Below are 72,089 nucleotides of genomic sequence, written 5' to 3'. Positions count from 1 at the left end.
CAATAGGCCTGCTTACCCCTCCAACAGTGTATTACAAATTACAGCCTAATAATGACAGCTTTATGTGACCTTCTCTATATCGCTCGTTCACACATTAAATCAACAATACAAATACAACTACGGATTCTACAAGCATTTCGTTCACATGCGATTTAAACGGTAAATGCTGATAGATTTTACACATCATATGAAACATAGCGTCGCTGTCCGATGAAAACCTCGTATGTCCATTTTTGCCGATTTTGAGATTTTACGATGGATACAATGTCCAGGTTCATTTCCGTATACAGTATGCGTCATGTACCTAAGTGACCAATGAAAAGTTGTGAAATCATGTCATCTGATTTTCAAGTATATCCATTTGGTGTCAAAGCTGTCAATCACGCCGCGTATCTCCCGCTCTGTGGAGCCATCTCAGCTGTCTCGTGTCATCTCATTAGCGTCTCTGGAAGCGCATCATCGGGTAGCTGAATAACACTTTGAAGGTTTAGGTATTTCGTTTTTTTGTCAACTGTACTCAAGTTTAATCTAGTTGCAATATATTCACAACTGTTATTTACCGGTAGGCCTAAATTATCTAGATTAAGTAATTGTCATCTAATTAAGTAATTGTCATCTAATATTTTTATTGTGAACCTGGCTGACGAACGTAAGATAATAACTAAGCTCTCCACAGTTGCTATTTTATAATTCCACCTGTAGTAGCAGTAGTGAGCCTAATTAGTCGTGCTTGAATCACCTGAAGAAGAAAGGGGAATAAACAGGAACGGGCTAACTGGAGTTTAGTGAAATGGCAGCTTCATTTTTCATTTTCTTTTCTGCAATACAGTGCCAAATAAATATCATTTTGATGATAGCCTGGTGAGACAATAGCTTTCCTTTACAGTGGGCCTAACTTTATCGCTAGAAAAAGTTTTCCCCTTGTCGCCTGAGACGTAGGTCTAGGAGTGGAGGAGTGACGTTAGACCTACCGTAATTCGTTTTTTTGGCACGGTAGGTCTCGTTACAACCTCTGTCTAGCTTGTTAGCGTACTGATTCATTATCCCATAGTTAGCAGGAGACATAATTATGAAGGGACAATGAATCAGTTCACTGATTTTCATACTGACAAGATAAATAGGCTATGCTCAGTTTATTAAATAGCCTTAGGTTGGACTTAGGCTATTTAATAAACTTAGCGTAGCCTATTCATCTGTCAGTATGAAACGCGACTTGCCCATTCATGATCGGAAGAACGCGTATCGACCACCGTTACTGTAAAATATGCACGTATATCCATTTAAACTAGATTTTGGTAAAATGTGAACTATACCTTCACACTGGCAATATTACGATTATAATTAAAGATGACGTACCAAGTATGACAATGCTACGTTTAACTGCTTTGAAATTAGGGTGTTTTTTTCATTTCCTGAAAAGTAACCGTTTTGGATGTACGTGAGTTTCATCGGACAGCGACGAGACTACATTTATTACTGAGTTTATGTCCGAGCGAACAGAGAGATAGGCTACGCAAAATTCACCGCATTTAGTACGACACAAACTTCTGCTGTGTATTTTCAAAAATAAAATACAGTAAAACTATGGTTGCAGGCCCAAGTTTAACAAGAATTTATCAATAAACACAAAGTAATTATTTACACTGTTACATTTACAAATAGCATTGTTTACTCACTCATACACTGCGTGTCTCTGTTGCTACCTAATGGGAGGAATGGTGCTGCTTGTGCCGAGACATCAGTGAAACAATGTCTGGATCCAAACTGGAGAGTTTTAGTCTCATATCACAGTCCACATTGATCCTGTTACGCTGCTTTGCTTTCAGACCAACAAGTGTAGAAAAAGCAACTTCACAGTTGTAGGTGGTTGGAAACGGCATCAACAGTTTCAGAGCAGCGTCAGCCAGCTCTGGGTGCTCAGGCTGGACGTGGACCCAAAAGTCCTCAGTGTCCAATCAGATGCGATGTCCACAAGGCTGTCAACCTGTCTTGATGGGGGCTTGGAACTGACGTGTTCGATGTGCGTTTTGTCCCCAAATGGATTCCTGATCCACTCATAGCCTGCATCTAGTTCTGGGAAATATCTTCCCAGCTGAAAGTGAAGGCCTTGCAGATGTTCCTTGAAGGCTGCAACTGTGCCGCCGTCCAGCTCTTCATCTGCAGCGAGGAGAAAATCCACAAGCATCGGAAAACAGTCAAACTCCTGGCGGTGCAGACGGACACACCACAATTCCATCTTGAGGCGTGCGGCCAAGGACGTCAGCAGTTTTTTGAATGTGGGGGGGACACATTTTTGCGGGGGTCTGGGGGTCCTCCCCCATAAAATTGTGAAAGAAGTAGATTCAAATTCCCGCATTCTGGTGCATTTTACATTCAAAATGATCTCCCTCTTTCATTGTTTTTCCTTGGAGCCGGCATGGTCTGCAATTACTGACTACTATTATGTTTTGGTGTAATACACAGAGGACTGACACTGACAACTTTTTTGGCACTTTATTTTCTTTTAATGAGAGGAAAATATGAGGATTTAAAAAAATCAAAGAGTGAATTAGAAAAGAATGAGGTAAATTTGAGGCAACATATAGCCCTATTTTAATGTCATGCAACAAAACATCTCTTGAAAAAAAGTTATGAGGAAACATAAAATGCGTACCTAGGCTACTCAGAGCCTATTACAGTCAAACTTAGCCCTCTTCAGTGCCCTGCAGAACATAAAACTATAACTCAATACAACCTTACAACCTGTTAAAGACTTGCTTTTACTATCTCCATCCTTTCCCCAAAATTGTTGATTTCCCTTTTTTTTGTCCTTTCATTAAATGTTCTATATCTTCTCCTATAATCCTATTTCTCCCCTATTATCTGTATCATGCCTACAGCAGGATTTTTACAGTTAGAACAAAAGTAAGAGATCATACAAAGGCTCCAAAAGTGTGACCTCTTTTGTCATTTGCAGACACAAATGACTGGCAAATCTCCCCTAAGTCAAGTTTGTCAAGATGCTCCTGGTGGATGTGGCAAACAGCCACATTGTTCAAAGCTTTTGAGACATTGAAGAGCGCAGCCACGTCTTAAGCCTTCTCAAGGCACTAAAACTTCTCTCAGCTTCTGCTGAGGAGCATGGCACAAGAAGAAGAAGCCTGACCAACACTTCTACTTGAGTGAACAAACCTCAAACCTCTGGCAGCATAGCTCTCAGGGTATCCACCACTTCACTGACCGTGCTGCAGGGATACTGAAGTTTGAACATTGCCAGCTGTACCTCCAAAGAATGCTGGTCTAGTTCTGGGTAAGAACTGACCACATCCACATCCTCCACCTTTCCAGTTATTAACACCCTTTCCAGTATGTTGAGTGTTTGGAAGCTGCTCTGGTCAAAGTGCTTTGTCAACTGGACCTCAACTACATCCAACATTTTAAATAATTCTATTCTGTAGAACTCCTCAGGGGAAGTAGGTCTAAATGCAGGTGCATTTCCTGTGAAGCGCTTTGGGGGTCTCCGGATATGAGGAGTCTGGATAGCCTCAATGTCCAACTCCTGGATCATATCACAGGCTTGGATATATATACGATGAAATGTTTCATCAGATCTCTTTACTTGAATTGTGTTTTTCACACAATCAACCGCAGCCAGCATCCCTGAGACACTCACTGTCTTGCTCTGAAGGGAGCGGTTGAGACATTCAAGTTCTTTTAGAACTTCAAGGGCCATAATCAGGCTGAGCAAAATGTGCCCCTTCTGAAACCTCTCCAGAAGCCCCCTTGCAGTTATGCAAGTGTCAGAGGAACCAGATGCCATTTCCTCAAGACTGACCAAAATCTTTATCTACAACTGCCTGGATAGCTACCACCCTCATGAGCCATCGTGTGGGGCAGAGGGGGCCTCCCTTCTTCCGACTGGGCAACCTCCTTAAATATTGTCTTATATTTCCCAGATAGATGGTACAGGTTGCCAAGTTTGTGGACTAAATCCAGCACATCAGACACAAAAGTGCTTGTGCTACAGGCTGTCTGAGTCACCAGATTAATGCAATGAGGACCACAATGAACGTAGAGAGCAAGAGGCTGTTTCCTTTATGACTGCCTGAACGCCTTTAGCTCCACCTGCCATATTGGCTGCCCCATCATAGCTCTGCCCGCGAAGGCAGGATAAGGGCAGGTTCAATCGAAGGAGGACATCAGTTGCCATCCGAGCCAACTCTTTCCCTGTTGTTGAGGAGACTTGATAGAGGCCTACAAAGTCCTCATGAGGTAGCAAATCACTGTCTACATAGCGTAGGCATATGGCCTCTTGTTCATTCCCAGACAAATCTTGTACTCCATCAATTATGATGGAGTACATGAGTGTGGACACCTCATGTATTTCCTTTGATATTTTTCGCACAACGGAGTTGCCCATAATATTTAGCATCTCATTCTGCACTTCTGGACTTGTGTAATGGTTACAGGGCTTACTGAGCCAACGCTTTAGAACATCATCCTCTGCTCTAAGCTTTAGTAGCTGACGAACTGATTGTATTATTTTCAGCAAGCATGATCTGGCCTGTCTTTGCTGCTGCATCTTAACTGATGATAACTGCGTTTCAATGCTTCTGTGAAGGTGTGTGTGTGTTGTGATAGCAACTTTGTGTGCGTGACTGTTTTCATGTGCTCGAAATTTCTCAATGGCTTTTTTTCAGTTTTTAAAACCAGAAAACACAAAGGCTAGATCAGCATTTTTAGCAAGGGGGCTTACTTGCCTTTTGAATGCATCTTTACAATAGAAACAAAACACCCCCCCAGCATTAGGCACATAATGAACCCAAGGAAAGTCCCTAAACCATTTTTCCTGAAAGGTAAGAGTCTTGTTCAGCAGATGCTGGTGGGGAAGGACTCTTGGGTCAGGTTGATTTGGCTTGTGGTACACATCCTCTCCGTCATCTCTCTCAGACTGGCTCCTCTCACCCTCGTCTCTCTCAGACTGGCTCCTCTCACCCTCGTCTCTCTCAGACTGGCTCCTCTCGCCCTCGTCTCTCTCAGACTGGCTCCTCTCACCCTCGTCTCTCTCAGACTGGCTCCTCTCACCCTCGTCTCTCTCAGACTGGCTTCTCTCGCCCTTGTCTCTTTCAACATCCCTCTCTCTTGCATCTCTCTCAGAATGGGTCTCTCTCTCTTCGCTCTCAATGTTTCCCTCTCTCTCTTCCCTATCTAATGTCTCCTGTTCCTAGAAATTAAAATAAGAATGAAATTGTCTATTCATTTCATTACTCATTTTCATAATTTCACATTAAACTTAAGGCATGCTAGTTTATGCCTTTGCAATAGTTGGTATACATATACTGAGGCACTGGGCATGTGTCACAAACTTGAAAACACAAGGTAGTAGGACTCAAATGCACGACCCCAGGAGACAGATGTAAAGTATAAAAAAATACTTTAATTTTCAAAATGGTCACAAAAAAGGATCAACACTCTTGACGAGGTAAAAGTACAAATCAAAAAGTATCAACGGAAAATCACTCATAACATGAGGAGCAAAACTGAAAATCACTCATAACATGAGGAACAAAACTGAAAATTACTCATAACATGAGGAACAAAACTGAAAATCACTCATAACATGAGGAACCAAACTGAAAATCACTCATAACATGAGGAACCAAACTGAAAATCACTCATAACATGAGGAGCAAAACTGAAAATCACTCATAACATGAGGAACCAAACTGAAAATCACTCATAACATGAGGAACAAAACTGAAAATCACTCATAACATGAGGAACCAAACTGAAAATCACTCATAACATGAGGAACCAAACGGAAAATCACTCATAACATGAGGAGCAAAACTGAAAATCACTCATAACATGAGGAGCAAAACTGAAAATCACTCATAACATGAGGAACAAAACTGAAAATCACTCATAACATGAGGAACCAAACTGAAAATCACTCATAACATGAGGAACAAAACTGAAAATCACTCATAACATGAGGAACAAAACTTACTAGTAGAGAAACTCAGGAGCATGAATCAGGCTTTTGAAAAATTAGCAAACACTCTGGTACATAGGCTTAAGTACAAAATAAAACAGGAAATGGTAAACGAGACATGACATGAAACACGGTGACTAGACTAGACATGACGTGAATAACATGAAAACCTGACTTGACATGAAATGATAGACATAATAAATAAACATAACTAACAAATTTGACGAGACACAACAGCATTAGAAGATTTTGAAAATATTAAACTCACAATAAGCAATGTGAAATTTTCCTTAACTACCTGTCACCTTTCAGCACTCACCTCAGCAACAGAGCTGTCTCCCCTGCACCTGCATGCTGACCCTGCCTCTGACGCACTCTCAATCTCAACCGCCTACATCAGGAGACATTGAGCATTCTTTCATGTTGTTTTTCTCTAATAGAACATTTAACATAGAAATACAATCAACGTTTTAGCAATGGAATGGCTGTTAAAAGAAATGGAATGGCTAAAACAAAACTGCTAGTGCGATATACAGTGGGGCAAAAAAGTATTTAGTCAGCCACCAATTGTGCAAGTTCTCCCATTTAAAAAGATGAGAGAGGCCTGTCATTTTTATCATAGGTATACCTCAACTATGAGAGACAGGATGAGAAAAGAAAATCCAGAAAATCACATTGTAGGATTTTTAATGAATTAATTTTCAAATGATTGTGGAAAATAAGTATTTGGTCAATAACAAAAGTTCATCTCAACACTTTGTTATATACCCGTTGTTGGCAATGACAGAGGTCAAACGTTTTCTGTAAGTCTTCACAAGGTTTCCACACACTGTTGCTGGTATTTTGGCCCATTCCTCCATGCAGATCTCCTCTAAAGCAGTGATGTTTTGGGGCTGTCGCTGGGCAACACGGACTTTCAACTCCCTCCAAAGATTTTCTATGGGGTTGAGATCTGGAGACTGGCTAGGCCACTCCAGGACCTTGAAATGCTTCTTACGAAGCCACTCCTTCGTTGCCCTGGCGGTGTGTTTGGGATCATTGTCATGCTGAAAGACCCAGCCACGCTTCATCTTCAGTGCCCTTGCTGATGGAAGGAGGTTTTCACTCAAAATCTCACGATACATGGCCCCATTCATTTTTTCCTTTACACGGATCAGTCGTCCTGGTCCCTTTGCAGAAAAACAGCCCCAAAGCATGATGTTTCCACCCCCATGCTTCACAGTAGGTATGGTGTTCTTTGGATGCAACTCTGCATTCTTTCTCCTCCAAACACGACGAGTTTTTACCAAAAAGTTCTATTTTGGTTTCATCTGACCATATGACATTCTCCCAATCCTCTTCTGGATCATCCAAATGCCCTCTAGCAAACTTCAGACGGGCCTGGACATGTACTGGCTTAAGCAGGGGGACACGTCTGGAACTGCAGGATTTAAGTCCCTGGCGGCGTAGTGTGTTACTGATGGTAGCCTCTGTTACTTTGGTCCCAGCTCTCTGCAGGTCATTCACTAGGTCCCCCCGTGTGGTTCTGGGATTTTTGCTCACCGTTCTTGTGATCATTTTGACCCCACGGGGTGAGATCTTGCGTGGAGCCCCAGATCGAGGGAGATTAGCAGTGGTCTTGTATGTCTTCCATTTTCTAATAATTGCTCCCACAGTTGATTTCTTCACACCAGGCTGCTTACCTATTGCAGATTCAGTTTTCCCAGCCTGGTGCAGGTCTACAATTTTGTCTCTGGTCTCCTTTGACAGCTCTTTGGTCTTGGCCATAGTGGAGTTTGGAGTATGACTGTTTGAGGTTGTGGACAGGTGTCTTTTATACTGATAACGAGTTCAAAAAGGTGCCATTAATACAGGTAACGAGTGGAGGACAGAGGAGCCTCTTAAAGAAGAAGTTACAGGTCTGTGAGAGCCAGAAATCTTGCTTGTTTGTAGGTGACCAAATACTTATTTTACCGAGGAATTTACCAATTAATTCTTTAAAAATCAGACAATGTGATTTCCTGAATTTTTTTTTCTCATTCTGTCTCTCATAGTTGAAGTATACCTATGATGAAAATTACAGGCCTCTCTCATCTTTTTAAATGGGAGAACTTGCACAATTGGTGGCTGACTAAATACTTTTTTGCCCCACTGTATATATAGGCGCTGCGCTGAATGATCTTTGTGACTGACTAGCTAGTATGCTAATTATATTGCTAATATAGACAGAGAATGTCTCATAAGGGTGCTAACATTCTTATTAGAAAAGCTGGCTGTGTTTGACCATGGAAGAATGCAATTTAGCTGTTTGGCCACTCAAGGGAAAACTCAGACTTACTGACAAATGTGGGGGGGTCCAAACGACTTTTTTTCAAGGACGTGTCCCCCCCCAATACTATTGTGGTGACGCGCATGCGTGCGGCTTTAATTTAGTCCTGCACATTGAAGGCGGTAACGGCTTTTCCCTGCAGCGCTAAGTTCAAAGCATTGAGTGTGCTAAAGACATCGGCCAGGTATGCCAATTTTGAGAGCCACTGGAAATCATGCAGTCTGTCATACAGTTCATCAGTATGATGCAAGAATAACATCACCTCATCGCGCAGTTCAAATAGACAGGTGAGAACTTTCCCACGCGACAGCCAGCGAACTTCAGTATGGAAAAGCAGTTTAGTGTGTTCACTTCCCATTTCATCACACAGAGCTTTAAAAAGACATGTGTTCAGTGCTTTGGTTTTTATTGTATTCACAATTTTCAAAGACTCGTCCAGTATTGATTTGTACGGAGCCCCTAGGGGACATGAAAAAAAAAAAAAGTGAAGTGACATGGAGAAGAAAAAAATAAAGAAAACAAAAGTAGGCTACTAGTGTTACCTTTCTTTCCGTCTTGGACAGTATCTCGGCTCCGAACCGTAGTTGGGATGCTCACTGGCCTTTGAATGTCTGACCTTGGCTCGTTGTCAGGCCGGTAACCAGTCGCCCAGGCTATTCCCACACAGCAGGAGACTCCTAAACGGATCCATCGCCTTCAAGTCGCCAAACCCGCATGACTGTCACATCTGGTTTGGCGCTGCCCAGAGGATCAGCTCGGCTTCCGGGCGTTGCCGTAAATTCTACTCTCAAACAGCGGATCTTGAGCGGACCCATATCGGATCCGCGGACGCGCCTTTTCTGTAACGGTTGACCAAGAGCCGAGAGGAGTCATATCAGGGTAGATTTTCTTTGCTTGGACAAGGTTGCGCTGAACCTCATGAGTAAGTGTATTGATTTATTGATATATTGCGACATTCAAAGTAAACATTGGCCTTTGTGATTTAATCATCATGTATATATATTAATGATTGTAATGACGTTGTTTGATATTGTATTAGGAGGACTAGCCGTTTAGAACTATACATTGGTGCAACCGTTAGCTGAGAGGTGGTGGTCATGTGAGTCTGTAGCCCATTTGATTTATAATGGGCTTGCAATTTCGGCCGAATATTTTATGATAAGGTGATTAAAAAAACACACATTGTTATTTGGTCTTGTCTGGTCTGTTTTAGTGTGTAGCTGTTACTCATGTAGCCTATAGCCTCGTTGCACGGTAACCGTAAATTCTACTTCCGCTGTTACTTGTATGCGCGTCTAAACTTCCGGTCGAACACTTCCGTGTTATGATAGCGTTTGACAGCTGGATACCGGTAACCGGCTTTTACTATTTAGAAGTGTACAATGAGTGTGTTCACAATAAAAGAAAGACGACTGACCTTTCAAAGGGTGGGGACATCGGCACTGCACTGTTGTGTACCTCAGTGTACGAATTCTTCGAGGTACAATAAGCTACTTTCCTTTCATTCATTTCCCGTTGACCCGGCGGTACGGGCCGAGTGGCTGAGGAGAATCCGAAGGGATAATTTCAGTCCGACGAAACATTCAAAGGTCTGCAGTAGGCACTTTAAAAGCACAGATTTTGTCGTGACAGCCGGGGGACTAAGAAAACTCCAAAAGGGATCAGTCCCTGTTCTGTTTTCTTGGAACGGGTTTGAGCTATCGGCACCTAGACCGAGTGTTTGGGAGAGGCGCCCGCGGCCAGATGTGGAGAGTCCCGATGTCTCTGACAACGAGATGGAAATCGCGGCTGTAGCTACTGACCACGACTACTCGGTGTTGCCACAAACGGTGATACGAGCAAGTGACTTGGTTGAGGACAACGAAGCCTTGCGTCGGAGGATTTTGGAGCTGGAACAGCAGATCGAGGGGCTACACCTGCGGCAGAGGTTTGTGTTACATCGTCTGACAGCGTCGGATGACAGCATTTGGTTCTACACCAGATTTGCGTCCTACCAGCATTTCCAGGCATTTTGGAGACTTGTGGAGCCTGCCGTGAACAGCAAAATGGTGAGGATTACCAGCTCGAAAACCGCCTCAAACAGCAGCAGCAGTTCCCCTCAAACGGTAAGTGCAAGTGATAACTTGTCAAAGCAGAGTTGTGAATCTAATATAATGAAATTAGTCATTTTATTACTTAGGCCTATATCAGAAAACCAATGTTAAGTTAATCAATAAACTTAGCCTACTGAAGGTACAATGTTACAAAGGAACAATGTTACTTATTATAGTTACAATGTCAATGTTAAAGACAATGGCAAGTAAATATATATATTTACATTTTTCAACAGAAACTTCCAGCTGTTGACGAGCTACTGCTCTTCCTGATGTATCTATCAGTGGGTTTACATCTCAATGACCTTGCTGAGAGATTCAACATCCATCGCAGCACTGCAAGTCGGATTGTGTCTACTTGGACACAGTTCTTGTACACTTTGCTAGGAAGCAAGCGTCTTTGGCTCCCATCGGAAGTTGTCAGAGCTCACTTACCGCCTGAATTTGCTGCCTTTGCTGACACACAGGCAGTGTTTGACTGTACTGAGATTTTCTGTCAAACACCATCCTCTCTTCTCCTACAGTCTGAGGTGTTTTCTACCTACAAATCGCATCCAACACTCAAAGCGATGATTGGTATGGCACCACATGGTGCCATTACCTTTGTTTCAGGACTGTACGCAGGGTCCATAAGTGACCGAGAGATCTTTAAGCTTTCGGGGATCACAAAGCTGCTGAAGCCAGACATGGCAATAATGGTGGACAAAGGCTTCCGTGTGGATGACCTTGTTCCCTGTAAAGTGTACCGACCAGCCTTCCTCTCCAAAAACAAACAAATGAGTCGGGAGAATGTCAGGCAGACCCAGTCGATTGCACGTCTGAGAGTGCACGTGGAGAGGTGCATAAGGAGGGTAAAGGAAAACAAACTTTTTGACACCGAAATACCACTGTCTGTATGTGGAAACATTGAGCAGTTGTTCAGTGTTGCCTGCTTTCTGGTAAATTACCAGAACGGGCCACTAGTGAAGGCGTGGGCAATTCAGCAATGAATTGGGAGCACTTTCAATCAGTTCAATCAGCAGTTCTTACAATCAGTTAAAATGAATAGTTCTTTCAGTCAGTTCAAATGATCAGTTCTTTGAGTCAGTTCAAACTATCAGTTCTTCCAATCAGTTATTGTTCATTTTTAGAAATCTATACAAAACCTGAACTGATCTTTATTGTTTGTTTGTGCAAATCTCTACCAGTGTAGAGGTTGTATTGTTCATTTTTAGAAATCTATACAAAACCTTTAAGACGTTGTAGACAGTTTCACCTCAGTGCTTCCAAGTTGACCAAGTTGGTATCATATGTATTGTCCAGTTTTACATGGCTTTGAAAGTCTGCTTGTCTGTAAAGACTGTAGAAGACAACAAAACATACTAACCTAGCATTCTGTCACTTTAGCCCCAGTTGTCACATCAATTTCAGTACTGCTATCAGTGAGCGCATCAGCTCTGCTATCAGTCCAGCGTTATAATGTCATTATACTGCAAATGTTGTAATGAGATGTGTGCATATTTTGAGTATGTAATAATATATTATTAATGTATTAAATTACATATCTTCCTATGAATATTATCCATTGTGTGTATTTTTGAGGTGGTAAGATCCTTTGTCATTTGACTGTATCTATCAAAAGTGGTGTAAAACAAGAAAACAAGTACTTTCCTGACTTGAAATTAAAATGATGACGCACAGAGATGACATTACAACATGTAGAATTTAATAAGTAAATCTTGAACAACCCTTATTCAATAATCAAATATCAACAAATTAACACACACTAGGAGTAACAAAATACTTAATTTAATAAGGAAATACTGCAAATGAACAATACAGTATGGTCTCAGGTAATTTAAAGACATAAAGTAGCAATACATTAGTTAAGATTTTGTATAGATTTGTAAAAATGAACAAACAATGAAACCAGAACAAAATACTGATTTGCGTTTTTGTATAGATTTGTAAAAATGAACAATGAAACCAGAACAAAATACTGATTTGCGTTTTTGTATAGATTTGTAATGAACACTGAAACCAGAACACTGATTTGCGTTTTTGTATAGATTTGTAAAAATGAACAATGAAACCAGAACACTGATTTGGGTTATTGTATAGATTTGTAAAAATGAACAATGAAACCAGAACACTGATTTGGGTTATTGTATAGATTTGTAAAAATGAACAATGAAACCAGAATGAAAAAACTGATCTGTGTTTTTGTAAAGATGAACTATTAAAGTGAACAATAAGATCCAAACAAAAACATGTAACAACTGATTGAATGAACCACGGACTTTAAAACATCAGCCCAAGTAAAAATAAAAAAAGAAATAATCCCCCCTCTCCCGTATCACCCTTGCCACCTCAGGATCCCTATGGATACGCTGTACGAGAATGTCCTCCTCAGCAAAAACAATGAAATCGCACCATTCCATCCCAGTGAGTAACAGTTGACCTTGTACCTGCCAGTAGTAGCTGTGGCTATGTTTTAGTTTTAATGTGCCGCTCTGCATTTGCATATAGCTACAGTCCACATAACTGTTAACGTTGGGGCACTTGATCTCGACCAATCCAAATGGTGGGCTCTCAGTTGGATCGAACACCACACCATCGGGAGAGGATCCGAGCCAGGGTGCATCTGGGTGTATCACAAAGCCACATGGCCAGTAACTTACATTCTGGATTCTGCTATACTCCTGGATAGCAACTGGCTCCAGCGCCAGCCCCCTCTTCATTAAAGTGGTCTGAACCCCACCTTTGCGAATCCTCTCTGCCAGGTTCTCAGCAGAACTGTGCCCTCTCACATGGCACACCTCCCTGAACCTGGAAGATGTAAGCCTTGGTTTCCTGACATGGTACCACTCTACACTGTTGCTCTGCTCCCTCGTTGCAACTTCTATTTTCCTTGCCATATCCAAGGTTATGGCAAGGGACGTCAGCTGGTTCTGTTGTTGGTGGCTGCAAACAAAGTTACAGGTGGTTGGATCCAGCCTGTATCCATCCAAAGGCAGAGCTGGTGGAGTAGGGGTGTCCTGGTGACGAACTACTACCCGACTCAGTGGCACTGGATGTTGGTAGGAGATGGGGCTACCTTCCTGGACTGGTCCGTAGGCCGAATCAACAAGTGGAACATCGCTGCTTATTGCCATGGTGGTGATGAGTGGAGCAATGTCTGCAGTGAAGTCCTTGTATGCCTCATCTACTTTCAGGACATCTGGGTCTGGCAAGTCCCCTCGCACAGCCTTGTAGCGCTTACTCCTTAGGAAAATAAAGTTCATAGTTAAGAGAAGAAACAAATAACGCGCTGAAAACAAAACAAAAGGAAACATAGACAGCAGTAAACAAAGTTTTATACAACAATTAGGTACTAATTATCACTCTGCATTTTCCATAGAGAGAATTTCCAAGCCGTTGATTAACTGTTGCCTTTGTCTTCGTGCCTGTGGCTGAACCACACCCATGAATGAGGATATCCAAGAAAAACCTCACTTCCAAACCTCACACCTCACTCCCACTCATTTTATGTTGCTTAAACATATGACAGTAGATACTACCTTACACCATCTGCTACCGTGTACTGCCTGGACTTTGGCCGTGTTGAAATGATGACCATGTCACCTACTCTGCCTGGTTTCACACCCTGAAAACCATAACAAAATTATTAATTTAAGTAATTAAAACATAATTAACAAATATCATAGATTAACAAAGAAGGCTATCAATGTATGATTAGGTTCTAAGCATACTTACCATTGTTCTTGGTTTGTGCCATTGCTGCTCCGTTTCTGTGCAGCTAAGGACAGGAGGCACTGCCTTAAGATTGAGTGTGGAGTAGTGCGCCGTTTGATATAACAGCGCCACATTATGGTTACAGAGTGCTGTTCCGGCCACACAGGAACACTCTGCCACAGCAATCTGAACAGGTGAGCTGTTCTCAAAAGTCATCTATAAATCAAAAGAAAATGGCTTTAATGTCACATTTAAATCATTAAACTTAAATGTCTACTGTATAACAAAACCAAAAATGAGAAAGATGAGGGCAGGCTGACTTTTCAGGCTAGAGTAGGTCTGCAAAAAGTGCAACCTTTTTAGTTTATTACAGTACCTAAATTAAACACTTTAACAACGATTAACATTTGGTCTGAGCACATTCAAACAAGTAAGCCTGTCTCACGAATCTCTTAGATGGTTTTCCTTAAACTATACTATTAAATCAACGGTGTTAACATAGAACAGGTGATTATAGCCTAGGTTTACAGGTACAAAATCAGCTCTCACCTCATACTGACTGATGTACCCACCGTAGGTCTACACTTAGCCTAAACGCTCCAAAGAACAGGAGCAACAGCAACCCGTTTCTGGGGTAGTCATGAAAGCTACGCATGGGGTTGTGTCTTTAACTGCACTTATTTTCGTCTACATACAGCTTACCAAATCTAGCCACATAAATACCCCAGAATTGGACATGAACAGATGAGTTAAGACCATAGGTTAAGACACTTTTTCTCCCTACTCTGAGGTCGTGAGGCTTATCGTTTTTCCTCATCGACCTGAAACAAACAGCCCTGACGCTCACTCTCCCTGCTGGATCTTTATTTGAAACTGTGGGAATTCAACATCATACATGTTATTTTATACAAAACAATAATCTTATATCTTTCTAACATTGAAAAGTCGAGCAAAGACCACGTTAAATTATAAAAGTAAGTAAAGCTATTACCACAGTAATATCACTATGTAAGCGCTAATGTTAGCTATGTAGCTACAATAATATTGTGCCATAGTTACAACTTACCTTCATAATTGTCGATATAACTGGATAGGTACATTTTGTATCCCTTATCACGTTTGCTCTTCGGTGTAGAACTGCCCATCCGAACAAGTCGGTGGACATCTGAGATGGAAATGTTTGGGAGATCCTGCAGGCATCTAGTGTAGAAACTCGCCATGTTTGACGTTCACCGATATCACACCGGAAGTTTAGAAGCGCATACAGTAACAGCGGAAGTAGCGGCATCTATTCGCCTTATTCACCTGGCGGCCATTTTGAAACTCGAACGAGGCTGAGGGGTACACAAACCCGGAAGTTTGACTCCGACGCATACGATCTATGGAAGATTCAGCAGCACCAGCAATGGAAACTCCAGTGTGGACCACCAACCTTTCTTGTTTGCCAGAATTAACAATTCAAAATGTGGAGCAGTGGGCCAGTACCGACTGCAACATCCCCCGGGCGGTGTTAATTAAAGGATACAGTAACTGGATCGAAGGTTTTATCCACGACATTGAAGGTAAGAATGGACGCTAATTTACCTCAGTTTCTGCTAGCGTGTAGCAGCTAGGGGTAGTAAGCTTAGCTGTGATATGGAGTTGTTGACTGTACTATGTTTGATTTTATTTCAAACTTAACATGTATTTAATCGACAGTTAATAGGAGCCCAACACACATATTTGTGAGGGCTAGGTCTTTTCCCTCGGTGCGGAAAAATGAGTCACCGTACAACATACAGGTATCATAGTGCTAAGTGGGCAAACTGCTCAGTTCGCAGAGCAGTGCCACAGTTTAAACCAGCTTGCTAAATGTTCATTATGAGTTTTATCAACGATGTACCTTTCCCTGTCTGACTGAAAATAACATGTTGATTTTATCTCATTAACATGTTATCTCTAGTTGATGTAATATCACATAAGCCTCATTGATATCTACTCAAATACAGTATTATCTTGTTTCAAATTAGCAAAGCCAGACAGCGCTAGGTGCATGTTGCTATTGCTTGATGTTGCTTAAAACTCAATAAAACTTACCTTAAAATTACGACCAGGATCCCTTCTGATTTTTACTATCCATTGCCGACGTAGTCCATGATCGATGGGGAAACGGTGAAAAGTTTGTCCTCGGTTAGATTTTTTCCTTTTTGATGATGTGCATTGGGGAACACAGCAGTGAGGCGCCATTGAAATCGCGTTGTGAGAACTCCCGGAAGTGGTAAGTGTACCCCTCAGGCTCGGTGGAACGTTCGAGGTGAATAAGGCGAATAGCTGTTAGCTAGCATGCTGCTAGGCGCGATTGCATCATTTTGCAAGTTATTGCTAATGCCTATATGTTTGCAATGCAAACTATAGATCAAGCTGATAAATCGGCACTGGTATTTCAGGCAATGAAGTGGGGTCAATATACTGTACATACATATATAAAAAGTTTAGAGCACTACGTCAACAGTAAAAATAGAAAATAAATCAAAAGTTCTTAGGCAGAGTATAGAGGAACTGCAGAAAATAAACAATATATCTTAGATTTAGACGTGGATAGGAAAAAAGTCTCTAAAAATAGAACAGGATTACTTGTTAAGCGTTTGAATATACCTGTAATGTTAATTTAACTTAAAAATAATGATTTAAACTATATTTTATTCATATTAAATAGAATTTTATAAAGAAATACATGATTTTTTCACTTACAAGATGCCGGGTGTCATCGGAACTACTAAATACTGAATAAATCCCAACCCAAGGAAAGAAGGATTCTTCTGAGTGATTTATGTGGAAGCTTTAAATCAGGATCAAATGTTCCCAGAGTTAATTATAAATTACACAGATCTATTATTGATACAGATACACACTTTTGAACGTTGATTAATGTAATTACTTTCTCTCTTAGAAGGACTATACATTAATATTTAAAGATTTTTTCATTAAACAGTCACACACGCTCAGCGGGCACGGTTCCCCCGGTGCTGTTATTGCTGAATTGTAACCGTGGTTACCATAACCTAGTATTAAATATGGAAGGAAAAAAATAACAACATAAACAGGTAGGGTAAAATTGCTTACAAGATGAATATAATACAGGGTTTTCTTTTAACATGCAAGAGGCACATGTTGCTGCAGAATGGAAGAAAACGCACTTTCCAAAAAGCATGTTCAGAACTGTGTTTTGGAGTGTGCATCGAATGCCAAATGAGAGAAACATTGGTGAATCTCAAAGTCTACAGAAAGTGTTGCAAACTCACTTCCTGAGGAGCCGATGGTGCTGTGATTGTTACGAACTTCAGTAGGCAGCAGGACTCAAATGTACGACTCCAGGAGACAAAGGTAAAGTATAAAGAAAATACTTTGTTTTAAAAATCCCAATAAGAAAAAAAACTCACACGGAGGATAAGCACATTTAAAAAAAAAAGGAACAACACTCTTGATGAGGTGAGAAAATGGAGCAAAAGGAAACTATCCAAAAGAATCAACGGAAAATCATTCAGTATGAGAAACAAAAAACGTCCCAAAACTCAGAACATTGAGCAGGCTTGAAGCAAGAATCAAGCGCTGGTACGCTGGCTACTGGCACAAAACAAGGGGAGACTGGATTATTTAATGATGAGGAAACTGGGAGCAGGGGGAAACAATCAGGGGCAAGGCTTACACTGACGAGGGCAGGAAGTCAAGGGACCTGGAATGACTCACCTAAACTAAGCAGGAAGTGGAAGACGAGACAAAAATGACTTAACAAGACGTGAAACATGACTCGCCATTAACCTGGAGCATGATAGGATAAATAAGAAACATGACAAGCCTAACATTTTTGACGAGATACAACGGTGATGTCAGCAGATACTGAAGCTTCCTGCTCCTGCTCTACCGACTCCATCAACATTTAGTCATTAACTTGTCAGAAACCCTCTTGTCTCCCTAAATCTGAACATGCCATGATTATGAATGACTGTAAATTAAAACCAAAGAACTGTTCTGATGATTAAATTATGCTGGGTTCAAAATGTCTGTGAAGGAGAAGTGAGGAAACCCTGAGCTGCTGTTTGTTCTGTTTAAGGGTCAAAGACGTGACAAGCCTTTTTGGGGTTCCGCATGCATTAAATTAACAAAAAAGATAATTAAATACATTAATAGCATATTAAGTTAAACTACATTGTCTACTTTATTATTTCACTTAGATTTAGAAAACTAAGTGCTAAAATTGTCATTCAGTGTAATGGTCCGGACATCAATTTCACTGTTATATCTCTAAATAAACATATAAAATACCAAACAAAAGTACATTTTTATTTTCTTGGCATATTTTTACAAGTGTTGGCATTGCTATATTAAAAGGACATTGAGTTATTGTTTGTTTTGGTATTGAAATCATAAGGTGACTTTTGTCCCAAATAGTCAGTTCATTAGAGTCATTCACTGTAATGGGATCAAAAAGCCATTTTGAAATCATATCAGAAACTGATAGTCATGTGACAATCAGTGACCTCATCAGAAGGACCCCTGAAGACCCCTTCGGTGATACAGTAAGGTGAGTTTATCTCTCTTAAATATTAGCTATTTTCATCTTTTCATGTTGTGGTAACTCGAAATACAAATCCACATGTCATTCAGTGAAATCCTGAATATTTAATTATCTAAACAAGTGTATTTTGTAAATAACTGTCTTAAACTGTTTAGAGCAAGGTCATTGTTTGATATAGGTGGCAAACTGTTGCCTGTGAAATATGTTTTAAGCATTAAAATGTCATTCAGTGTAATGGCTATGTCATTCAGTGTAATACAGTTCTTTGTTATGTGTCATTCCTACTAGTAATAATAATGTTGTAATCTGGTAATAACAACAATATTGATAGTAATAATAATGATAATAATAACATATAATAACACATTATTATTATTATCATTCATATTATAGTTTTATTATAAATATTATTATTAAGTTACTGTGAGTTAATATCTAATATTATATATCCATTTGATTAAACAATGTGTTTAAACTTTTTCATATTGATATGTTTTTAAACTTTAAAATCACTTTTATTGATTTTTCTAGATGCCTTCCAACAAAACGGCGGTTGCGAAGCACAGACAAAAAATAAACGCAGACCCAATAGCTCGCGCACAGCTACTAGCAAGGAGACGAGAAAGGTATTTAGGATCTCAATATTAAGAACTGCATTATAGTGTATTACTGTATTGTGTTCATGTCAGTAATTACATAAAATCTGCATTCCAGCTATCAGAGAAGAAAGCAAGCAGCCTTGGGTGCAAATCCTGATCACCCACCAATCAGGAATTTATCAAATGCTGAAGCTCAAGAGAAGAGGAAACAGTGGCGGGGAAATCAAAGAAAGCACAGGGTAGCAGCAAAACGTATGAGAGCAGTCCTGGACATTACACCGGAGTCCTTTGAGGAGCCTCCCGGTGAAGCGCTTGCAAGACCCCATCCAGCAGCACCCATTCCTCTGCCTCAATCTCCACCTATAGAGCCCATCCCACCGCATCAGTCTCCACCAACGGAGCTGTTCCACTGCCTGAGATTTCACGAGTCGGTCAGCCACTGGCATCCTCCACCCCAGAACAAGAAAGGAAAACCCAAAGGTTTAAGGATAGACTGAAGAACCAAAACGAGGCACTGAAAAGAGAGCTTTTCCAACTAAAAAAACAACTGGCTCAAGCACAAGATAGAAGTGAACACCTAAGGAAGGATTTGCAGAAGGGGGAAGAAAAAGGTCCAACCAAAAAAGAAAAATGTGAAGAAAATTAGTCTGAGGAGGAAGGTCTCACGTCGAGAAAAAGTATCTGCTTTTCTTAGCAGAGATGAGAACAGCAGACAGCTCGCAGGTAAAAAAAGATACGATAACAAAAAACTGCAAAGACGCATTCTCTCCAATACACTGAAGGAACTCCATGGTGTGTACAACACAGAGATGGCCAAAGAGGACTCCATATCTTACAGACAGTTCCTACGACTCAGACCATTCCATATCACTGAGCCAAAAGCAAGTGATAGGGACACATGTGCTTGCATCCACCATGAGAACATGGGCCTCCTGGTGGAAAAACTCAAACTAAAAGGATTGCTGAAAACATCGAGCATTTCACAACTGGTTGCAGCAATTGTCTGTGATGCCAAGATTAAAAAATGCATGTACCGCCTGTGTACCAAGTGCTGCTATAATGAGATTGAAGTTGAGCTGCCCGAAGAACCTCAGGAAATTGTATGGGAACAATGGGAGAGGAAGAAGACACAGGATGGGGGTAAGCAGAAAACACACTTTGCCAAGAAGAAAAAATCTGGGACCTGGAGTGAGCTTGTCAAAGTCTTCAACAGCAAGCTTGACACACTGGCAACACACCAGTATAACTGGATCCATCAGGCTGAGCAGTGCAGACACCTGAAGGAGACTCTGTCTGAGGAGGAAGTTGTCGACATGGACTTTTCAGAAAATTAAGCGTGTAAATTGGCAGTCGCAAGCAAGCCACCATTCACACAATTGTAGCGTATACTTCTGGCGGCCATCAGTCGTACGCTACCATATCTTATTCATTGCGCCACGATGAGAGATCTGTCTGGGCTCATCTCAAGCCAGTTTTGGAAGACCTGAAGAAGGAGAACCAGGACACTGCACTGCATGAGTGATGGTCTAGTGACTCAGTATAGAAATAGGCACAATTTCTATCTGATGAGCACTGTTCCAATCCTGCTGGGGTTCAAAAAACTTACCTGGAACTTCTCTGAGAAATGCCATGGTAAGGGGGCACTAGTTGGCGTGGGGGGTGTCATCAAGAGGCTTGTGGATGACCATGTCATAAAGGGAGGCGACATACAGAAGCCAGAGGACTTCTACCAACTCCTCCAAAGCACGGCATCAAACATCCGCCACTTCTGGGTCAGTGAGACTGCTGTGAGCCGCTATGATGAGGCTGTGCCAGACAATTTGCCACCTGTTAAGGGAACATTTAAAATACACCAGATTGAATCAACCGAGCCTGGTAAGATCCACCATAGAGAAGTTTCCTGCTTCTGCTCGCGACAAAAAACCCCATGCGAATGTGGACCATCAGTGGAGATTCAATTCCACAATGAAATTGAAAATGATTCTCCTGAGATTGAAGATGCTGAGGACCTAACTGGGAAATTTGTTGTGGCCATGTATGACAGCAAGCCCTTTGTTGGGCAAGTTGTGCAGGTCGTAGGCAAGGAGATTGAGGTAAACTGCATGCATCAGAGTGCAGTAGGTAAAAATGCCTTCGCTTGGCCGAAGACCGCAGACAAAGTGTTTTACTTTCGAGCAGACATAAAGTCTATTGTGTATTATTGTAACAATGAGGCAGTCCAAACTAACTAGTGCAGACTGGGTTAAGTTTTCTGTGTAGTTTGTTTTAAGTTCTACCTCATCTGAAGATGGATAATATGTTTTGTCTACATTGTAGACATTTGTCTAGGCTCCTGTTTCAGCCTAGACAACAACCTGTCTGTTTAGTCTGTCAAGGCCTTAATGAAATTAAATGTTGATTAAAGTGAAGGTGCCAACACTAGAGTTTGTGAATACAAGACCAATGTTTTCACTATGTTCTCCATTTTTAAGATGTAGTATCTCATATGAGGTCATAATTAAATTATATTGATAATTGTGTTTCCGATTTTATTTCAGACAATTGTATTTGTTACATGTTGAGTTTTGGCTGCACCATTTCAGAACACATTAATTGTTGAATAAAAATGCTTATTCTTTGGCAATATCAGCTTCTGCGTCATTTACTCGTGTAACTAATTTAGTCTAATGATAATAATATAATGACAACAATAGTGCTGATTGTGGCATTGCATAATGCCTTTTTGAGAAAACGTCATTCAGGGTAATATATTGTGGTCATTCAGTGTAATGCATATATTATATAAAACATAAGTAAAATGCTAATAATGACTTTTGTTTATTAAAATATAAACAAGTACACACTACTAAACTAAGTAATATTGTATTTTTAAACAGAATTCACTTTGCTGCGAAAACTACTTGCTAGTGAATGGGTTAAACTTGGCTGGTTGGAAGGATATTTGCAAAGTGTAAATATTTGAAATTACAATTAATTAGTATTTTGGAATGGCAGTGCAGTCCTTAAATATAGTCTTTTAATGAAGCATATACATCCTCTTAATCTTCTTATGCCTGACAGGATTTTTTAGTATTTAAAATGTTATTACACTGAATGACAATTTAGGGATCGTCATATAGAAATCAGAGTAAAAATGTGTGTTGTCTGCTATTTTTTGCTCAGAAAATATAAGGATTAAAAACATTACACTCTAATGCCCAGAAAAAACAAAAAGTTTTGAGTTGTTGAATACTTTTATATTTTTGAGGCTTGAAAACCAAGTTTTCTCTTTGACCCACAACCACCTGAGATCATACTCATTAGTGATCCTCATTTCAACACGATATAGCAACGGCTTTAAGGGAAACACAAACGGTCTGCCTGTTCCTTATTAAACTGTTAAGTCCTCGTGAAAAAGAAAAACAACACTGAGGGCGAAACAAGGACACACTGCCGAGGAAAAACAGATCTCAGTTTGACCTGTAGGAGCTGCCCCTGTGTGTGGCTGGTGTTGTGTCCATATTATTAATTAGTAATGCCAAATTTAATCAGAAACTACAGTATGTCTCTTTCCTCAATTGATAAACCCAATGAGCTTGTTAAATATGATCCTGAATGAATGGAGACTTTTCAGACAGAAACTAAGCCGGATGGTGAGGTATTCCAGATCATTTATTTGTTAGTTTTGGAGATGTTTGCCACCGCCCCAAGAGGGACAAGAGTGCACGACTCCGGCCTCCCACTCACTGTAGATGAAGACACAGGAAGTCCCATTCTGAACCAAACAAACTTCTTCTTTAAAACCAGCGAGATCATTCCATCCTGAAAGATTTATCTAATCTAGCGTTAAGCTTTCTCTAATTGTCTTTCCCTTAATGATTAGGAAATTCAAAAACACTAAGCTGTCGTTTGTATTTCAGACAAAATGAAATCCCAACTGAAGTTTCCTTCTCTGAAGCCAGCCTCTATAAATAACCCGCTGGTGTTACAGGCAGAGAAAACCAAGCGGAGACTGCCCTCTATGTGCGTGCTGGAGCTCTGTGCCTCACTCTCAGATACCCAACTCCTCTCAGGACCATCACTAAAACATTTTCCCTCTCATCGGCCTCTTTAGCAGGAGACGCTACATTTTCCATACGGCCTGAATCAGAGGGAAGGTGCCCTCTCTAAGTGCCGTGTCATCTGGAGTTAAGTGTGTGTGTGTGGGGGGGATCTTCACTGTCGGACTTCATCTTCATCTTTAGTGAAGCCTGAGAAACCCTGTCACACCAAAAACCATTTACCTTTCAGATCATTATTCTGTCCAGCGCTAAAGGATGCTACACACAGTCACACGAGTTAAACCCAAACTAAAGTGCTCCATTTAGAGACTTGTTTGATTTAAGCAGAGCTACACAAACTGCAATAAGATAACAGATCTGAGTCAGTGATCCAATCCCAGCTGGTTTCCTCTACTGGGATTATAAATCAGACTAATGGTGCTTTAAGAATGCTGGAAGACACACAATCATTCGAACATCTTTTATATCAATAAGACAGTGAAGCGAAGCACTCAAAGCTTTGAAACATAAAAGAGGTAGTTAAAATATACATATAGAGCAGTGTGAATAGAAGTTGTCTGTATTTATAAATGTGTCACTTTCTGACTTTCTGAACCTTAGAAAAGTCTGGCAAAGTGTACGGAAAAGGAATCCCCCTAAAAATGAACCCATATGTTGTTTACAAGCACATTATTCAGACCCACACTGACACTTAATGTGAGGGAGCAACCTAACAGAGTTAGTATTATTAAAGAGCAAAGTGAGTATTAAATCCTAGAGGAGTAAAACAATGATCTTTACCTTAACCGAGTCGTCTTTTTAATAAATTTCACCATTTCACAACGCTGAGAACTCCAACGCTATTTTACAATTGTATTCTTTTATTCCTGAACAAAAAGGGATGCCTTGATTCTAACTCACTTAGCATCAATATGTAGCCTACCTGTCTACTGAAACATAGTGGTTATAAAGAATTATTTACTTTTTTCAATTTCCAAAACATTTGACACCAGTTGCTAAATCCTGATTAGTATGCTGCATGGTACGACACTTACTAAACCCTTCACGCTCTGTTCTGATTTATTTATTTAGAAGATGTAGTTCCTGGTAGCAAGTTAAGCGGATATGGGTGGAGTTAAAACACTGCAGGTCAGTGATTGGTGAAAGAGCATCCCTGGCCCGACAGAGGACATCCTGCTCCAACCTGGCTTTTTAAAGAGCCTGTAGCGGCCAAAATCATATAGAAATAAAACAGATAATTAAAATAACATGGCCGCTGAGGCACCAGTTAGTGTTGTGTTCTTTGAATTTCTCTCACGAAGCAAGGAGTCCAAACGAAGTAGTGATGTTATAATAAAGCTGATTTATTTCCAGTTGTGATAAGGATACAAATACTCAATATGTGGTGAGCCACAGACTGAATACAGATTGTTTCACGATCCCACAGCTGTAAACAGTTAGTGTCTTTCATTTCCACCCTGGGCCCCGACATATGACATCACACAATTTATACTCTTTGGAGAAGATGGCGGTCCTCTTATGACAAGTTACATGTGTATTTTTGAGTGTGATGCGTGTAGTTTTCTGGTTGGAGCACAGGCAGAGTCCTCGCCTCTTGGCTTCATGAGTTCCGGGTGTCCAGCCTATCATCTAGTCCTTCTCTACTTTAATATAACTCTCCTGTCACATGCAGTACCAGGTGTCTGGCACCACTATCTCCTTCTGCCCTCTCTTGGGCCTCTTGGCCTTCTCCCACAATATGGAATGTGCAGTTAGTATTCACTGTGAATAAAGCAGCAGAATGCAGTTCCTTTCTTATGTTTAGCCCGCCATAAACTCTGTCATGAAACTCATTTATCTTCATAGTTTAAAACCCTCTCTGGTAGCTTTTATACATAAACATTTCTTTATGAGCAAGCAATAATAATACAATAATATCCTTCCTTAGCAATTCAATATCAATTACAAAAGAACACAGTTTCCTATCGATTCCTTTCCTAAGCCTTTCCTTGTGGCTTGAATAACCCTGGTCTCCAATATACAATTACACCAGGTGCCCTAACGTGCCTTCAAAATAAATGTTTTCAGTGTGGGTGATGTGTGGGTTTATCAGCTGATTTGTAAGTCCCTTAAAGATCCATTCCACTTTCAACTACATTGAAAGGTCCAATCAGCCATCACTGACTCCCCCCACCAACAGTGTTTAGAGACTTTAAATACCCAAGGAACCGTCACTGGTATCGCAGTTTCTATATGATCCAGTTAAGCCCCCAGGAAGTGCTCCGGAATTTGAGAAAATATTCGTAGTGGCCAAACAGCGGGTACTACAACTTCCGTATCAGTCCGTGACGTCGCCGGGTCCAGAAACACTTTTCCATAATCCAGAAACACTTTTTCCAATTGACATACAGTGGGAAAGAGATGTATGTCAATCAGTGGGTAACTATTTTTAAATTAAATAAACTACCCAGTATGAACCCTTTATAGCCCTTATTAACACCATTAGGTCTTTAAAGTTGTAAAATGCGCTAAAAGCTAAATCCAGATTTATTTTCTCTCTCCAATCATTGTACTGAGCCACACCCCGATCTCATCCCCGTAAGGGGAAACTCAACTGTGCATGCTCCATGCTCTAGACAGCCAGGCATGATGGGTAATTTGTGATCTTTCTCTCGAGAATCTCAGGCCATTTCGTCATCATGCGCCAATGAGCAGCTCTCATAGGAAGGAATGAGGCCTGATACCAAAATCTCCCAGAGAAACGCTTACTATGTTCCTGAGTAATCTGGAAAGTAGTCTCCAACCAGAGTGAATGTTGGACCTCTGTGTTTTTATGTATGTGTATCTGTGCCTGGTGGACATTCAAAAAGGTGAAATCTGCCCCAAATTTGTCAAGAAAATCAGTGAATGCAGGTTTAAATACATTTGTGTTCCATTTCCATGCCAATACTGACATATGATAGATAGTAATGTTCGTTATAGCTCAAATTTTTCCACATCTTTGCTCACTGGAGTTGGTTTCTTACTAATCTCCGGTAGAAATCAGTTGACGGCCGCTTCAAAATCCGGATCATGTCTTTTCAAAGTGTCTCCCTGACACTGAGCTGCAGCCAGATCCAGTCAGTGAGCGGCAGAACACTGATGGAGAACGAACAGTTCCTCACCTCCCAACCTGGCGCTGGAACAGACAGATGTGCTGATATGCCATCTCTAGCCCCAGGCCTTTTGTGACTTCTAAAGGCTTCCGCTGTCAGAGTGGGGCGCCTGGGAGTGCATGACACAAAAGTTAAATGAAGGTTAAATGGAAGCACTTCAAAGTGGGAGATCTCCACAGAAAAATAACGCAGGAAAGGTTAATGCGTGTCTTGTCGAGACAGCGGAGCAGCTTGTAGCTTTTAGGCATGAAGGTTTGAGGTCCGGTTGGGGTCAAGAAGCCCTGGGGCCCGCCTTTATTGGCTCAATCCACACAGCGATAACAGGGCTGATACTGACGCTGAGAGAACAGCTTTCATTCCAGGTCAGACTGTTATAGCTTCAGCACGCGTTCTGTGTGAGGCAGACTGTTAGGGATGGGGGAGATCAGCCAGCTGAAGGGGTTTGCCTTTGATAAAATGGATATTACTTTGTGAAACGAGGTAGAAATCACGCAGAAAAGCTTGTTTTCTTAAATGTTTCATCGGTTTTGTCACTTATTTCAAGCCTTTTAAACCACATTTAAGGCCAGGGATTGTCAGAAACGAACTGATTCTGTGTGGGAAGTGATGTCTGACCACATCTGGTAGCAACATCTCTGACTTTCTGACTTCCACATCTGCACAATCCCCTGTGTGAGTCCAGCATGCTTGTCAGGTTGGATTTTGACACATACAGAGTGTCGGCGACCTCGTCCAATCAGAAATGAAGGGGGAGGAGGGGTCAAATACTGAATTCAATCTGACATGTTTGAATTTGAAAAAACGCTCTGGACCAACTTTACTTTACTACAACAATAACATCAAATGTAACTATGTTAAATTGTAGAGATAAAAACAAAATGATGATGACTGGTATGCTTTTGAAGAGTTTCTAAATACACAAAACCACAATGTCATGGAGTCATGGTGAATCCATAATGATACAGTGTAGCCTCAAGGCAACATTTGCATTTGAACAAGTTTTTATTACTTAATTAGCTAATAAAGTACATTAAACTATTAGAAATTAAGCTTGACTGACATGTTATGGTGAATCAATATTTTTTCCAGACTGAAAAAGGGCAGGAAATGACCCTGAACAATGGGGGCTATCATTGTCAGTGTCCCTGATGATGCTGCCTTCACAGACATTGTGTCCGCTGGATTGTGTCTATAGCCAGCAGAGGAGTACTGAGTTAGTATCTTTAACTTCCAGTCAAAGACAGGACATGGTTACATTCTCTTTTTGATCAGCTAAATAAGATCCTGCTGGGTGATGTAATCGCGCCCGGAAAACATAAACTTGGTCTGTCCATCCTGGCCAAATCAACAATACTGAAAATAAAGATCATCAGGAGGTGGTGGAGGCGGTGGAGGAACAGGTATAGCTAACGGCTACATGATTGTGATTGCACGTTACAAGTCCTCAGTGAGTGAGCCAGTGATTGTGAGGCTTGAATGCAACAGCAGAGGCCAATCAGCTAATAAAAGCTCCAGGTCTCCGCCTGAAGGAATGGTATGTGTCAGGGTTTGGGGAAATAGGACCCAAGTGCAGCAACAAAGGGAGGCAGGTATGGGTACAAACGAAAGGCGAGCTTTATTCCAAAAGCTGTTTTACAAAAATACGAAGTTAGGAAAAATCCAGGACATGAAAAACACTTGACTTGAACACATGAAGACGATAAATCAGGCAGGCGGGCGCCCCGGGGACAAGGCAGAGGACGAGAACGGTGTCTCGGGCGGACGCCCCGGGGGCAAGGCAGAGGATGAGACAGAGCATGGACAGGACTTTTGGCTGGGTAACCGAGGGTGGCGGAGACATGGGTGTAGACCACGGGGAGGGAACTCCGGAGGACGGAGACATGGGCGGAGACAGGGGCGGAGGCAAGGGCGCAGACCATGGCGAGGGAACTCTGGAGGACGACCTGGAGGCAAGGCAGAGGACGAGGAGGGTGTCTCGGGCGGACGGCCCACGGGCAAGGCAGAGCATGAGACAGAGCATGGAAAGGGCTTGTGGTAAGGGAACTCTGGCGGACGACCTGCAGGATAGTGGAATAGCTCCGGAGGGCGGCAAGACAGTTCCGGAGGACGGCCCGGAAGGTGGCGAGACAGCTCCGGAGGGCGGCCTGGAAGGCGGCGAGACAGCTCCGGAGGGCGGCGAGACAGCTCAGGAGGGCGGCCTGGAAGACAGCGGAATAGCTCCGGAGGGCAGCGAGAAACTTCCGGAGGACGGCCTGGAAGACAGCGGAACAGCTCCGGAGGGCAGCGAGACAGTTCCGGAGGACGGCCTGGAAGGCGGCGAGACAGCTGTGGAGGACGGTCTGTATGACGGGCTTGAGGACGGCGAGACGCCTCTGGACGACGGGCTGTGGAACAGGCTGGAGGACGGCGAGACGCCTCTGGACGACGGGCTGTAGGACGGCGAGACGCCTCTGGACGACGGGCTGTAGGACGGCGAGACGCCTCTGGACGACGGGCTGTAGGACGGCGAGACACCTCTGGAGGAAAGTAAGGAGCACCTGGAGCAGGAGGCGGCAGGGCCACCGAGGAGACAGGAACACCAGTCGGCGGGACCCCTGACGGGACATGAGCTGTTGTCGGCGTGACCCCAGTTGGTACTGGCATCAGCGGGACCCCCGAAGAGGCCGGACATGGCTTTGGCGGGAACCCGGGTGGTAATGGTGTCAGCGGGACCCCGAAGAGGCAGGTGCAGGGGCCGGCAGCACCACAGACGGGACATGAACTAGAGTCGGCGGGACATGAGCTTCAGTTAACGGGGCATGAACTTGAGTCGGCGGGACCCCCAACAGGACAGGGACATGGGTCAGCCGGGCCCCCGACTGGACAGGGACATGGATCGGTGGGACCACCAACGGAACAGGTGTCGGAGGGACCAGCGACTTGACGGGATGAGGAGTTGGCGGGGCCCCCGGTAGAACAGGTGACGGCGGGACCCCCAACACAGCAGGAACAGGTGTTGGTGGGACCCCCATCGGAACAGGTGACGGCGGGTCCCCCAACAGAACAAGAACAGATGTCAGCGTGACCCCTGACGGAACAGGTGTCAGTGGGACCCCCAACTGGACAGGCGACGCTGGGGTCGACTGGACAGGCGAGGCTGGAGTTGACTCGACAGGTGAGGATAGAGGCGATGCTGGAGTCGACTGGGCAGGATGGGCCGGAGTCGACAGGACAGGCGAGGCCGGAGTCGGCCCGGCCGCCGACAGGAGAGGCGGGGCTGGAGTCGGCCGGGCTGCCGACAGGACAGCAGGGGCTTGAGTCGGCCAGGCCGCCGACAGGACAGCAGGGGCTTGAGTCGGCCGGGCCGCCGACAGGAAAAGCGGGGTTTGAGTCGGCCGGGCCGCCGACAGAACAGGAGTAGCTGGAGTGGGCCGGACTGCAGCTGGGAGCATAGCGGCCAGGGCTTGGCCTGGAAACATGGCTGCTAGGGCCGGAACTGCAGCCGGGAACGCGGCTGCTAGGGCCAAAACTTGAGCCGGAAGCGTGGCTGCAGGGGGCTTGGCTGCAGGGGGCTTGGCTGCAGGGGACTTGGCTGCAGGAGACTTGGCTGCAGGAGACTTGGCTAGTGGAGGCTTAGCTGCAAGCCTGGCCTTGCGTCCCTTTTGAGCCTGTTGAACGCTCCGCGGGCCACCAAAGGCCAGGCAGGATCCCAAAAAGGGGTCCACCAGAGGAGCTTTGTTGGGAACGGCCCGAGGGCTAGCATGCCTGGAGCTAGCAGGCCGGGAATCAGGTATGTTCTCATAATCACCTATAAAGTCTTTTTCCCAATCCGGAAATGAGCCCCTTAACCAGGGCCTTGACGTCACTTCTTGGTGCGCCATGGCCAAGATACACTTGCCTCTCCTCTTTGCTTGAGGCATATCGAGACCAATTCTTTAGGCAAAGTAATCTGTATTTCACCTCATGTAGCTCAGCTGCTGGGTCCATCTTTGTTCAGTTCGTTCTGTCAGGGTTTGGGGAAATAGGACCCAAGTGCAGCAACAAAGGGAGGCAGGTATGGGTACAAACAAAAGGCGAGCTTTATTCCAAAAGCTGTTTTACAAAAATACGAAAGTTAGGAAAAAACCAGGACATGAAAAACACTTGACTTGAACAGATGAAAAACGATAAATCCAGGGCATGAAAAACGCTTGAATTGATAAATGAAAGACGACAACAAACTGACAGAGAACACAAGGTGAAGCAGGACTAAATACAAAGACACTAATCACAACACAAGCCACAGCTGGGGAGTGGAGGCAGAAACAGGAGGGCAACAGGTGACAACAATGAAACAATCAAGGAAGGAAGGAAAACCAAAAGACAGGAAGTAAAACTTCACATGACACAACAGAGGGAAAACATTTCAAAATAAAAACAGGAAACAGACAGAAAACAAGGATCATGACAGTATGCTGCATTTATTTTGTGGAAATTTATCAGAAATGTTCACATGCAGTCTTTAGAAAACATGTCCACGTGTACTGAGTATAAGTGCTCAGTCAGGGAGCCATTATTCACACAGGGAAACACTTAACATTATATATACAGTGGAGGAAATAATTATTTGTTCCCCTGCCAATTTAGTTAGTTTACCCACTTACAAAGAAATGAACAGTCTGTCATTTTTATGGTAGGTTTATTTTAACAGTGAGAGACAGAATATCAACAAAAAAAATCCAGAAATGTAGATTCAAAAAAGATATTGATTTGCGTTTCATTGTGTGAAATAAGTATTTGATCCCGTTGCAACCAGTAAGGATTCTGGCTCCCACGGAGCGGTTAAGTAAGTCCTCTTGCTTTAAGAAAGTACTCCTGATGTCAACTCATTACCTGGATAAAAGACACCTGTCCACAGTCAAATAAATCAGATTAGAACCTCTACACCGAGGGCAAGACCAGAGACAGGTCTGTGATCACGGTGGAACTAATGTCTAAGGACATCAGGGACCAGATTGCAGACCAGCACAAGGTCTGGGGCTCCACGATCAAAGATCATGAGAAAGGTGAGGGGTCAGCCAAGAACTACACAGGAGGGACTTGTTAATGATCTGAAGGCAGCTGGGACCACAGTCACCAAGAAAACTATCGGTAACACACTATGCCGTAATAGATTAAAATCCTGCAGCGCCCGCAAAGTCCCCTGCTCAAGAAGGCACATGTACAGGCCGTCTGAAGTCTGCCAGTGATCCTCTGAATGAGAGAAGGCTGATGATGTGGTCAGATGAGACCGAAATCAAGATCTTAGGCATCAACTCCACATGTCGTGTTTGGAGGAAAAGAAATGCTGACTATGACCCCAAGAACACCATCCCCAGCATCAAGCGTGGAGGTGGAAACATTATGCTTTGGGGGGGTTTCTCTGCTAAGGGGACAGGGCGGTTCACCGCATCGAGGGGAGGATGGAGGGGTCATGTAAATATTGGCTGATAACCTCCTTCCCCTAAGGCATGTTTTGCAAGGGGATCAAATTCTTATTTCCCCCAGTTAAATGCATATTCATTTATATCTTTATTTTTATATACATTTCTGGATTTCTTTTTGATATTCTGTCTCTCACTGTTAAAATAAACCTACCATAAAAATGACAGACTGTTCATTTCTTTGGAAGTGGGTAAACTAACTAAATTGGCAGGGGATCAAATACTTATTTCCTCCACTGTATATCTTTACATAAGCAACCAGATATAAGGGGAAGAGCCAGACATCTAGTATTTATAATAATAATAACATTAATGATAATAATAATAATAATAATAATAATAATAATAATAATAATAATAATATTAATGATAATAATAATAATAATAATAATAATAATAATAATAATAATAATAATAATAATAATAACATTAATGATAATTATAATAAAGGGTAAAAATATTAAAAGACCAACTTAAAATGAAATGTTGCTGTTAAAACTGTTCAATAAATAATACAAGTTAAAACCCTGTAAGACCAATAAAATAAATAAAACAATATAAAAGAAATAAAAAAGACTAAAATACCATTTAAAAGGAAGGTTTCTAAACTAATCTAAAGAGATGTGTCTTTAGCTATTGTTTAAAAATGTCGGCCTCTCTTTTTGTTCCACACTTTAGGAGCGTAGTGGATAAAAGTGGACCATTTTATTTGATTATTGATTTTAGGGTACTTATATTTAGAAATCCAGCTGAGGTGGACCTCAGAGCTCGCCTAGGGACAGAAAACGATAGAGAAAGAATTTGAAAATCAATTCTAAAAGACACTGGCAGCTAATGTAGTGCAGCTGAACAGGAGTCATGTGCTCTCTCTCTGGTTTTCACGCAGACAAAGTAAAAAAAGCTTGGAAAATAAATTAGCTGAGCACCACATCACAAGAGTTGCAACATCTCCACCAGGCCCCTGTGGCCCTTCAGTATTTAACCTGCCATCACAGCGCAGTGAGGGCCCAGTGTGACAGCTAATTGCAAACCGCCGTGACTCAAAGCCAGTCGAGCCCAAACTCAGCAGCAGAACGGGGGGTAGAGTTTAACACTGTTCTCAAGGTCAGCTTCTTTCTTCTGCATTCAAACCCCCAACAGGTCCCCCCCGGGGGGGCCCAGTGCTGCTGATCACAGGGAAGTGGAGGGGCCCATTGTTCTCTCTCTCTCCTGTTGACCCTCGCTGCACCATTAAAATGTAGCCTGAAACTCTGCCTGAGGGTCTGCAGCCATCATCGGCACGCACCGCCGTGCCAACGCTGTGCATACTAATGAGACGGTTGCAAAACTGCATGATGGGATGCGTTACCAGGCAGAATTAATGATAGCTCGTGTGCAACAACAAGAGTTGCACTTTGAGTGTAACGAGAGCCACCGGTGCCATCACACACACACAAACACACAAACACACACACACACACACACACACACACACACACACACACACACACACACACACACACACACACACACACACACACACACACCCACACAGATGTAATAAGCCTATTCATTGTGCTGACTTGCTTAAAGATTATTACCTTCTGTCTCCATGTGGGGTTTGAACGGAATATACAGCCGTGGAAAAAATGAAGAGACCACTTCAGCATGATCAGCTTCTCTTGTTTTATTATTTATAGGTATGTCTTTGAGTTAAACATTTTTAATTTCATTTATTGTATTCTATAAACTACTGAAAACATTTCTCTGTGTTGGAATTCAACAGACACTGGAATGGCTGCCGTACATGTAGAGAGAAAGATTTAAGAAACACTTGGAGTGGTCTCTCCATTTTTACCGGAGCTGTATATGAACATGTGAGAGTCTTCGATGGACAGCTCCGCTGCTTCACTGCAGTAACTTTAGTCCCTGCATTAAGGCACGTTCACACAGACGCTAAATGAACACTCCCCTCTTGTTCGCTGTCATTCTCAACATTTGTTTTTGGTGGCAGAGGGAATTCAACAGTTCAACTTTGGTAACCTTTAGGACGATATTAGCTCGGCAGGAGATGTGTGACCTACTGAAGTATAATGATTTGCTTCATGAGATGTATCCTTTGTGGCAGTACTCTGGCCTTCTTTATATGTAGTGCAGTTCAATCTCGGACACACGCACACACACTAAATCGTGTCCAATCAGTCAGATGGAGCTGAGGTTGACTCCTGTCTCCTTGAAGAAAACGTCTCACAGATGCTCAAGAGAAATGGAAGGCTCCTATCTACATTCAAAGTGTCATAGCAAAGAGTTCATATAATTATATCCATTTTTGTGAAAAAGAAAAAAAAACTCTGCTTGTGTTTTGTCTTTCTGGGTTATTATGCAAAGATTCTTCAGAAAAAAAATGAATAAAATAATTTTAGCATAACATAACAAAAATGTAAAGTGTGCTTCTAGAAGTTTGAATATATAAGAACAAGTGTCTCTGTTGTATCACATAATAATACATGTGTAGTTGAATAGTCCATCATTTAATAATTTGACTTCTGTGCTTCTCGTCCAGGAATATAGTTTCACTCTTTTGGAAATTGATCATGAAGATGTAGGTGTTTGTGTAACAAAAGAAAAACAAACAGTCATACGCAAAGGCTGAGCTGGATATATACTTTATTTATAGCTACAGTGATAGGTGAGGACATTCTGTTAGGATTACAAAAAGCATTTTTCTAAACACGTGTGGTTCTGGAGGAGGCTGCAGAGGTAGTGTAGTTCTGACACACACACTGTGAACACACACACAGGTGGTCTACTACTGGATGGACACGTGATCTGTCCCTCTAACGTGTTCATACACTGAAATATAAGCCTCCTTTTAACACAATACATAGCAAATATTCTCAAATAAATATTATAATCATAAATATTCAGACTATCTGGTGTTGCAGCATTTCTTACACGAGTTAATACGGCGGTGAAGCATGGAGACTTTAAACAGACAATAGGAAGGAAACAACCTTACCTAAATGCATGTTAGCATGCACAAACAACATGTTTAATGGTCAATAAGGCACAGAGATGTTATCAGCAGTCCTACAGCCTCCCAGGAGCAGGGCATCGTGTGTACCGTCAACATGGATCCATCCCACAAACACATATTGTATGGAAGTTAGTGTGGTCAAGGGTTAGCTTTGCAGATTTTGTTAAGATATAAAACACTGAATAGAGGCAGAACTGATCCCACTGGCTCAGGGGCAGAGTGTAGCTGCTTTAAAATGAGGGATTTCCATATGGAGATTTGAATGGAAAAAAATCCTGGATGCCAAATTTGAAATTTGAAACATTTTTTCCTTTCCAAAACCTTTTTTTCTGTTGCATTACATTCAACCCAATCCAACAGTAACAGTAAGTAACATCCCTTTTATTTCTAAACCTATATATTCTTCTTATTGCTTCCATACACAATACACTGAACAGAGCATTCCCTACAGCTTCACAACCCTGAAGCTACTTTCCCATTTTTTTTAAACACTTATAAGCATTTTTAATCCATGAGGTGAAAGGGTTTCTCCTTTTTGATTTAGATTCACTTTAAATGTGGTCAAACCTCAACACAATCCGGTTTATAAATAGACATAACAAGAAAGAATACACCAGCATATGCTATATGCAATATATCTGACAAATTCAATAAATCATTATAAGCATTTTCTTTACTTTGAATAAAAACCAGAACACAAACATTTAGTGCTTAATTTAAACTAATTAGGTACAGTGAGGACAATACCATTACATTTCAAACATGGGTTATTCTCTTTATGGCTTACGTCATATTCAAATGAAACATTAGATAGCGTGAGGAATGTGTGGGAATAAATGAAAGGAGTGTAGAAATGTAATGGTATTCCTTTAATTTCATTTCAAGGTGGTGTTGTTTCCATACTTCAACAGAAACAGTCGTACTGAAACCTCGACCCTCATCAGTTGGAAGGGAAGCTAGGCTCTCTACCTTTTGGTCTGTGTGGTTTGGAACCAGCAGGGGGCAGTGTTGCTAGGTAGAAAGTGATTGTATAGCAGTCTGTCTCCCTCAGAGAGAGGCACCATGTACAGTGAGGTCTGTGAGCTAAAGTAGTCCCTCTCTCCACTAGGTAACTGCTAAGAAAACATTCATAAAGTGTTACTCTTATTGTTTTGATTCAGTTAGAGGGTGCATGACACTGCATTCACGTCATATCGGAAGACACAGTAGGAAGAAGGTATGACGCCTACAGTCAGAACATTTGGACACATGGAGATACTGTACCTTCAAATAACCGTACACAAACTGTAACAGCTCAAACTGTTCTGAAGCCGATTGTCTGACTATGAATTTCTCATATTTATCTGCCATTTGTACTTAGTTACCTCTCAGTTGACACAATTTAGGAGTTCCTACAGACATATAATCATACATCCTGATTGTAACTGCTACTAGGTGTCTGCTGTGACTGTAAGTATCCTACAGTTGCAGTCTGGAATTTACAGTAAATCCGATACGAGGTGAATGTGGCAAAAAAACGTAGAACTGTTTTCCTTTCCATTCTCTGACTTTAAGTTTCCTCACATGCATACGTTTCTTTGTGGTTAATATTTCTCTTACAGCCACAGCTGTATGATATATATATATTTTTGCTCCTTCACAAAAATATATGATGTCTCACAGCCTCCTACAACACAGCTGTTTGGCAGTTAGTTCTAGAAGTCCAGAGGCCCCTTCCACTAGTTAACTGCAGCAAGACATTCCTAAAGTGTTAATCTTGTTGTTAATAACTAAAGCTAAGAAGTTACAGACGTGGCGATATAAAAATACTGTCTAATATCTGCATGAAATGCTGATGAACTGCAGGTGCATGATGGGAGAGTGTTTCTGGATAGCTAACTGAGGAGAGCTGTGGTTGGTCCAAATGTTGCTGGAGCTGCAGACTGGAAATCCAGTTTGAAAGCAAGCTCATAGGAGTCAAGTACTTACTTAAACTGAGAACAAATATGTGCAAATCTTTCACAATGATCTTATTTACAATAATTGACAGGGATATTCTGAAACGGTGTTCCCCTGAGCACCCACCCAGACGAACAGATCCTCAGTGAGGGACTCAGGTGAACACACAGCTGGACATCCATTTTCATGATTCTGGACACACACTCAGCTATTCACAGCCTGGAGACGAGGGACAATAATGTTTGTTCATGATTGCTTTGAGAAATTACATTTGTTATTTAAATGCGTTTGGCTTTGTGAGGATGTCTGAGACCCCCGTGTGGTCTGCGTCTGAGACATAAGACTGAACAACAGAGCAGGATGACATTCAGGAGACACGTGGAATGGATAGAATATGTGACATTCATAGCAACAGGATATGGCTCATCCGGTACATTAATCTCCACACAGTATGGTTGACAGCACAGATTAGCATTCAGTTATTAGCATCAGTCTCCAAAGGGTTAAACATGGCGTGTTAGTGAATTAGTCACAGGACGTTACATCATCTCAGCTTATGGACACGACACTTAGGAGACAAATGGAGTGGACTGCACCGAGTATTAAAGTGAATCACAGTCAGAAAAGAGCGTCACATTGAACACAGATCTATCAGATTCATTTCGTATTCTCTGTACAATACCTACACCCCCCCCCCCCCCCCCCCCCTGCATTCTTTACACCACATTTAAGGCAATGCATCAGAATGGACTCCCATCATCTTATTTCCCTTTTATGTGTGAAACGGAATTGCTCATGGGCTCTATGTGAACGATAATGCAGATGGTTTTTGGTCGTTAACACCTGGTTAAGACCCACAGAGGAAATTACATTCAACCATAATTAGAAGTGTTTAATTGCAGCATTTTAATAAAGTTGTTCGGGGTGAAGTATGGCCGTTTCTCTACGTGTGTATACGAGTCAGCGTGAGATCTGGGGAAGCACTATATAAAGTATTAAAGTGGGATATCTGTGCAGGTCTCACGGCGCTACAATGCGGTGATCAGGTGGTCAGCAGAACACACGGCGCGTGAATACATCAGCTGTTCTTTTTTTTGGAAATGTGTATTTTTACTGCACCCAACTGCCATTTTTAAACACAGTGCAATTAGATTTGTGAACACATTTCACCAGATGGAGCAACCGTTTCTGGATTGCTAACGCTGCATTCACACTGCGAGGAACAACAAGTGACCAGGAGGATGTGACCTCCCACAGAGCGGAACAACCAAGCACAATCAGCTGGGTCCCACTTCTGCTGCTGTTCTGTTTGGATCACACTAACATTAGCTTAATAGGAGCAGGTGATCCCAGCCTCAGAGGCATCAGAGAGAGGCTGTATTCCTTATTTCAGACAATTATCAGTTTGAAATAACAGTTTTTACAAAGTGACTGATGGCAGCACGTCTGAATCCTGCGTCTAGCTGTCCACAATGTGTTAAAAATGGTCAGACGTGCTTTCTGTATTTAACCTTTTCTTGTTAACCAAGACCTCAGCATGTTAAACGGATCTTATTTTGATTCAGTTAGAGGGTGCATGACGCTGCATTCACGTCATATCGGTACAGTAGGAAGAAGGAATGACGCCTGTGGCTTCAGCTCAGAACATTTGAAAAAATAGAGATCCCTTAAAATAACCGTACACAAACTGTAGCAGATCAAACTGTTCTGAAGCCGACTGTCTGACTATGAATTTAAATTTCTCATAATTATCTGCCATTACTTTCTTTGTTAGCTCTCACACAATTTAGGAGTTCCTACAGACATATCATACATCCTGATTGTAACTGCTACTAGGTGTCTGCTGTGAGTACAGTTGCAGTCTAGAATTTACAGTAAATCCGATATGAGGTGAATATGGCAAAAAATAACAGTTTTCCTTTCCGTTCTCTGGCTTTTAGTTTCCTCACATGCATACATTTCTTTGTGGTTAATATTTCTCGTACAGCCAGAGCTATTTGCGCCTTGACAAACATATATAACATCTCACAGTCTCCTACAACACAGCTGTTGTTTGGCAGTTAGTTCTAGAAGTGCAGAGGACCCCGTATAGAGCCAGGTGGAATACCTCCTGGCTTGGAGCTCAGTTTGATCGTAGTGGAGGGTGTTGTGATTGATGTCCTGGAGGTGGAGGGACCTGTTGGCAGAGCAGAAGGGTTTAGATGTTGGTTTCCCGCTGCATAGGTCCGTCGCCCTTTTCATTCACGTTGCCCAGCTCGTCTGCCTTGGCTTCCCCGCCAGCCTCCTTCTGACCCGGGTCTTTGTCCGGATCTTCTGTCTCAGTCCGTTTGTACATCTCTTCACTCTTGCGCTCGCGATCCAGGAGTCTGTAGTTAATGAAGTTCCCAATGAAGAGCCAAATACTGGCCAGAATCACCACCACTCCGCAGCAGAAGTACATGTACTTGTAGTTTTTGGTGACATCGACCAGTTTCCCTGCAAGAAACACATAAAAAGTTGAAGTATCTGCACCTTTACAACATCCTAAGTAGAATAAACATGTACTGTAGTATTATTATTATATTATTCATTAAATTAATTAGAAGTCATATAAATTGGTAAAGGTCTATTTGTATACATTTTTAATGTTATTTCAGAAACCTGAATCACAATCTTTGTGCAGTTAAATGAATCCATGCAAGTCTTTTGGTCAACTTCGATTAACTTTGACCAATGATCCTGAGGTACGATATACCATTTGACCACTGTGTGGTTGAGCACAGAGCCTTGCGGTGTAAAACAGCTAGTTAGTTTTGTTTCTATGGTTACGTCCCCCACTAGCTTTCTGCATAAAGCTGTAATCTGATTGGTGGAAATGTCAATGGTGAAAAAGTTTTATTCATTTTTAACTTTAAGCACTGGGCGCTAATTTCAAGTGATGACCGACATCCGGCTTGTCAGGAGGAAGCGCTCTCTCAAGAGAAACACAGCGGCACCATCAGTGTGACGTGTTTTACTGCGTATCATTTAAATGCAGCTCAACAAGGGAGGCTACATATCCTATTAACTGTGTTTTAATCAATGTATATTTGACCCCTCTCTGTCAGTATATCTCTTCCATGGAGAGCTTGCAGACAGTGATGACAGAAAGTGAGTGGAACAAATATGTTTTGTTAGAAAAGCGTGTGAACATATCAACCCTGTCATTACCCAGTTCAGTTCAATAATATTTTATTTGTTGGATGTTTGTGTTGAAATAGTTGTTGAATAAAGTTTTTCAAAAACGTCGACACTTTCTCACAACGCATTTTCATCGGGTTTCCTGTACAGATCGGGTAGTGACAGTCCCAATGAACCGAACTAGCCAAACAGCTTATTTGTGCTTGGCTAATAAGTTAGCAGTTTGCAAATGGTCCCTACCAAGCTTCATAGACCACTGTCCCTTTCTGCTGTGACCAGGCTTTGATATTGTTGTGAACGGACTCTAAAATCCTAAATGTGGAAACAGCCTTTCAGAATCTTACCTGCTAGAGGTGGACCAATGAGGACTGGGCAGCACTCCATGATGGTGGTGAGTCCCACAGCACTGGAGAACCGCTGAGGCCCAACAAGGTCCATCAGTGTTTCGAACAGCACTGAACTGACCATGCCAAAAGCAAAGCCGAAGAACATGGCATACACCACCAGACCGGTGTAGCTCTCCACCAGGGGGCAGAGGATGTGGCACACCCCGTTGTACAGCACTGCAAAGCTGAAAAAGTACTGGATCCTGGGCCGGACCCAGCGCGAGTTGGCCAGCAGCCCCATGGACGGCCGGGCGAACATGTCGACAAAAGCCAGGATTGAGAGCAGGAAGGCAGCCGAGTACTCGTCCACGCCCATGTCCTTAGCGTAGGCCGTGAGAAAGACAATTGGTGCGAAGAAGCCCAGGAACATGATGATGTTGCCGGACAGGTAGATGAGGAAGCCGCGGTGCTTGAAGAGCGACAGGTCCAGGTACTTGTTGAATATTTCCCAGGCCGTCCGCTTTTCCTTCGTCTTGGTGGCGATTACGGCTACCTCTTCGCTTTTCTTGAGCTTGCCAGCCGGCGGTCCCAAAGGCCTCATGAGGGAGCCGGCCACACAGCAGTTCAACAGAAGGCCACCCAGGATCAGGAAGCTGCCTCTCCAGCCAAATTGGTTGAAGAGGTATTGGTTGAGAGGAGCAAGGGTGCTGAGGAACACCGGACTGCCCGCCATCGCCAGCCCGTTAGCAACTGGACGCTTCTTACAGAAGTATTTCCCGATCATAGTCAGGGCCGGCTGCAGGTTGAAGGCTAGTCCGAGTCCTGGGAGGGAAGATGACAGAGGCATTAGACTTGTAACAATTATTCTTTCACTGTTACAAACCAATGCCTAAGAACACTTTAATCAGAAATCTATCTGAGTTAACTAAATGAGAAACCATTTTTTGAATGAAATATATATATAGATAGGGGAAATGCAGCCCTTTGAAGAGCAGCTGAACCTTATGAGGAGAGAAACACAGTAACTGAGAGGCTCAGAACCAGTGGCGGTCCTAGACCAATTGCCCAGGCAGGGGCCAGTTATTTTATGAGGGGCAGAATAAACGCAGGGTTAAAAAGACTAAGACTGTATACAGTAATTGCATAAATGAAACATAAAATACATGAATTGGTATTTTTTTCTGTACAGGTATTTATTTCAGTAACTTTAAGTGTCAGTTCTTTGTTTCAGTTGCTATTTTTTGTTACAATAAACAGTATTTGCTGCAACACTGAATATAAGGAAAGGAACAGTTCAGTCTCTGCTGAACATCAGGGCCTAGTTCACATTACAGCAACACTATCCTGCGATTTTTGGTGATTTTTAGTCTCTCAATGTCTAGGTTTGACTCTTACTTGAAGTAAAAAGGAAACAGCTCCTGGTCAGAGAGAACAAGTGTTATTTTGTCTGCGCGCTTCAGCCGGCCAGTGGCGGTGTACCAGTCTAATGTTTTTAGTGTTTGCTGTTTGTTATGTACCTGCCTAAGGACTACAGACAGAAATGAGCTGTTAGCTAAAATCTCATCATCTCATCTCATTTTGGAGATTAATGAATAGTATGCATGGTCCTTGTTCAAATAAATACATAAAAAGACATAATATTATAAACGTTGCTTTCGGAGGGGGAACCGCCCCTGCTCTGAGCTACTTGCTTTACCAACAAGCTACCGACAATCGCGAGTTATTTTTTGTGTTTTTAGGGTGCTACCATGCTACAATATACAGCCTCATAGAATAGTTAGCATGACTGTAGACTCTTGGACTTATTAAACCAGAAAGCCAATCGTAGTTCTACAAATATTGCCAGGGCTGGACTGGCACTTTCACGCTGGGCCGACATGCCTTTTGGGCCGACACAAACTTAATACAATTTTTATTTTGGTTCTGACGGCCCATTCAGGTCCATGTATGTTGATAGTTTTGTGTGCACTGATAGGAAACACTCTGGTCAGGAGCTACTACTGTGTTTTTGTTGGATGGTTATGGGCCAGTATGGCTAAATATGAATTGGAATGCTAAATGTGTTACAACATAAAATCAGATTCAATATGAGAGGTTTTTTTATTGTGTTATTGTTTTCACAACACTGTAATCAAGGGCCAACCAAAGGCTGACATTGGTCCTTTGAAATGGGGTGCCATAAAATATCTGCTTTATTTCTTTGTATTAATATAGTTCTTGTAACGCCTCCCCTTCAGAAACGTAGATTGAATAAACAAAGCATATGTCCTTCCTTCAACAACAACTTTATTTATAACCTGCTGCTTAGAGGGCTCATCAAATGAACTCAAATTAGACTTAAGTGGATGAGCCGGACTTACCACCGATAACCCCTATGCAGATGTACAGCTGCACCACACTGTTGCAGAAGGAGGCTGAGATCATGCCGATGGAACAAAGGCAGCCCCCCAACATGACAATGGGCCTGCAGCCATACGTGTTGACCAGTATGCTGCTGATGGGACCTGGAACACAGGAATTACGTTAAATGAAGCCACACATGTCAGCTGTTTACAGTAGTCAGGATAAGTGAAAGTGAGCGCATAATGATTTAATCTGGTTAGTTCTGCACGCCAGCGGGAGCCCGGCTTCTATTAATAGAAACAACTGAGAGGATTCAATTTTAAACACGGCACTCCCATCCCTCGAGCAAAATCAATTTAAGAGAAGCAGCTGACGGAGGGAAGGATGACAAAACACTTCCATAAAGGAGTGCTATTGTCTCTAATATGTGGTCCTGAGGTGAACAAGGTTATATTTTACTGTCATGATGTGGAGAACCCTTGACACAATTCATTTCAGTCACAAGCTGAAGAAAGGAACATGGAGTTTTTGTTCAGGCAGCTGCACAGCTGTGGCCGAGGTCCCTCCCCCCCAGCAGGAAGGGTCTTAAATGAGGTTAATGATGTTGTGACTGAACCCCCAGTTTAATTCCATTATCTAAATCACTTAATAAGAAGTGAAAACAAAGGTCAAAGATAACATCATTAGACAAACTGACGCTAGTAAACAGACAGGTGGTGTTGCAGTCTCTTCATGGTTCAGCTTTCACATACTGTATAGTAAAATAGTAATGTATGAACAATTTTACTATACATTAAATTCTAATTGTAATGTTTGCTACCATCTGTAATGATCATACAGCTCTGGAAAAAATTAAGAGACCACTCCAAATGTTTCTTAAATCTTTATCTCTACATGTATGGCAGCCATTCCAGTGTCTGTTGAATTACAGAGAAATGTTGTCAGTAGTTTATAGAATACAATAAAAGCTTACCTTATCTTAACATTATGGGGGTGTCAATTCATTTTTCAACTGCAGAAAATGTGGTTTTGATCATTTAGTGAAGGGAGGATGTATTTAAGGTAGGGATGCATCGATTGAAAAAATGTCAGCCGATGTTTTACTATGTAAACTGTAATAGTAGCGTAATGCAGATTAAGGCAGCCTATCCCGTGTGTGTGTGTGTGTGTGTGTGTGTGTGTGTGTGTGTGTGTGTGTGTGTGTGTGTGAGAGAGAGAGAGAGAGAGAGAGAGAGAGAGAGAGAGAGACATTGTAAGTTTCTGGAAGTTAACGGGAGTTGCAGCAAGTATACCGGTAACAGTCAAAAATATAAACGACGTCCTCCCAAGAACACTGAATGATGGATTTAATTTACCGGTCCTGCAGACACCCGCTACACGGGGCGGAAGTCCTGCAGTTCCTCACAGAGAGGAGACGCCCCCCCCTGAAAAGCTAATGTGTTAGGACTCAGACATCATTTCCTCTGCATGAATCTGTTTGACCTTGAGGACTGTGGCCCTTATTTCCCCCCACAGCAGTGATCAGTATTCTTGGAGGGCTCGCTGGGACCTGAATTGGCCACGATGAGGAAGCCTGGAGCCTGCACATTACTCCCTTTGTAGAGCAGCTTATCTCCTCCTGGCCAGACGCTGGGTGGACTTCATTACACAGTGGACAAAACCCCAAACTAAATATAACCACCTAGATGATCCCAAAAAGGAGTGACACATATAGAAATGTATCCAGGACCCTTTTAATGTGAGCTGCAGCCGAGGGGCCGAGCAGCTCAGGGTGGGGGGGGATGAGAGGACGCTGTATCCATCACATTTCAAAACAGGATTAAAGAGAGGAGCGGGAAGCAAATAACTTCTACATTTGCTGCAAAGGGCACACAGGCTTTCTAGCGGAGTGTCTGACCAGCCGTTACACTCAGATTTTACATCAAGCCGCCTGATATGGGGTCAGATCAGTCTCATAATACACGAATGCACACAGAAGGATTCACACTTGTATTTCATGATCCGCAAAAGCATTCACACTTGTATTTTCAATGCACAAACAAATGTGTTCCGTTTCACATACATGTAAATAAAATCCAAATACAGGAAAAAGTTTTACATGTGTATTTTTGATCCACCAGTGGCGGCTGGCCAATAGAGGGCGCTAGGGCGCCGCCCCACCACTCACCTCACCACATTTTCTTGAATAGACATAAAAAAAATTAAATTAAAATGAAATAATAAAATAAAAATATTTCGAAATATATGTATATATTTTTTTAGATGTGCAAGATAAATATTTCATAGTTAATGATGAGTAAAGTTGTTTCGTTCGTTGACATTGTCTGATTGGTGACGTATTTCCGCCCTGGGGCGCAGGAATCTTTGCCCATAGACTCGTTAAAAGTTGTACATGCGCAGTAGCTCCTCTTCAATACAAGAGATAGGACGATGTTGGGGAGCACCTCTCCTGCGCCCCGAGCTGGATTTACGTGGCGGGACGGCGGTGGGGCTGCTGTCACAGCCGATCCGATCGTCTCCAACTCGTCAAGTCGCGGGAGTTGGAGACGATCGGACAGAGATGCAAAATGGAGAAAGATATATTAAATAATTCAGTGAAGTCACTTCAGAGAACACCTTTTGAGAGGAGAACATATCAGGAGAAGCTCAACGTGAAAGAGCTCGGACCTGATCAGCCGAACATCGCGATTCATCAGCAGTCAAAAGACAGAGGGAGACTATATACTCGTTGTTTTTCCAGGACCTGGTTTAGCAACAAGGCTTGGCTAACTGCGTGTAGCGAGGCTACTGCTTTATTCTGCTTTCCCTGCCTCCTTTTTCAAACGTCAGGATCTGACCCAGCATGGGTTAAGACAGGTATGACTGATTTGAAGCACTTTTCAGAAAAGGCAAAGAAACATGAATTAACTGGGATCCACTAGCCATGTTTGGGAAAATAAACATTTCATCTCAGCTTGATAAAGGCTACAGGGTAGGGATCCGTAAGCACAATGAGGAGGTTGACAAAAACAGGCACATCCTATCTAAAATAATAGACTGTGTCAAGTTCTGTGGTGCATTTGAACTTGCCCTACGTAGCCATGATGAAAGTGAAAGCTCAGAAAATCCTGGTGTTTTTAGAGGATTGGTGGATTTTGTAGCGTCACTGGATGCAGTTCTACATGATCACCTGCAGGCTGCCACTGTGTTTAAGGGAACATCTAAGATTGTACAGAATGAACTCCTTGACTGCATGCTGTCAGTTTTGAGAGAGTGCATCATTGGAGAAATCAGGAGTGCAGACTTTGTCTCCATCCAGGCTGATGAAACAATGGACATTTCCACTCAGTGTCAGCTGGTGCTTGTGACACCGCTACATTGACAAAGCCCATCATGTCCAAGAGAGGTTTTTGGAGTTCATACCTCTCCAAAGTGCCACAGCTGATTCCATCACCACAGCACTTCTGGATAGGTTGAGCTCCATTCTCCCTGATGACCAGAAGAGCAAGCTCATTTCCCAAGCATACGATGGTGCAAGTGTCATGAGAGGAGCCAAAGGTGGTGTACAGAAGAAGGTCCAAGACGTGTATGTGAATGCACACTATGTCCATTGCTATGCTCACCAACTTAACCTCATCATGCAGCAGGTGACTTCCCATATCCCAAAAGTGAGTAATTTCTTCTCAGACCTGGCTGGATTCTCTAGTTTTTTTTCAAGATCTCCAAAGAGAACCAGCGTGCTCGATAGAGTGGTGGCCCACAGACTCCCAAGAGCAAGCACAGTGAGGTGGAACTTTCATAGCCGAACTGTGAACACTGTTTTTGAGCACAAAGAAGACCTGCTCCAGTGTTTTGAAACCATCAGGGACTCAGGAGAGTTTGATCCTATCACTGTGAGAGAAGCTGGAGGGTTTGTGAGGCTGCTGGAGGATGACAGTTTCAGCTTCTTCCTGAAACTGTTCCATCTCATCATGCCTAATGTGGACCTTCTCTACAACCAGCTCCAGAAGCGGACCATTGACTCAGTCTTTGTTCAGGGAATCATGCAGCAGTTCACAAACAACATACAAAAGATCAGGTAAATTAATATGTATGTTGTGCTATTTAATATTACTGATATTTTGTTCATCTCTATTATGCTTGAACCGCTTCACATTTCTTGTTGTTTTAACTGGTGACTAAAGATGAACCTTTCTCTCCTGGTTCTGTTCAGAGATTACCTCCCTACTCTCTGTGGAGAACACAGTGGCAGTGTATCTCAGCTCGCCAAGAAACGCCGCACACTGGGCCCAGATGATCTTCAGAGGCTAGCCACAGAGGTGAGATAGAAGCTAAATGTGTGGTGTAGGCCTTTGACAATGTTTTTAATTATTGTAGTACTATTTTGTGAAAAAGTGGGGAATACCTTAGAACAGGCCCTATATAATATAATAGTCTAGTTTTATAGAGGTGCAATGTTAATTTGCATTGTTACTATTAAATGAACACATTCAAAAAATTAATCGTTTTTATATTTTAAATAATTAGAAAGCTGACTAATAGCCATCTCCATATTGTATTAAACTGGTGCATTCATTTTTTAGGTTTGTGACACTATCTTGGGCCATGCAAAACACAGATTTGCCTTCACAAAGCATCTGATCAGTGCTACACTGCTACAGGCAGACAGATTCCAGCAGTACCGCAGCCAGTTCCCTGAAGCAGCACTGAACACCACCATGGAGGCTTACCCACTGCTGAACAAGAACAAGCTGAAAACTGAACTGGCTCTCATCTACAGCAACGATGAGTTCAAGAGCTGCAGTGGTGCTGTGGCTCTGTACCAGCTCTTCATGGGGAACAATCTTCACGACACCTTCTCAGAGACTGTGGCGCTGCTGAAGATCCTCATCACAACTCCTATGACCACAGCTGAGTCTGAGAGGTGCTTCTCAACACTGAAGAGAATCAAGACCTTCCTCAGGAACACAATGTCACAGGATCGTCTTAATGCATTGGCCATGCTCTCTATGGAGAAGAATCTTGTCAAAACCATCCCTGACTTCAACCAAAGAGTCATTGAGAAATTCGCTGCTGTCAAGGATAGAAGGGCAACATTTATGTACAAAAAGTAGAACACTACATGACATTATGATCTGTATATCTGTATATGTGTTCATACTACATCTCTTTCATTACATTCTGTATATCTGCATATATATAGCACATCTGTATATATATCTGTATGTATTGTCCATGTTATATATGATATATATTATTTAAATATATAGATATAGAGATATATCTAGAGATAGATATAGAGATAGATATAGAGATAGAGATAGATATAGAGATAGATATAGATATAGATATAGAGATATATCTAGAGATAGATATAGAGATAGATAGAGATATTTATTATATATGTATATTGGCCCTCTGTATAGTAATATAGCACATCTGTATATTTGTTCATACTACATCTGTTTATACTATGCCAATTATTCCCACCTCTTTATACTGCCCTTATCTTTCCATAATCACTCTTAACTGCATATACTGTACATACTCTATATATCGCACTTGTTCCTCTTTGCACTTCTATCTATCTATCTATCAGTGGTGGGCCGTCAGGGCCAGCAAGGCCTTCTCTGCTGGCCTAAACATCATCAGAATATAAATTAAATTTTGATATATTTTTTCCACAAATACGTATTAAATTATTCCCCATAGTCTATTCTCTTCATTTTATAGCGTTCGTCTTGGCTGCGCTGCTTCCAGCCTCAGAACGAGATTTGGAGGGCTGGCCTTTATGTTAGAGCTTTTATCCAATCATATTTCAGCCATAATGTGTTGCTAGGGTCAAAGAAATCTGCCCTTAGGCCTTCAGAATCAACAGTGCGGGCGGCTGTAAGCTTAAAGTGAACGCAAACAAAATTGTGGCGTTAACCAATCAGATTTCGAGGTGGCGACAACGGGCCAGCTAGCAGGCGTACGCTAACGTTAGCACGTGCACATCTTCTGATTGGATACGCACTATTGAGAGGCAGAGCTAGGCAGTAGGCAGAGCCATACAGTCTATGGGCAAAGCTAGCAAACAGAACTAGAACTTGAGCAAGCTAATTTGTGTAGATTTCTACAAGCTATTTTTTTCAACCCACAATGGCTGAAGGAGGAGAAGAGATCAATTTGGTAGAAGATATAATTACAACGCCATTTTCAAAACGAACTTTTCAAGTAAAGCTACACATCTTGAAAAGGGAACGACCAACTCCAACGCTAGCGAGCCTAGCACAGCAGGGAAACTACGAGCGGCTCACAGCCTCCGAGAGGCACTGCAAATTGTACTGCCGGGAATGCCTGGTATTTGCAACTGATCGATTTGGTGTTTGGAGCCACACTAAATTTGCAAACTTGAGTTGTCTAACCAAGGCAGCAACGAGACACCAAAGCACAGCTGGGCACTTGGAAGCACTGGTGCTTTTGAAAACCTTTGGGGACACCCGAGTGGATCTACAGCTCAACGAACAAGTGTGCAGGGAAACGGAGCTCCACAACGAAAGGGTGAACAAAAATAGGGAAATATTGAAAGACTGATTGATTGTGTCCTGTTTTTGGGTAAACAGGAACTTTCATTTAGGGGACACGATGAAAGCGCCGAGTCCAGAAACAGAGGAAACTACGTGGAGCTTCTTTCTTTTCTTGCTGAGAACAACACAGATTTGCATTACCACCTGTACACAAACAACATGTTTACTGGGACGTCAGGCAAAATACAAAACGACCTGATTTATGCTATTGCTGAAGTGATGGGAGGAGAGATCAAAATGAAGATTAAAAAAGCACCCTTTGTCGCTGTTATGGTGGACGAGACGTCAGATGTGGGTAATGTAGCACAGCTGGCACTTGTTCTGCGTTATGTGACAGACACAGGTGTCAAGGAGCGGTTTGTCAGATAATCTGATTAATTAAGTTAACTGTAAATGCTGATGTATTGATTATAAATGCTTCGGAAATATTAATATAACTCTGTTGTACTTGACTATGTTAAGGTGATGCAATGCCCGGTTATACTGCGTTTCTGTCTAAATGTATAGTTTCTAGAGCCATGGCGTCATAATGATGGCATTAAGAGGTGGAATAATTCAGGTAGGACTGTGTAGGACATCACTGAAGGCCTAGGTGTGAAATGCACGGCCCGCCACTGCTATCTATAATGTTGTTTTTGTTGTTTTCATTTATGTAAATACACTCGTTTGATACCTTAGTACATGTATGCATGCTTTTTTTTAAATATATATATATATACATTTTGGAGTTATAGCCCCCCCTGGAGAAAACTCCACCAGCCCCCACTGTGATCCACACATGTTTGTTTTCCGTGTCAAACCGCTCTGTGCATGGATCGCTGTGCATTCGTGTGTGGGTTTTTTGAGACTCCCCTGACGGTCACCCGATTCTTACTTGTTATTTTTTCCATTATAGCCAATCAGATTTCTCCTCCATTCTAAGCCAATCACATGAGTGCGCCCCCACCAGGGTATGTTTTTTTGCGTTCGTGACGTAGCGCTTCATATACGCATTTTGCGATTGAAAGGTCAACTTCAACATGGCGTCTAGCATAAATTAGTGATAAGTGTCTCTGCGTGAATGATTCAATATGCTTTAGGTATGAATTCTTGACACGTTAGTGATGTGTTACTGTTAGCATGGAAGTAATTTAGGTGGCATGTAATGCTAGCGTTTGCTGGCAAGTTAGCTATATAATGCTAATAGAATACCTAGGATTATTACCTTTAATAGCTCTAACATTAGCCATAAATGTTTTTAACTTCTTTCATTCTCTTGTTTTCTTTTTTAGGGACAGCTTAGCAAGAATGAATCCAAAGTTTCCTGCTCAAATGATTATTCAAAAATATATTCCATTGTGTTTAATGATGGATTGGAATTGAACATTTAGAGCTCACAAGGTCCTAGGTAGTCTATTAGCATTATATAGCTAACTTGCCACCCATATTACTTCCATGCTAACAGTAACACATCACTATCGTCTTAAACATATTGAATCATTCACGCAGGGCGGAATGGCGCCACGAGGGGTCAAAAGGGGGCTTTGCCCCTTCAGTTGATTTTTTTGGCCCCTCAGCTTGATCCTCGTACATCCATCAAAAACTACAAAATATGTCACAATTATTAAATAACTATAAATTATTACTTCCCCCCAAATCTAAGCAGCCTTCATTTTTCTTGAAACTGTCGTTAACTTAACTTACAAAGTAAAAGGACAAATAAATAAATAAATAATAACTAATAATAAATATCTACTTGTTCTTTTACTTGTGTCGTTCTGTTTCTATTCACGCTGGTAAACTGGCATGCGCCGCTTGCTCTCTTTTCTTGATCGCCCACACACGTACCTAAGAGCCCTTCACTGTCCCACTTAACTGTAGGAATTCTGCTTTCTGCCGCTTTGACACTTACATTGACGTTGATTTTTCAATACTGTATTTAGCACTGTACTGTTCTAGGTTTCTGTGATTTATTTTTTGTGATTTGGTTAATAAATGTTTTAAATGTTGAAACCGTATGTTTGTAATTGTTCAGCCTTTTTGCATGGGTACATTAAATACATTTATTTTATGAAGAAAAAAATTAAATAATAGCCCCCTCAGTCATTTTATCCTGGCGCCTAGGTGAACTTAGGATGGACAAATGAAGTTGTGTGAACATGCATAACCTCAAATCCTCCTCACAGAGAGTTTCTGTGGATTACTGAATACTGTAGTCTATGTAAATACAGTACAGTCTGAGGCACACAGCATGTGACAGAACTTCACGAGCAGCAACCTTTGACCTTGCTACTCTGACAGTTTTAATGCAGCTCCTCTGACAAGTTTTCCTTAGGGTTAGGGTAAATTCAGGGAATATTGATAATTATAGCGTGTTCATACTGTATGTAGAGCACAAATATATTACCACACATAATTTAGGGAAGGCTTAGCATTGACTATAGCATGCTTACTTAACATTTTTACCAGGAACAATCTCTCTGTTACTTAAAAAAAAAAGTCTTTTCATCAGATGATTATTGTCTCCATAATCATCTGGTCTGAAAATATCAGAATTATTTTTTAACTTTACATAATTGCTTCTTATGGTCCAAGGTGATGTCCCTAAATGTGTGGTTCCATCAGTCTGAAGATATTCGCTATAGTATGATATAAAAACAGAAAACAAGCTAAAGATTCATACTGTTTAAAAGGTATTTTCTTTCATTTAAGCCATTTCCTTCAAAGACTATCAAAAGGTTTGTCATTTTCTAATTCTTTCTGTCAATTAAACAATGGATCAGTGGAGTGGTCCGGAGCTCTCGGCCTCTTCAGAACACTCTGATAAATCCACTAACATGTGGCAGTGCCGGCATCTACCTGTGTTTTTGACTGACAGTGAATGTAACATGGATGTGCACTGTTTCACCGCGGCCCCGCCCAAGGTCACGTCTTTCTCTCTGTGGATTAGCGACACTGACACACACACACACACACACACACACACACACACACACACACACACACACACACACACACACACACACACACACACACACACACACACACACACACACACACACACACACACACACACACACACACACACACACACACGGCAGTTTAAACACGTCATCGCAGCGCGCCGCTGGCCTGCTGCTGATGTAACGCTGTGATGGACTACTGTGCTGACACGCCCAGCCCTGTTTTATCACCAGACGTTTTTGTTGGAGTTTACTGCATTTATTAATGTCTCAGAACAAAGAGCAGGTGTCCCCTCTTTGACACTGAGTAACACATTATCATAAGGACATTTCATTTATTTGCATAGTCACTCGGGCATCACCTTAGATTTGACCTTTTTTGCTTTTAGTTTCATACGATAGAAACAAGACAGTATTTTATTCAGAGTTAATAAACTGTTAGCAGGTAGTTATCACTGTACAGTAATGACACGTTAAAGTCCTTTCTGAGCTGCAGAGATTAGATTAATACTCCTGAGCGTCTACTGCTGCTGCTCATTATCAGGCAGCTTCCAGTAATGAGTGTGCTGTGTAAACACACACACACACACACACACACACACACACACACACACACACACACACACACACACACACACACACACACACACACACACACAGCAGTGGGGAAGTGTCACACACTCACACAGTGATTGCTTTATCAGCGTGAGAGCCGAACAAGAGAACAGATGTTTAATGAAGAGCCGATGAGTGTGATCAATATGAATAAATGAGGAACAAGAGCCCTCGCTTAGTAACGGGACAGAGTGAAGCCGAGCAGCCGTCACTATTCCCAGTGTCGTTTCCACGTAGCTAAGTGCTCTCTGTGAGGTCAGAGGTCAGCTATTCCGATAATATACATTCCGGAAAAAAATGAAGAGACCACTCCACACGTTTCTTAAATCTTTATCTCTACATGTATGGCAGCAATTCCAGTTTCTGTTGAATTCCAACAGAGAGCAATGTTGTCAGTAGTTTATAAAATACAATTAAAAAATAAAAATCCTTTAACTCAAAGACATACCTATAAATAATAAAACCAGGGAAACTGATAATGCTGAAGTGGTCTCTCTTCATTATTTCGGCGGATGTACATTTAATCCAAATCATTTTCAGGGATTTTTTTTGTACTAACTTTCAGTCACACAACCGTTACTGCGATTTTCACAACTTTTTTGTATTTTCTATGTATACATTTTATACAGTTACAACGCACAGGATAACTGAACCTTCTTCCTCAATAGTTCCTTGAGTGGGTCTGATGGAGTGTCAGGATTACTGCACAGATGTGGAAATAATGTAAAATAATCTCTAGATCTTGACAAGTTGTTTTGATCAGAAAGTAAAATACTATATTTTTCATTTCCAGATACCAGGGACTAAATGTTTTGTGCCTTTGTAGACACACTGTGATCTGTACGTTATAATGCACACATGTAAATGATAAACTGAAGCAGAATATGGCTGAAATTGGACTTTTCTTAAGAAATGTCAGGTTGTTCATAATGTTTAGTAAAACATTGCAGAATGAACTTCTTTGCCCTTAAACAAAGGGAACAATTATGAGTTGTCGTTATTCATAGGTCATGATGCTGTGATTTTACTGCTCCGGCTAGTTTGAGATCCAATTTGGCTGTATGTGGCCCCTGAACTAAAATGAGTTTGACACCCCTGCGTTATGAGAAGGACACAGATATGTACGGCCTTAGCAGTCGCCAGCAAAAGGCCTGAAAATACGAGAAAATATATGATCGTAACAGATTTTCTAAAAATTCACATGTGCCACGTATGAAAAGCCCTGAGCAACTCTGCGTGTGTGGCAGTCATGTTTCTTGTTACTTATCAGCCGACACGTGCTGATACCAATATATGTTCAACAAGCAGCCGGGAGATTTATCACTTTGATTAAATGAGGTTTCAGAGTTGTCAGCAGAGCAGTAACTGATTAACCTTATTCAACAGTCTGTGCTGCTGTCAGTGGTTGATTTTGACAAATTGGGTCCCCCGTACAAAACATAAGATTAAAAAGAGGAAATATGCCTCCCTTCTCTGCAGAACGCAATTTAAAAAAGAATAATTTAAAAAAACCGTGTCATGAATTGGAAAAAACAAAAATTGCGGGCTTTTTCATGCGCACCCTCCCCCCGGACAACCCGGCACCTTAATTAACTAATTCTCGGCCCGTCGTTTAGCTCAGTTTGTAGAGCTGACGGACCATGTATTGGGGTTAGGTCCCCAAGCAGAGGACCCGGGTTCGAATCCGGCTTGGTGTCTTATTTTTTCACTTTATATTTACATTATATTACATATCTCATTGTTCATTGTTTCAGTGTTCTCCAGGTCATTTGATGGATGAATCATCCGCATTCATGAGCATTAAACGTAATTATAAAAACACTTGTACTATATTATATATTAATAATAAAACCATGATTTTCAAGTGCTGAGGCGATTAGCTGCTAACGGTTAACTACAACTTTTCAAATGTAAATTTGTGCTAATGCTAGCAAACTAGGTTTCCCTTTTGCCTGTATTTCCACTGCATGGTAGCCTCTACTTGACTCAACTTCCCTTTGGTAGCAGCTGCTTTTCTCTATTTTACCATGAAACAGCCATGATATCATCTTCAACACAACTATGCAGAATTTTCTAAATTGTACAGCGTGATGTACGGAACAGTCTAGCCATTAGTTAGTCTAGTTTTCTCCATTTTGTTAAATTGTGGGAGCTTTTTAAAGCAGCTAGGCAACCGAAAATGGCTGAATATTACCCGTGTCACACTAGTGGTGATATTCTGTGACCAATCAGTGTTTAAACTCAACCTCGGGCTAGGTGGTACCCAAAAAAAAACAAAAAAACGTTTTGACTTTTTCTAATTTAAAACCCAAAAAGAAGGAGCCAGCAGTACCATTTAATGCAGGGGTGTCCAAACTACGGCTCGGGGCCAACTGTGGCCCATTTTCCATTTTAAATTGACCCTCAGCAAATTCAAAAAGTAGAATGAAATATGGCCCACAACTGGAGCTTGTGCTTGTCTTATATTGCACTTCTTAAATATTTATGTTAGAAATATATTACACAGTATTCATGTGTTAATGAGCCCACTTTTCAAATCATTCATTCAATTTAAGTTGCAAAAACAAATCTTAGTTAATAAAAAAAGCTCAATAACTTATTTACATAACAAGCTTGAAAAAGACCCTTCATATTTCCCCTTATTATGAGCAATCTGAGGCTCATGTCTTAAGGAATTAGCTGCCAACAGAATAAAGTAAACCCTACGGAGAGCTGTGATGTACGCTGTTTGTATCTTAAAGCATTTTCAATTATCAAGCATCATTAACCTACATTTGATTGATTTTGCTAACTTATAACTTAACTTACGAGGCAGTATACCTCACCTCTAGTGAGGGGCCAAGCCCTTCTTATATTTTTCAGTGAATAAAGTTTGGACACCCCTGATTTAGTGGAAATGCAGCATTTGTTAAAAAAGTCCTCTGAAATGTTAAATGCTATGATAGGGACAGACAGTTTGAATGGCTGGTGCTCATTGGCTAAAGTTAGGAGAGCTTGAGGTGGAAGGGGAAACAAGTCTATCAACGTTCGAAGGCTCAACGGTCCACAATGTCAATGTCATCACCAGATCTCAGATTAGTCAACTGCCAAAGAAACTTCAAGCAATGGAAAATATAAATTCTACAAAAATACTGGTGTATGATTAGGGTTCAAGAATCTGGAAAAATGTCAGAAAATAAAGAGAGGATGTATTTAGATTGCGTTTCAGAAGCTGCAACATGCTTCACGGTATTAGAGGGAATACAGTTTTTGTATAATCACTCTCTTTGATTGAAATGATCATGGAGCGATTTTGTGACAATCTGTACCAAAGCAAACATTTATTTTGAGCCTGTTCAACATGGTTTGTAGGCCGACCTATTTCAAAAATACATATTATCAACTCTGATTCATTATGTAAAAACGACATAAACGTGGAACCAGCGTGTGCCTCACCCGCAGCGTACATGACGGCGAGCATGATGGAGGAGATCCAGGCGATCTGGCTGTAGGAGCAGTCGAAGATGACCTGGATGTCTTTGAAGTAGACCGTGATGGCTTTGGGGAAGGCGTAGGAGAATCCGATGGAGATGAAAGACGCCAACACCACAGCCCACCCCCACCCGCCGTCTGGTGGGGGCTCAGCGAGGGGACCCGTGGCTGGGGGCGGCATCACTGGCCCACCTCAATGCTGACTATTCACTGCAGACAGGAAGGGAGAGAGGGGACAACCATCAGCACTGTCATACTGTTGACCAATATAATACCAATAAAGCTTTATTTATAGAGCACTTTTCATAAAGTAGGTGCAACTCAAAGTGCTTTACAATAGGGCACACATCACAAATTAAATCCAACAAGAAGAAATTCACCTCAGATCAGAGGTTAAGACCTTTTTTGAACACATGCAGCAAGATAAAATACTGTTTCAATGGGTTAAAATACAAGGAGGTAAAAGGTATGATAATAAAAGCAATAGAACAGATAATGATCTGTCTCAAAGAAATAAATGAAGGCAAAATAAATCAGTACAACAAAATATAAATAGAATAAGCCGGTATACACAACAAAATAATAACAGTGTTATTGATAATAAATAATAGAGGATTAAACATTTAGAGATTAAAAGACCGACTTAAAAAAGAAACGTTGCTGATAAAACTGTTAAATAATAGAAGTTAAAACTTTAAAATTAGTCAAATAATATAAAATCGAACACTAAAAAGTAAATAATAGATACTATAAACTCTATTTGAAGAAGGAGGGTGTCGCTAATAAAAAGCTAATTCAAAAAGATGTGTCTTTAGCCGTCGTTTAAAAATGTCCACTGAATTGGACGCTCTGATATCCATAACTGCCTCAGGAAGTCTGTTCCTATGAGTATGGACCATTGGAGATCACATCCATAAAACTAGTTGAGAGGACCCCCCAGCCCGTAAAGACTGGAGTCCAATTCAGTTCTTTTCCCAGTACAGTGACAACAAAGTCTTGATTGGCAGCATTCACCAAAAGTCAAACTAGTTTTTAATTGGCCAATAAAAAAAACAGATTACAGCAATGTTCAGATCATTTACTTATTTATTTTTTAAATAAAAAGGTGGATGTACTCTTGTATTAATATCACTCTATAAGCATAATACTGTATGTTACATCATTTATCTTTTCATTTTCGCTGTCTTTTCAAATTTAAAGGGTCTTCAGGTCCCCAGTGGACATGGAAGTTAAAAATGAGTTTGTATATAAAATATATATCTTTCTATATAAAATATAAAATCTGCTTCAGCTGAAGTTGACAGCCTACAGACAGCCCTGGATTAAACAGGAAGCAGAGAGCTGCCCTCTGTCAGTGACGCCTGCAGGCGGTAATACGACACAAGACGGACAAGGACATACCTGAGGACTATGTCCTGGAGAGTAGTGCAAACACACACATGCCTTACACTCACTCTACCTGAGAAACCAGACCTGTCCCCACAGTAATGGAAACAAGGTGGAGCGTCATCAGGAGCTGCTGTGTACAAAGCAAACATGCCCTAATTAAGATAAATGTAGAAGACTAAGGGCCGCCATTAACTCCACACTCTTTTTATAAACAATGGAGGAACACATTGACACACACATTCACACACACGTCATGGTGAGAGAGGGGCAGCTATCAGGTTGGAGCTCTTTCTAACCTAATTAGCTTCACCTCTCCAATCAGCCAGGAATATCTCACAGGTTCGGCTGATTTTTCTATTTGGTTTCGCAGGAATGAGCCGCCAGTGGAAGATGAACAGGTTCATCATCTTTGAGCGGCAGCACTCATTTGACCTTACCAGAGCTAGACGTGTTGCTATTAATCACCAAGAGTGATGCTATTAAAGTGGCGCCACACTGATTCAACACATCTTGCTCCATTTATCGGTCAAGGTTTTACTCAGTGTAAGAACGGTTTATCCGAATTCTTGACCCATAATAGGGATGTCCAAACTACGGCCCTGGGGACAAATACGACCCGTGGTCCATTTTGAATCGGCCCTCATAAGATTCTGAAAGTATAATGCAACACGGCCCACACATGAAACTTGGGCTTGTCTTATATTGTACTTCTTAAATATATATGCAAACAGATATTACCCAGCAGTATTCATGTCTTAATAATAAACCCAATTTTCAAATAAATTCAGTCAATTAAAGTTGAAAAAATGGTAAACAAATCTTAGTTGATAAAAAAAAGCCCAATAACGTATTTGAATAACCAGCTTCATATTTCCCCTTATCATAAGCAAACTGAGGCTCCTGTTTAAGGCGTCCAACAAAATTAATCAAACCCTGTGGAGAGCTGGGATGTAGGCTGGTTGTTTCTTTTACCATATTCAAGTATCAAGCATCATTTACCTACATTTGATTGATTTTTCTAACTTCTAACTTAACTTATATATATACAATATACCTCATCTCTAGTGAGGGGCCAAGCCCTTCCAGTGTTTTTCTGTATATGGCCCTCAGTGAAAAAAGTTTGGACACCCCTGGTCTAAAAGTTAAAAAAAGATGATTGTCCTTGGACATTATAAAATTGGAAGTGCTTGAGTAAGCATTCCTTTAAGAAGTTTACTTTCAATTTGCAACAACACATCAGAATTCCTGATCTATGCTAATGTAGCACGAAACAAAAAGCATCTTTGGTCAGTAAACAGCTGCAATGTAAGTAAGTAATTCATAAGTATAAGGCATTAGTCATAGGGCTGGGCAATATGGCCTAAACAAATCCCAGATTTGTTGACAAAAAATCTGATTCAAGATATAAATCGATTTTCTCTTACACATCTTATTTGGAGTGTTTATTTCATAATAATACATTAAAAACTATCTGTAACTTGTGCTGAAAGCCGCCTGGAGAGATACTCCGGTGTGTAGATATGTTGTATTGCCCCTTTAATCAAAGTTAGAGAGGTCTAATCCGCGCTAACCAGATAAGCGGCTCTAGATCCTGCCTCTGATTGAAAGTGACGACAATACACAGACAAACATCCGAATTCATAAGCAGGTTTAGTTGATGGGCTGGAATACATAAAGCTCGGGAGTGTCAAAAGAGCAGCTGAGGGGAGGGGACACGCTTTGAGACGAGAAGTTTATGATCAACCATAAGGAGTCAAACAAAGCAAAGTCACCGCAATGTCAACACCTCCTCTTTGCTTTAGGAGACAGATTACTGTCATGTGCCGTCTCCGCTGTGTCATTCACCTGACTGCTGATTAAAGAGTGGCTGACGGGGGGGTGACAAGGGAGGGGCTGACAGGCTGCAGGTTTTGAAGGGTGCATAAAACACAGGTGAGACTCAAGAAGCCTTATGCTTGAGTCTGAAAAATGCAGTCACATACCGTCAGTGCTGGAATGTAACCAAGTACAAACTTCATCAGTATTTTCTCTTTCTGCACCTTTATACTTCTAGAGTTTACACGTTTTATAAATTTAACTCATTACAAGAACTGCTTAGTATAGTAATCAATTAGCAGATTGAGAGACAATTCATTCAAATTAATAAAACATTGAATTGATTTTTTCATTTATTATTAATACATTTGCGTTTGTTTTTAATTAATTTTGATATATTGCTGGTACTGAAGTTAAATATTCTACGTACATTTAGCAAATTATACTTACGTTTACTTAAGTACAATTTAAAATGCAGGACTTCACATGTAACAGAGTTCTTGTATTAGTCATTTCCCTTGTGTAAATGATCTGAATACTTTTCAGACAACAACTTCTCCAGGACCAAACCCAGTTTCAGACTTCTCAATGTTGGTACTTCTATATACTGTATATACTTATCTTCTTTTTTCTTCCTCTGTCGTTCAATTACAATGTTTAATGTGGTGTAATGAAGGGTGCAAACATATGGCCCTCGGGCAAAAACTGGTCCAACAAGGCCCTTGTGATGACAGAGAAGACATAATCTACAATTTTCACAACTTTTTTGTATTTTGTATGTATACATTTACAAGGCAAGGGATAACTGCACCTTCTTCCTCAATAGTTCCCTCTTTATTTTGTGTGGTGGAGTGTCAGGATTACTGCACAGATGTGGAAATAATGTCAAATAATCTCTAGATATTGACAAGTTGTTTTGATCAGAAAGTAAAATACTATATTTTTCATTTCCAGATACCAGGGACTAAATGTTTGTGCCTTTGTAGACACACTGCGATCTGTACGTTATAATGCACACATGTAAATGGTAAACTGAGGCAGAATATTGCACTTTTATTTCTTAAGAAATGTCAGGTTGTTCATAATGTTTAGTAAAAAGATAGTTCATCAATTGTGAACACTTGAAGAATTAAATTCTTTGCCCTTAAACAAAGGGAACAATTATGGGTTGTCGTTATTCATAGGTCATGATGCTGTGATTTTACTGCTCCGGCTCACTTGAGATCCAATTTGGCTGTATGTGGCCCCTGAACTAAAATGAGTTTGACGCTCATGTTGATGGTTTGGAGTGGGATATTTCCAGTTGATATTTTGTTCTGTTTTTGATATTTTTGGGTGGTTAAATAGAAAAATCCATCAATCAAAAGAAAAAAACCCACACAGGTGAGTCCCAAGTCAAGTGTACCAATCAGAGGCAGTGCTGGCAGTCATGTGGAAGTGCCCTTATGCAAAATACTTAACCTCAAGTGTCTCCAGGAGGCGTGTCTACGGTATTGAATGAAGCATCAGCCAAATGACACGTAATGCGTGTGCCTGCAGTTTGTTCTGTGGGGAGCCAGTCTTCTGACCACGCCCACCGGACAGAGCTCAGCATCACATCACATTGGTGCGTCATTTAATTGATAACCATAATGAAGCCATGACTCTAATTCTTCTGTCTTGTTTACATCACCGGTGTAGAAAGAGCCTCACATCAGCAGAGCAGCTCCTTCAGTACTTTGTCAGTGTCTACAATGCCTTCAGGCACAGCACGGAGCGCCCCATGCGTAATCTCTGCAGCTACATAACAAATGTTAAGACAATAGACTTGAGGCTACACTTTTTGAAGCATCAGATAGTACGAAATCTGTATGACTATTTGAATAGAATAAAAGCATAACGGATATATCAGAAGAGTCTGAGATAGATAACCGTAAAAGGCCTCTCAAATGCCTCTTGTTTACCACTGTGGTTAAATAGAAGAACAACTTTCCTTGAGCTGAATGGAAATGGCAGGGGGTCAAAGAGAGAGGTGGATTCATGACATTGGTGTCAGCAGGTATTAACCATGGACACACACACACACACACACACACACACACACGTGGCTAGCCGCCACTTACTTTAAGATCCTTTCACTCAGTTAGGATCCCTCCGCAGTAAAAATACTTTTTCAACCTCAGCCCGAGAGTCTACATTCAACGGCTCTGTGAGGAATGTGGTGCTCTGATCTAAAGGCTACCATTAGCATGCTAACATGCTGATGTTTAGCAGGTATGATATTTACCCTAATCAATTGCTTATACAAGCGGGTTAGCCTGCTAACATTTGCTAATGAGCATTCAACATAAAGTCATGATGAAGATGGTTTCAGGAAGTATTTGGTGATAAACCAAAGTACTGACATTGAGATTTTGACCTGATCATTGCGCTGGATGAAATTATAAGAGATCACCAAGAATGGATGTGTCTTTATCATAAAGAGGCTTCATATCTATAAAGGAAGCATGTTCTCTTCACAAAGTCCTCCATCATGTTTGTACATCAGGCCTAAGCCTAACCCAGAGAAGGCCTTCCACGTTTTCTGAAGGCCACCGTAGGTTCTCTGACCAGATGGGAAGGGTGAGGTGAGCTGAGAGGAATTCAAATGATTGCAATCTGCAACAAGACCAGGGGATGATACTAAAGCCTGAACGCTGGACCTAACCAGCGGACTTTATCCTCTGGTGACCATGCATATTTGTAGGAAATGTATTCAAATCATGGGATATTTCAGTAGAAAAAGTACCAAAGTTGTGGAAAGACAGAACAGAATTAGCATCTCTAGAGCCACAACGCAAGCATGACTTAAAAATATAAGTCATTTTATGTAAATAATGAGATACTAAAGGGAAAGAAATCGCCACAAGCAACAGGTATAAAAATTAATGTCCGTAAATCAACTGAATGGAGAACAACACAAATCCTCCCATTGAAGAGGCTGGAGACAATCAGCAGGTATTAACCATGCACGCACACACACACACACACACACACACACACACACACACACACACACACACACACACACACACACACACACACACACACACACACACACACACACACACACACACACACACACACACACACACACACACACACACACACACACACACACACACACACACACACACACACACACACACACACACACACACACACACACACACACACACACACACACACACACACACAGAGGTGGCCCCATTAAAAACCACAGATGTGAGTAAGTGAGCAGTAAGGAGGAGGCGGGAGTCAGAAACTAAAATAGTGTTTCTATTATCAAGTCATCCAAGAGGTTAAGGCTCATCAGGCTGGGTTACAGGACCACATTGTCTCAGTGTGTGTGTCCGTCTCCGAGGACACCACTTAGAACACTGGCAGAGAGCCTAAAAGACTACATTCTTTGTTGCTTGGACAGACGCAGCATCTCAGGTTTAACTCAGTGTTGTATTTCAGGTGAGTTTCAGTAAGGGAGACCTGTACGGGTGTGGCCCTCAAGATTAGGGCCAGAGGCAACCGCAGATCAGGCTAAAAACAAATGTTAAGTCACTGCAGGGACCCGATTCTTAAACCACAAATCAAGATCTGGAGAAATGTGGAAGCCACAATGGAGCCGTGGAGCGACTAGTAACCTTTAAAAAGGACAACACAAATCAGAACAACACCCAGGAGGGCTAGCACTGTACAGATGCTAAAGACTACGCTATGCTCACTAACTTTTTCTGTTGTTATTTCAGAAATTCATGATCTCGCTTGACTTAGGTTTTTATTGAAAAAAGCTGTCTGTAAACATAACTATAGAGGGCTATGAGGCTGAACAGAAAACAGAAACCCCTCTTTATTTTGTCACATGCATGCACACAGCAGAGCACACACAGTGAAATTAGTCCTCTGCATTTAACCCATCCTAGTACTAGGAGCAGTGGGCAGCTATCGTGCAGCGCCCGGGGAGCAATGGGGAGGGGGGATTGGAGGTGTCCGGTGCCTTGCTCAAGGGCACCACAGCAGGGCCTAGGAGGTGAACTGGGACCTCTCCAAGTAGCAGTCCACTTTCCATATTTCAAGTCTGTTCGGGGACTTGAACCGGCGACCCTACGATTCCCAGTCCAAGCCCCTACTGACTGAGCCACTGCTGGACAGGTTGTGTGCCTCAAAACAATATGCTGAAAGACTGCTCCAGAGAGACTGGCAGCTTCTCTGTGTGTTCATTCATACAGCTCCTTTACATATAGACATTTAAAGGTCTCCTATTATACTATGTTTGAAGAATATATTGTATTGTATCTATACAAAACATGTCTGTGAAGTGTGTTGCACAAAATACCAAACCTATTGTAGCATGCCTCATCCTCCTCTATTTCAGCCCTGTTCCTGAAGTGCAGATTCTGTGACTGTAGCTTTAAATGAACTAGCTGCTGCTGACCACACCCCTTTGGAGTTGCTGATGGCCACGCCCCTTCGGAGCTGCTGCTGGTCATGCCCCTTTGGAGCCGCTGCTGGCCACGCCCCTTTGAAGCGTCATGATCTCTCTTCTGAAGAGAGTTTTCTACCGACAGAAACTCAGCTAAACGCTGCCGTGATTAAACGCCATATTACGTTCCAAACCACATCCAGCATTATCTCTGAAACAGTCTGGAGCTCAAACGTTTCTCCCTCTCGGTTTACCTCAAGGAGAGGACCTTTATATTACACACAGTCTCTGCAGTACAGCGTTAGCTCTGAGTGTTAGCGATGCTTGCTAATGTAAACACAGACCATAATACTTCCAAAACAGAGTGGATTCAGTTCGCCCACTGTATATGGGAGACGATAGGTTGGGATGTGGGGGGGACGTTGCCAGGAGTTCAATGTAAAGCCAGCCCACATTTCCGATATGATGTCAAGTCCGCAGCAAATCTGGATCAGCTCGTTTGTACACCTGTTTTTAGATATGTGGGTAAGGAGGAAAAGAGAGAGGGTTGTATTTTCTGACACTTTGTGAGTCTCCTTACACACCGGGGACACATATTTATGTATAAAAGACAGTAAAAAGCGCATTTTGCATAATAGGGGACATTTAAGTCACTGTTATGTAAAGAATATGTACGAATGCAGCTTAGGTGTAAATATCTCTTTATGCGAAACTATCATTTTAAAACACCACCATTTCATTTTCTTTTGAACGATAATGGTGATGTTATATGAAGGTCAATAATACAATCATGAGGTCGGGAAGATAAATACCGTTGTTTTAAGAGAACTTGGGACTTCTACACAGAAGTCAATACAGTTAGGCTTTTTGTAGCCTCAGAAGCACAAAGTAAGGAGATTGTAAAAGTAGAAAAAAGGAAGAACAATTCTTATCTTCCCCTTTTTCCACTTATTAAAGCTTTCTTCCGACTTCTTAGGTGCTAACTGGACTTATTCACAAATGCCCCTTTTCCACTGAACTGGTTCCAAATCAAGATCCTTTTTGGTGCTTTTCTGGTTCTAGCCTGTAGCACCCCTTGTGTTTCCACCGCTCAGAGCCCAAATGAAACTCGAGTGGAGCTGCTTCATTGCGTAATCGTTTGCGTCATGAAGTAACCGTTTATGTGGCTTCTCTTTATGTGGCTTCTCTTTATGTGGCTTCCACACAGCGCAAAAATCCCTCACATCAACAACAACAACAATGGCGGATTGTACTGAAGTGCTGCTCATGTTGCTCGTGCTTTGTCGAGCCCACCTGGGAAGACAAGGACCACTTCTTCAAAAGAGTCCACAGCGAGGTTCAATTGTTCATCTACGACTTCAACGACGATTACGCGAGAGAAAGAGGGTAAATATACGTAGATCAGGTTAATCCCGCCCCCACCTCAGATGTAAGCGTGATGTATTGGTTCTTGGTTCTTGCTGGGCAGCTGAGTGGGGCCACCTAAGAACCGGGTTTTGGTGCTTAGAGCTTGGTTGGAAACAGGAAGAACCAGAGCTTAATCAGGCTCTAGCCCGGAACCGGCCCTGGAACCGGTTTGGCAGAAAAGGGGCATAAGAGTCAAATGTCAGCCAATGAGTTCATAGTGTTTCTAATGTGGGCTTTTGAAAGGCTCTGTAGGAGTGAACTGTAATGAAGGACAACAGAAGGTAAAACAGGTTGGTAGAATGACTGAATCAGCGTCATGGGGACAAGAGATATTTGTAGTTAACATACTTCTTAGAGCGGTATGTTAGCAAGAATCTGGCAATACGATAAAACTCATTATACACGGGTTACCATTTAAAACACTGCATTGTGCAGCAGTTAGCATGTAGCAAAGCCCTGTGGCAGTAGCACTAGATTTTGTGCAATCTTAGCAAGAGTCATCATTTGCCTTATCAGTAGAAAAAAAAGAAAAGAGAAAGTGGTGGAAGGAACTTTTAGTCCAAAACTTCACGAACCATAACTGCCAAACGAAAATGAAAAATAATCTATACAGACTACATATACATGTTTGATGATTAATAAAAGAATGGTAATTATCAAATATAAACGTTCTTACACATTTTGGGATTATATCTGTTAGTATCAACTGTTCCAGGTATCAGACTCTACAAAAGGAGACCTGACCTCTACAGTCAGCAGCACAATGCCAGCATGACCCTCACTACACCTGACCCCCCCCACCACACACACACACGGTGTCATGAGACTTTAAGTTATGGCAACGCAAGATTAGCTCCAAGGTAACCTTCGAGTATCATACTGACTTTGTTTCAGACACAGTTCATCATTAACCCGATCAGCAGCCCTGAGTGTTGACTGAAGCTCGATTCATTCCTGTTATCAGCCTCTAATCTCTCTCGGTGACCCTGTAAACACACTCGCCCTTGATCTTGAGTTTTCTGCAAACAACAGAAACAATGGCTCTCTGTGAAAGTACAAGTGAGGCCCCCAGGCAGGGGGTCTTCCCATTTAAAACACATTAATGCACCAACTACTGAACTGTTGCTCTCCACCCTGCATCCCATTATTCCTGAGACTAAACCTAGATTAATAACCTGCAGGTTGTCTGATGAATCCTCACACACTCTGACCTGTAGTTTGCAGAACGCTCCTTGGCTGTTTGACATCCGGACCTGCCACTTACACTACACCTCTGTGCACACAATAGCATGCTGGGAAGGCCTTTCATTGCACTTTTCCGTGTGGGCCCGCCAACACCCCCTTCAACATCCAATCCAGAACCTCCGCTGCTCACCTCTGAACATGTGAGGCCAGAGGCATCCATATCTGTCACATCTACAGCCTTCAAGCCTGAGACAGAAGCATGGATAAGTGCCAACACGGGGATATACTGTAAATATCATAAATCTAGCAAATAGAACATCTTCAGAATGTGGAGTTTATATATGCATCCAGCTGGAGCCAGGTTATAAGCTGCTGTATATAATGAGAGACAGGTTAGGAATGGATTTACTTATAGATTCTGCCATGGCTGAAAGCTCACTAAAGAAACTCCAGAGGATCCAAAGAACACACTTTAAATGGAACCACACGGTTTGGTTGACAGGTGAACTCTGGAGTGCTTGATTAAAACCCTGTCAGTTACCAATGGGCCCCTCCCCAATGCCCTAAAGGGGGTTTGACTTGCAGTGTTTGCATTAAAATAGACTTCAAACGATATTCATAGATCATATATTGATACTGAGGAGGACTATTAACAGTTGCACATTCAGTTTCAGTACTTTTTATCTTACATCACTAACCGATATATCACCAATAAGTTAACAACCACTGATCTGTCCAGCCCATTTATTCCCCAAATTTTAATACGATTTTAAGAAAACCTGTAGCTTTAACAGCTCTCTGTTGTGTTACCTCCCGTCTAATACTTTTAGGCTACTTAGCTTTTTTATCTAACTTCTTTACTGTCAGATAAAAAGGGAAAATGGTAACCAAACAAGTAAATATCGAAGAATTTGAGACCTTATTTTTCATGTCTTTGGCGAGAATCCTTGATGTTGACGGATGCTCTTTTGTGAAGCATTTTTTATTACACTGAGAAATCACCCTGTTCATTTTGAGACATCAATGTAAAATGATTTATAAAAAATATAAAAATTAAAGTGAAAGTCTGTATTTACTTAATTTCAGTTATACTTGTTAGACACAGGGTCGGATTCAGAGGGAACTGTTGAATGCATCTCAGCCAGGGATCCACAATGTGGGTAACAATGTTCTGCATGTTACCACACAGAACACATGTGTGCACAAACTTCATGGAAAGAGGTCCTGACCCTGCAACCTGATCTACCAAGGTATCCCCTAGGTACACACACACACACACACACACACACACACTTTTCCTGTTCTTTCCCACATGCCCAGAGAGGCCACTGCTGTTGAAGGAAACACACAGTGTGGATAATAGAAACCAAAGCGTGTTTCAGTTACCTACAGACTGAAAGCACATGCAGGGCCCGTTTCAAGAGGGACACATGCAACCAGTATTAACTTTCCATCAGGGGCCGAGACGTGGAAAACTCAGAGGTCACCAGGACTTATGAGACTGAGCTTCAAGTCCCCCCACCCATCTATGAATATAACTTGTACTGGCCACCAAACTGTTTTTCCAAGTTCCAAAAAAGCCTTCTCAAAGATGGCTTCAAACAGAAAAATGTGAAGGACAGTGAAATGGTCATGTTCACTTTGATGGTAAAATGCTTTTCACTTTCTTGGTTGAATTACATAAAAAGATTGATATCAGTCCCATGTAAAGGTATGAGGTTAATATCAGCTCCAGGAAGTAACTGCACCTTGCACGGAAAAGAAACAGACAGGGAACCACAGCATGTTCCACATTCAGTGAAGTGAAAATTAGTATTTCTTCCTCAAAATAAAGAACATAACATAGGGGTTTTACTCAAGGGTTCTGCCTTACGCTACTAGGTTTCAAATGAAAATGAGTTTATATTTCTGGGGTTGCAAATGTCATTAAACACAATGAGAATAAAACAGTTTAGAATATATAACTGAGTGACTTCTTTGACTTTATAACTTTTCTTAAAATTGTTTTACACTGAAAAAACAGAGACTTTATTCAAGGTATTATGTCAACAAATGTTACATAACTTTACTTAGGTTTGTTGAAACAATAATATCAAGTTGAACCTAATATTTCTTATTCAAACTTAATAGTATTGCTTTTAACTAACCTGTGAAATTAATTACAGTCAATTAGTTACAATAAAATGTTGTTCAGTGTAGAATTTAACAGACACTTACATCCTGTAGACTTATTCTCACTTTTTGCGACAGAGGTAAAAATATAAGCTTTAAACTGACTGGTTATTCCATAGGAATAAACATAGATTTGCAAAAACTGATGAGTTTATTTCAATCTCATGTCGGACCACCTGATCACAGGCCTGCTGATCAACAGTCTGTACACAGACAGTAGTGAGGGATTTTCCATGCAAAACCAGTCATTTAATTTAAAGCTCCCCCAGCTACAATGTCGTAATCTTGTGGCAAACTCCTCATCCCATCTAGGGAGAATAACACACTCCCTGTCCTGTCTTTGAGAAAGCCCCTCTGTTAGCAGCCGAGTCCCTGCAGCCTCATGATGCTGCTGAAGGACAGGGACCGGATAAAGCCAGTATAATGCACAGGGCCTACACGGGCCAATCTGGGCGCAAGCAGTCAAATTAGTTTTAAAATGAAATGTTATTTAAATTGACTACGCAGAGGGGGATTTAAACCTTACATAGACCCCTGAACGCACCACAGAAGCCGTTCAGCCGGAGCCTCTCTCAGACTCATTCATGCCGACAATGCTCTCCTCCGCGCGGTAAATCCCTCCAGACATCGGCAACAAGGCTGGTCTTTCACCGGCAGCGATAAACAGGAGAAATGTTACTTTACCTGCGGGGAATGACGGTGGTATGTCCTGTGAAGGCTCGGTGACCTTGGAGCAGGAAGATGCGTGTGTGTTGCCGACGCTTCTCGGTTTGAATTTCCTGAGCGAGCCGCTGCCTGAGTCTGACGTGTTTCTGCGGGCTGCATAGGGCGGGCTGCCGGCCTCCTGGAGCGGCTGAGCCCTAGCGTTGCGAGGATTGGCTCAGGTATTCTCCCATCACACACTGAATAAAGCTCCCCCCCCCCCCCCCCACACACACACACACACACACACACACACACACTGCACGGTGCACACACTGGTAGTTATCTGATAAGAGCTGCAGTGTTTTCACTCACAGCGAACAGCGTGGCTTTAATGTCAGACAGCATTTCCAGGACCCAAAGAAAAGTGTATAATGTTAACAGGATTACGTCATCAGGATACAAAAAAGTATCCCCTTGCAGTTACATACCATCAGATTACTGGTACATTATGTAAACCAGTATAATATTAATGTAATGTTATATACTGCCTGGATATTATTTGTGGTTCCAGCTTTCCTTTAAAAAAAGAATATATATATTTAAATGCACTAAATGGATATCCGATATATAAAACAAAACTACGTTGTTTGCTTTCAATAAATGTACAGCAATTGTAAACCGTCTTGTAGCCGAGCCTATAGTAGGACACATCTTGGTTTCTTCTTTCTAAAACAAGTGTTCTGGTGTCTCACATAATACACTTCAATTAAAAACATGTTATTGGAATGTATTTTCTCTTGTATTTATCAGTAGCCTATTGCATTTGATATTGAGGTAATCCAAAAATAATAAGGTTAACATGTGACTAGTACTTAGTTAGGTTACGTACACATAGTAACTCAAATATTGGAAAGCTGAAGTGGCAGTTGGGTAGGTAGAACTGAAAGTATATTTTTCGGTGAATAAAGTTGAAGTGTCACATTCAGTGAGAGCTGAGAGGAGTGTAAGTGAGAACAGTGAAGTGACTCAAATAATGACAGAATGATGAGTTCAGTGAGCACTGGAAGACGTCAGAGTAGAGGAAGCTAGATTTTCCTTTACACTCTCTATCACTTGAAGTATTTACCCTAAATGTTCTTTGTGTGCATAAAGCTGCTGCCCTACAGCAGAAAACTCAATCTGGGTCATTTGTGCTCAATCCGTTGGATTAATGTGGAAGGGTCACGGGGGGCGGGGGCGGTGCGGGGCGGGGCGGGTGGGTGTGGGCTGACATGCAAAATGTGAAGATGACATCTGAGAACAACAGAAATACAACTGGTGCTACCGGTATGCAAAACATATGATAACGCTCAAGAATTAAGAAGGGAAGAGCTAAAGGAAACTGCTGGGTAATAATGGGGTTGAGGGATTCAAAAGCAATCCAAATGGGTTTCTCATTTGGCGGTGTCTCACTCTTGTTATTGATCACAATGTTGAGTCACCAGAGGATTGGCTAGATAATCACCAAAACAGTCGCTGAGTCATGTCTTCAATTCTGTGTGAGTCATTCTGGATCTATTGCTTTAGTCTGTGTAAACCCGGATCAAAAACTGGCGTACAGCAGGATGAAGAGGTTTCTCCTACATTGTCCAAAACCTGAGATTCTCCTCCCTGCTGACTTAACAGTCTTCCTGTTTGGCTGCTTTTAAGTGTGAACTGCATTTTTCCCATAAGGCCTTCGGTTTTTGGATCCTTTTTTGCTGGCTGTTGGCTCGACTTAGAAGTTGATCATACATTATCTATATCTTAAATGCATCTGTAGTAAAGTAGCTGAATATAACTGTGATGCTTTTTCTTTCTACTTCCTGTCAGGAGGATTTGCCAACTCATTTTACTGGAGCTACCTGAAGTGTGAACCCACAGTATGACCATGAATCATGGCATGTGGCCAAAGGACACTGCAGATGACGTCACATTCTGCAGCGTGTTATCTGACGGCTTGATGACGTCTGTTTTCCTTCCAAAAATGGACTGAATGGCTTCACTAAATTTGTAAAGGTTCATCTCTGAGTTTGGAGATCAAATCAGGCTGGGAGACCTTGCATTGACATCATTTCTTTGTTCAGTTTCTATTACTCAGTGTTGTTTTATGTGAAAGCTATTAGTTCCCTCACAGTGCACCACTGAGCCCTGAAACAAATGTTATTTTTTATGCTGCTGCAACGCCCAAATTGGGATCAATAAAGTACTTCTATCTATCTATCTGTTACGCTCAGAACGAGCAACTTGTTGAACCCACACTACAAACACCGAAGACGAAGGGTAGAGTAGAGTGAAAATGGTTTATTTGCCAGAAATAGGATTGGGTCTGGGAGTAGTGGCCGTGTTAGGAAAAGGGAGGAGCAGGCGGGGAAATCCAGTGGACGGAGCAGGGGGGGGGACTAGGAAGGATGGCCCAGGGAATAACGCTAGGAGAGCGAAGGCTGAGGATCAAGTCAAAAGGGGTGAGGGGCTGGACGTGGCTGGTGGAGTATCAGGTGGATCTAGACAAGGAGAGCACAAGGTTAGTATGGCGAAAAATCACTTCAAAAGGCACTAACAAAAAGCTATCTTGAAGCATGTGGGCCTGGAAGTTTTTACCACTGCAGGTTTAATGACGAACTGGCGAAGACTGGAGATGAGACCCGGGATTTTACACAGGTGTATGTAAGTAGCAGTGGTGGGCCGTCAGGGCCAGCAAGGCCTTCTCTGCTGGCCTAAACATCATCAGAATATAAATTTAATTTTGATATATTTTTTGCACAAATACGTATTAAATTATTCCCCATAGTCTATTCTCTTCATTT

At 41.8% G+C, this 72,089-nt stretch overlaps 3 protein-coding genes and 1 long non-coding RNA gene across 5 annotated transcripts; 2 read left to right on the top strand and 2 right to left on the bottom strand.

Annotated features, from left to right (window-relative positions):
- Positions 1–12,552: 12,552 nt before the first annotated feature.
- Positions 12,553–15,324, bottom strand: LOC134879368 (uncharacterized). Its single transcript, XM_063905829.1, has 4 exons — positions 15,156–15,324; positions 14,111–14,305; positions 13,915–14,000; positions 12,553–13,618 (listed from the first exon to the last, which is right to left on the bottom strand). The coding sequence occupies exons 1-4, from the start codon at positions 15,252–15,254 to the stop codon at positions 12,664–12,666; spliced, it is 1,335 nt and encodes a 444-aa protein (XP_063761899.1). The 5' UTR covers positions 15,255–15,324; the 3' UTR covers positions 12,553–12,663.
- A 19,163-nt stretch (positions 15,325–34,487) lies between these two features.
- On the bottom strand, positions 34,488–69,486 carry LOC134879358 (monocarboxylate transporter 2-like). Its single transcript, XM_063905818.1, has 5 exons — positions 69,304–69,486; positions 56,181–56,426; positions 42,658–42,801; positions 40,316–41,119; positions 34,488–39,287 (listed from the first exon to the last, which is right to left on the bottom strand). Exons 2-5 carry the CDS (start codon positions 56,395–56,397, stop codon positions 39,010–39,012), a joined length of 1,443 nt encoding a protein of 480 aa, XP_063761888.1. The 5' UTR covers positions 56,398–56,426; positions 69,304–69,486; the 3' UTR covers positions 34,488–39,009.
- On the top strand, positions 46,162–47,740 carry LOC134879487 (uncharacterized). Its single transcript, XM_063906031.1, has 3 exons — positions 46,162–46,697; positions 46,833–46,938; positions 47,281–47,740. The coding sequence occupies exons 1-3, from the start codon at positions 46,162–46,164 to the stop codon at positions 47,731–47,733; spliced, it is 1,095 nt and encodes a 364-aa protein (XP_063762101.1). The 3' UTR covers positions 47,734–47,740.
- LOC134879359 (uncharacterized) lies at positions 69,193–71,501 on the top strand. Of its 2 annotated transcripts, none has more exons than XR_010167833.1 (2): positions 69,193–69,503; positions 71,116–71,501. It is a non-coding gene; the product is annotated as an uncharacterized LOC134879359 (long non-coding RNA). The 2 variants fall into 2 exon arrangements; XR_010167832.1 differs by lacking the exon at positions 69,193–69,503 and adding an exon at positions 70,627–70,802.
- The last annotated feature ends 588 nt before the right edge of the window (positions 71,502–72,089 follow it).

This window comes from Eleginops maclovinus, chromosome 17, assembly GCF_036324505.1.
Source record: "Eleginops maclovinus isolate JMC-PN-2008 ecotype Puerto Natales chromosome 17, JC_Emac_rtc_rv5, whole genome shotgun sequence".
Classification (NCBI taxonomy): Eukaryota; Metazoa; Chordata; class Actinopteri; order Perciformes; family Eleginopidae; genus Eleginops; species Eleginops maclovinus.
This window is presented reverse-complemented; position numbering and strand designations above follow the sequence as displayed.

Excerpts from the sequence above, each read along its gene's own strand:
- LOC134879358 (XM_063905818.1), bottom strand. The coding sequence starts at position 56,397 with ATGCCGCCCCCAGCCACGGGTCCCCTCGCTGAGCCCCCACCAGACGGC. Across the intron at positions 42,802-56,180 it reads CGCCGTCATGTACGCTGCGG|GTCCCATCAGCAGCATACTG; the intron begins GTGAGGCACACG and ends CCTGTGTTCCAG. Across the intron at positions 41,120-42,657 it reads CTGCATAGGGGTTATCGGTG|GACTCGGACTAGCCTTCAAC; the intron begins GTAAGTCCGGCT and ends CTTCCCTCCCAG.
- LOC134879487 (XM_063906031.1), top strand. The coding sequence starts at position 46,162 with ATGAGAGGAGCCAAAGGTGGTGTACAGAAGAAGGTCCAAGACGTGTAT. Across the intron at positions 46,698-46,832 it reads AACAACATACAAAAGATCAG|AGATTACCTCCCTACTCTCT; the intron begins GTAAATTAATAT and ends GGTTCTGTTCAG. Across the intron at positions 46,939-47,280 it reads TTCAGAGGCTAGCCACAGAG|GCAGACAGATTCCAGCAGTA; the intron begins GTGAGATAGAAG and ends ACACTGCTACAG.
- LOC134879368 (XM_063905829.1), bottom strand. The coding sequence starts at position 15,254 with ATGTCCACCGACTTGTTCGGATGGGCAGTTCTACACCGAAGAGCAAAC. Across the intron at positions 14,306-15,155 it reads TTATATCGACAATTATGAAG|ATGACTTTTGAGAACAGCTC; the intron begins GTAAGTTGTAAC and ends TTTGATTTATAG. Across the intron at positions 14,001-14,110 it reads GGCACAAACCAAGAACAATG|GGTGTGAAACCAGGCAGAGT; the intron begins GTAAGTATGCTT and ends TATGGTTTTCAG.